This window comes from Hevea brasiliensis, chromosome 4 (genome assembly GCF_030052815.1).
Source record: "Hevea brasiliensis isolate MT/VB/25A 57/8 chromosome 4, ASM3005281v1, whole genome shotgun sequence".
Taxonomy (NCBI): Eukaryota; Viridiplantae; Streptophyta; class Magnoliopsida; order Malpighiales; family Euphorbiaceae; genus Hevea; species Hevea brasiliensis.
Genome location: NC_079496.1, coordinates 111,687,719 through 111,759,807, shown reverse-complemented (window position 1 = coordinate 111,759,807; position 72,089 = coordinate 111,687,719). Strand labels below are relative to the sequence as shown.

General features: G+C 34.4%; 4 protein-coding genes, 1 long non-coding RNA gene and 1 other non-coding gene across 7 annotated transcripts; 4 read left to right on the top strand and 2 right to left on the bottom strand.

Annotated features, from left to right (window-relative positions):
* Window positions 1–2,792: 2,792 nt before the first annotated feature.
* On the top strand, window positions 2,793–5,705 carry LOC110665837 (vacuolar protein sorting-associated protein 2 homolog 1). Its single transcript, XM_021826111.2, has 5 exons — window positions 2,793–3,078; window positions 3,403–3,533; window positions 4,216–4,320; window positions 4,988–5,248; window positions 5,377–5,705. Exons 1-5 carry the CDS (start codon window positions 3,042–3,044, stop codon window positions 5,512–5,514), a joined length of 672 nt encoding a protein of 223 aa, XP_021681803.1. The 5' UTR covers window positions 2,793–3,041; the 3' UTR covers window positions 5,515–5,705.
* Window positions 5,706–7,356: 1,651 nt separating this feature from the next.
* Window positions 7,357–8,460, top strand: LOC131179498 (putative F-box protein At5g52610). The gene is made up of 2 exons (XM_058146360.1): window positions 7,357–7,809; window positions 7,897–8,460. Exons 1-2 carry the CDS (start codon window positions 7,357–7,359, stop codon window positions 8,458–8,460), a joined length of 1,017 nt encoding a protein of 338 aa, XP_058002343.1.
* A 5,433-nt stretch (window positions 8,461–13,893) lies between these two features.
* On the bottom strand, window positions 13,894–17,585 carry LOC110665838 (uncharacterized). 2 transcript variants are annotated; one of them, XR_002497038.2, is made up of 4 exons: window positions 17,233–17,585; window positions 16,843–17,133; window positions 14,476–14,788; window positions 13,894–14,204 (listed from the first exon to the last, which is right to left on the bottom strand). It is a non-coding gene; the product is annotated as an uncharacterized LOC110665838 (long non-coding RNA). The 2 variants fall into 2 exon arrangements; XR_002497037.2 differs by having other exon boundaries at window positions 16,843–17,573.
* A 13,083-nt stretch (window positions 17,586–30,668) lies between these two features.
* Window positions 30,669–31,751, top strand: LOC110665846 (F-box protein At5g49610-like). The gene has a single exon (XM_021826122.2). It carries the CDS (start codon window positions 30,669–30,671, stop codon window positions 31,749–31,751), a length of 1,083 nt encoding a protein of 360 aa, XP_021681814.2.
* A 9,626-nt stretch (window positions 31,752–41,377) lies between these two features.
* On the bottom strand, window positions 41,378–50,912 carry LOC131179497 (uncharacterized). Its single transcript, XM_058146359.1, has 4 exons — window positions 50,421–50,912; window positions 41,891–42,067; window positions 41,668–41,779; window positions 41,378–41,565 (listed from the first exon to the last, which is right to left on the bottom strand). The coding sequence occupies exons 1-4, from the start codon at window positions 50,910–50,912 to the stop codon at window positions 41,378–41,380; spliced, it is 969 nt and encodes a 322-aa protein (XP_058002342.1).
* Window positions 50,913–56,983: 6,071 nt separating this feature from the next.
* LOC131179796 (small nucleolar RNA R71) lies at window positions 56,984–57,090 on the top strand. The gene has a single exon (XR_009148682.1). It is a non-coding gene; the product is annotated as a small nucleolar RNA R71 (small nucleolar RNA).
* The last annotated feature ends 14,999 nt before the right edge of the window (window positions 57,091–72,089 follow it).

Sequence of the window (72,089 nt, the reverse complement as noted above, 5' to 3'; positions counted from 1 at the left end):
AATAAATCGGTTGGTTCATATGTGATTAAATTGTATATCATGTAAATTAATGAAGATTGAAAATTTTCATATATGAGTTGAGCATAAATGTGAATGTATGGAAATGGATATGAATGAAATTGTATAGATTTGAATACAGAATTGAAATATATAGATGATGCATGAAATGATGAGATTTTTACTTTATAATATTATTGAAATTTTCAAATAGGTGAATAGTGAAACACGTCAAACGTTAATAAAATAGGGAAAACTCCGTTAGTTTTTCCATCGAAAAATAATTGATATTAAAAGATAATAACTTGAAAATGATTAAAGGAATAAAGTAAGATAAGATAGGGTGCTCCGGTACCGAATGTAGCACGCCTTACTCAACTACACTGTAGTCGGGTGAGGGGTGTTACATCCATCCACTTGGACTCCACCTTGATTTCCTCAAATCAAAATCAACTTTGATACTGCAGTCAATAAGTATTATGGATTTGGAGCTATTGCAGGTATTGCTCGCAACAATTTGGGTCACCCTATTACTTGATTTTGCAAAAGGATAATCAACATTATTAACCCTATATTTTTAGAGTCACTTGCTTGTCGTGAAGCTACTCTCTTGGCTAAAAACAAATCCTTTCATCTTGTTTGCTTGGAAGGTGATGCTCAATCAGTTATCCAAGCTACTGAGGGTGGTATTTTTCAAGGTGATCTTCATGCTATTTTTAATGATATTGCTCATTTATCTTTTGAACTCTCTGATATTACTTTTAATTGTGTTCTTAGAGTTTGTAACAGTGCTGCTCATAATCTTACTAAGAAGATGCTTCAGAATAATTTTTTTACCTATAATCTTTTGAAGTAGGCTAATTTTATACTTTTCTCTTTAAATCAATAGATATTTCATTTCTCATTGGAAAAAAAAAAATCTATGAATGATCTCAATGTCGCACACTAAATAATAAAGGTGAATAATTATATATGAATTGCAGACAAGTAGGGTCACACATAGAATCTCACAAGTCAAAATACAACAGGATCAGACATGATAGCTAGCAAAAATCCAAACTAGCTTTTCATCAATGGAGTAAATTTAAAGCATTCCTTGACAATCCGCCAATGTCTCAGCGTCTCTCTCACTCTCTCTCTCTCTCTCTCTCTCTCTTTATATATATTCCAAGAATGGATTATATGGGACACCAGTGACTCTCCAGTGGCCACCATTGTTGGCTTACAGACCATCTCTCTCCATTACTCCAACACCCACAAAGAAGAGTAGCCAAGAAAACACGCAACCAAAAGAAAGAGAAATGTTAAAGCCAAGATCTCTCTTTTTCTTAGAGGGAGAAAAGCTTTGGACTATCACTGTGATGCCTTCAATTCTCATGATAGTAATATACGGCTAAAACCATTAAAGAAGAAGCATCACATTCTTTTGAAAAATGGTGATAATAGAGAAAGAAAGAATGTTTGGATTAAGGCAGATACATAAATAACTTTGAAGACTAGCTTAGACTATAAGAGTATAACAAATTTAGAAACAAATCCCACCAATTGTAATTGGCTAGAAAGCAATAGTGGGTGTGTTTCTCACCAACCAAACAACATACCTTTGGCATACCAACAGTACTGTTTGCATTATAATTTCTAACAAGCCCATGTGGTGTGCAGTATTATTCCCACGAAGTAGTCATCATCCCCTTGAGTACCAGCCACTAGCTCTCTAGTGATCTCTCTGTTACTTCTCTTTCGCCATGATTGCAATATTAGGTCACATACGTTGCCAACCACTGCTTACAGAATAGTTCCAATTAACTAGCATCAAAGGGAAGTATTGTTTGGTTGCTTATCCCATGTTGTTACGATAGGCCTAGGCCATAATAAGTTGTTGAGGGCTGGATGGATTGGGTTAGAAGAATGATGATATAATAATTAATCATTTGATTACTTGATGATATGGCTTCTATATGATTTCAATTCCTTAGTATGCCAATATTTGTAAACCAAAATTCTTAAAATTCCTTTTATTAAAAATTAATTTAGAAAATAAAACCACCCAATAAATAAAAAATTAAATACAAAAGAAAGAAGTGGGTCCGGCACGTGGAATGGCCCCACCGTTCCAGATGGCAAGCAAGGATAGGAGACTAATGAAAGCAAAAAACGTGGAATAGAGGGACAGAAGCGCACGTGACGAGCTGGCCCGCTGGTGCAAGAGTGGCGAGTGTAGTTTAAAAGCCAAATCACCTCCCACCCCACATGCACTCGTGTGCACTGCAATTCATCTTTTGATTGTGTCAGCTTCGAATTCAAAAAATAAAAATCCACTGCGAATTCCAGCTTTTCTTCAGTCTAAATGGGGAGGAAAAGGGTGACTTTCAGATATCGATTTGTCGCGTGGGGTATTTATCTATTTAACCTTTAAGCCAACTCAATCGCCTTTGTCAGATGAAAAAGACACCTGCTTTTTTCCCTCGGTGTTTTTCATGGCATCTGAAGTTATTATTATGTTTGCTTACGCGTTGCCTTTGTGATCTTGAATACGCGCTTTGACGGGGAAAAAAAAAAAGGACGGACCTTGTCCTTGTTTGTTCCAATAGCCAGGATGTGATTGGTAATCATCAATCCAAATTCTTAATCTCAAAGGCAAGTTATGGAATGATAGGAACATGGACAGGCCCATTGACAGGCCTCACACTCTTCAGAAATTGCATGGCAGGAAACCTGCAATGGGCTGAAGCCCGAAGGCATCAGTGAACCAACTTGTTCTATTGACCTAAAAGAATCAGAGATAAGGCAATGGGGCGCACCATTGTAGTGGGCCACGTGTGATATGCGATGGTTCTCTGACTATTCCTTTCCTTGGGCGGTATCAATATACCGCGTAAACTAGATGACAGAGGAACGAAACAACGCTGGACTATCATTTCTATATTTGGACGATCAGCACCTCTTTGAAGCAATCTCTCAATATCTGTGTGTCCTCATAAGATCCGATCGATTTAGTCCTTGTTAGTGCTCTTAGATTCTGAATTCTTCATCTGCACTGAGACATGAGTTTCCTCTTCGGCAAGAGAAAAACCCCCGCAGGTTGTTATTTGGTCGATCTGTTTTTGATTTTATTCGTCTTTATCTGTTTTGTGTTTGTTTGCGCCTTTGATTAAGTTAGGATTCTATGATTGAAGAGGTTTGATTATGATTATGATTATGTATGACACAAATTGGAATATGATCGAGACGTTTAATTTGTGATGATTCTGTTTTCTCACTGAGTTTGATCAAGAACATGCGTAATTGATCGGGATTTTATTCGATATAGTTGATGCAATTATAATATTATTGTATTATAATCGGCCATTTTCAATTAAACTATTCTTTGGTATGATTTCAACTAATTTATGGTTTGGGTTTCAGAACTTCTGCGGGAAAATAAGAGGATGCTGGATAAATCTATTAGAGAGATAGAGAGGGAGAGGCAAGGTCTACAGGCTCAAGAAAAGAAACTAATTGCAGAGATAAAGAAAAGTGCTAAGCAAGGACAGATGGTGAACTACTTTTCCCTTGCTCATTAATTTCTTGTTTATTAAAGAAACCTTCTACGGTTGTTTGTCAGCTATTTATTATCCCCAGAGTTTAAGCTCATGGCGAATATTGCTTCCTTGCAATTATGTTTTTCTTAGTGCTAGCTAGCATTCAAATGTTTTCTTATACTTCCATATTAACCAACTGTACAATTTTTGAACTTCTGACTAGGTATTTCGTGCTGTTTCTTGTTTTGGTTAGTTATTATATGTGACTTTGCATTGGGTAAATGTTAATAGTTAATGATTGAGAGCTTAGCAAGAATATTGTATCAGCCAAATTGTACCTTTAAGTAAAAGTTTGTTAATATAATGTGTCACAGGTTGTAATGCTGAATCAATTGTTTAGATATTTTACTGAATCAGTCAGGATGATATTCTGATCATAATTTCACTGTAATGCAACATTATGCAATTAGTTGGTAAGTGATGCTAAAATTTGATCGTGAATGGATTTGTTGTAAATTTTTTCTTATCTGGAAGGCTTTAATTGGAGATTATTCATTTAATGTTGAAGTTCTTTCCCCTCTCACTTGCCTTACTTGATATTTTTTAGTTATCCCTTCTTTTTCATTTGTTTTTGTTAAAATTTTAAAAAAGGAGTTGATACCTAATATATATTTGATTTTCTGTGATATCTTTGCAGGGAGCTGTTAAAGTAATGGCAAAAGACCTTATTAGGACAAGACATCAGATTGAAAAGTTTTATAAGCTGAAGTCACAGCTTCAGGGTGTTTCTCTTAGAATTCAGGTATGTTTTCCTGCATACTACCTCTTTTTTATTGTTCTCTTTTCAATCCAGGGCTTAATGCCTGCCCTTCAAGATTCACATAGCTTTTAGAATTATTTTATGACTTTTGAGATCAGACCAGCTAATTATTTAGGCGGTTAATAACTTGACTTCTTCTTCTTCACCTTTTTTTGGAAGAATAATTAGTTTTTACCTTGTTTTGTGGTATAAATCTACTTAATTGCTTTATTGCTTGGATGGCTTGCATGCAATCTGTGAAGTCTTATAGGTAAGTTGCAATTTGCAAAGCTATTATTTAAAAGTGACTTATGATGAAACATCAAATAAGGTAAAGATAGATGGTTTGGATCACAAGAAAGCATCTGTTTCTTGAAGTTAATCGGTTGAGAAACAGAGTTTGGGCAGTCTAGCACTCAAATGAAGAAATCAAACCCGCCATCTGCTGGCAGGGTCTGATTGAGAATACAAACCATTTGAGTATAGATTTTGATGGGCTAATACCTTGATAGTCTATTGATAAGGAAGTGTAAAATATTGATCCTATTGAAATTTTTATTCCACCTCTTCTGTGGGTATTAACTTTGTTTCTGGAAAAAATTTAAACAAACATTCTTTTGTTTATGTTTCTTAATGATTTAGTGAATTGAATTTTTGAAATACTTTTCAGACATTGAAATCAACCCAAGCAATGGGAGAGGCTATGAAAGGTGTGACAAAGGCAATGGGCCAGATGAATAGGCAAATGAACTTGCCATCACTGCAGAAAATTATGCAAGAGTTTGAGAGGCAGAACGAGAGGATGGAAATGGTGACTGAGGTCATGGGAGATGCCATTGATGATGCTTTGGAAGGGGATGAGGAAGAGGAAGAAACAGAAGAACTAGTAAATCAGGTTCTTGATGAAATTGGAATTGACATCAATCAAGAGGTATTATTATTATATCAGCTTTTTCCTTTTCCATCAATTGGGCATTAAAGATGAATCAAACCATAATGATCATATATGTCTGTTGTTGTTGTTGGGTTTTTTTTTTTTTATTTATTTTTTTTCTGCAGCTTGTGAATGCACCATCATCTGCTGTAGCTGCACCAGCTGCGAAGGGCAAGGTCGCACAAGTGGAAACAACTGGGAATGATGACAGTGGGATAGATAGTGAATTACAGGCAAGGTTAGATAATTTAAGAAGGATGTAATTCTTATCTTGTTACACTTGTAAAATATTTATGAAAAGATAGTTACTTGTCTATGACATGTGGGTGAAAATTTTTCCAAGATTTTAACTCCTGGTTTTGGGGACAAGTTGGAAGTTCTATAAAATGTGTATTTGGATCTATTTGTACACAAATATCTGCAATGCACGAGAAAAATTAATCTTTGTTTCTCCCTTCTTTTGTCTGTGCTCATACCTGTATGCATTCCCTGTGGTTTTACCATTCCAGTGTTTGACGTTCAATACTGCTTGTCATTGTAAGTTCTTTTTATTACATCTGCTGAAAATGTAGCGGATAAAAGATTACAGCAGCCGAAAAATTAGTTAAAAATCAATGAAACCTCCTCTACTTCCATCAGTGAGTATGGAACAGAAGCCAGGGACTGATAATTTGTTGCAATGGTAGATCATAGAATGCTACAACGAGAAGATCCCTTCCTTGTTTTTTGGAGAATCACTTAGCCTAGTGTTGATCATATTGGTGTCAGTAATCAACTTTTGGCTCCAAGATGTATAGGTATGAATATGATATATCTGTTGTTCCTTAAGATCCTACATTGTGCGGCAAGAGTGTGTGTGTATATAGGTTATATAGTACTCAGTGCTCTATTAAAATTTCCATTGTTTTAACAGCGGTTTAGTCCTGTTCTTAACCCATGTGTGTGTTTTCTTATCTTTGAGAAAAAAAAAAAAAAAGAGTAACCGCTTGAGTGAAAAAAAAGAGGGAGAGGTGAGAGTCTACGATGTAGTCTTGGTTGAGATCTGCGAGTAAGCTAGGCGTGCACAGGAGTTGGTTCTTTAGGATTCTACATCGTGTGGTGAGAATGTGTGTGTATGGATTATATAGGATCAAGGATTCTGTTAAAATTGTCGTGGTTTTAATAGCGGTCCAGTCCTGCCTCTATCCTTATATGTGTGTTCTTGCCTTTGAGGGAAAAAAAAAAAAAGATGTGAAGTTTTAAAATGATTGAAATAAAATAGTGTGTGTCTCTACCATTTTCAATTGTTTTAGGAATAGATGGCGCATGAGTTGAAACAATGCAAGGATGAGTGATCTATTGAAAGCTATCAACACCTAGGTGTAATGGAAAGCCAATATAGATTTTATTTATTTTTAATTAGTAGATTTATGTATTCTTAATTAGTGTGAGATTTATATTCCTATTTAATGTAGGATTTAGAATTTTAAATAGGCAGAGTAATTACAGGATATTTATATTTATTTATATTTATAAATATGTAATCCTTTATTTTAGAGAATAAAGGAGAATTAAAAATACACTCCCCTAGGCTCAGTGGAAGACTATCTTTTATAAGAATTATACTTCATCATTGAGTTTGAATAAATAATTTTATTTATAATTCTGTATATATTTTTTTTGAGAATATTTATTTATTTATTTTTGAATTACAAAACATTTTATTATAAGGGCCAAGGGGCATAATTCTATATTTAAATGTATTTTCAATTATATTTGTTTATCAAATAAACAAATGTAATTAATGCTCTTTCTTTTACCCCACATGAAATTAGTAAGGCATTAAATTCAATTGAATCATTAGTATCTTATTAAGTAGACAATGACTTGGCCGGAAAGGAAAAAAAAAAAATACGGTATTCAAGAGAGAGGTGGACAACTATTAGAATACTACTAATCCTATTGAGACACAACCACCCAAGCTTCCTTTCTTCCCAAGGTAGTCCGAATACGTATAAACTCGGCTTTCTTTCCTCTATATATGGTCTCCTAACTTTCTCCAGCTACGCACATCATCATCGTTTGTTTTGTTGAATCAATTATTCTTTTCTTTCAAAATCATATCAATGGAGTCTCGTGATTTTAACTTAGATATCATCTTCGAGATTTTATCACGTTCATCCTTGAAAACTCTAGCTAAATGCGGGCTTCTTTCCAAGGAAGTTAATAGTCTCACTTATCAGTCAGCTTTCATGAATCTCCATTGCCAGAGAACCAAAACCATATCTGGGTATTTTGTGCAAAGCTTGAGCTACAACAAGTTTTCTTCTACCTTTGTTGATAATATTTGTTCAGATTATAAATTATCCCTTGATTTCTTACGTGTTCCTGTAAAGATTGAGGCATCCACAAGCCAAGGTATTTTGCTTTGTAGATGTAATAGGGGGACAATTCCTCGCTATTATGTTTGCAAGCCTAGTACTAAAGAATGGCAAATCATTCCAAATCCTAAGACTCGATATTTCAATGAACTTTTTGCCATGATTGTGTTGAAATCAAATCCTTTGCACTACAGAATAGTGAGATTCTCGAGTCCTTGGGATACCTATAAAAGGTATCACAGGAGATGCTAGCTTTTTGATTCAATGACAAGGGCATGGAAGCAGCTGCAAGAAGTAAAATTGTCGTTTGGTGAGTTCCTTCATTCAGAGCCAACAGTATCAGTTTGTGGTTCCGTTCACTGGCTTACCACTAAAGACAATATTTTAGCATTCCATGAAGACATAGAGAATTATAGCATGTTTTCACTCCCTTCTCCAATTTATGAGAGTGATTCTTACGGATACAAAAAGCTCACTGAGTATGAGGGGAAGCTTGCTCTAATCTGCAAGGGAAGAGATAATAGCTTCATGGACTTGTGGGTAATGGAAAGTTATGGAAAAAAAGAATGGAATAAGAGGCAGAGGATCAACATTGAAAGTTTAAGAGAAAAAGAGAAATTCACAAATCCTTATGACTTTTACAATGTTGATGTTGTAATGATGAGAGGATTCTACAATGTCATATTTTTCAAGTTTAAGAATGGAAACAGCGCCGATATAGTGAGACTGCATGAGAACTTTAATTTGATGGATACAGAAGTTTTTCCCTTTAAATCCGATTTTGAGCCAAGTAATTTGAAGAAAGGCAAGAAGAAGAAAATCAAAGAAAACGGCCTTGGAGTCTCTTAATGATAAGTAAATTGCTCATGTTTTGTGGAAATCTAACTGTTATAATTTTCATCCTTCTTTCTTTATTTGCCTTTATTTTTGATAATTTTAGATTTGCAGTTCTCCACTTAGTCTCCGTCTGAGTTTTATTAATTCAAGAATCATTAACAGAAGAATATATTGTGTTGCTTTTCGATGGTGTCCAGTGTTCATCAGTTCATGGTTGTTATCCCTGTGGATTTATAGATTATTAAATACATTTAAAGAAAAGTCGACTCAAATCAACTCAACTAAGTCTTTATCCCAAAAATTTGGAGTCGGCTATATGGATTCGCTTTCTCCACTCTGAACGGTTTTGGGTTAAATCCTCAGAAATGTGTAATGCTTCTAAGTTATGTTGTACTACTCTCTTCCAAGTCAATTTAGGTCTATCCCTTTTTTTTTCTTTCTGTCCTCTAACCTAATGTGCTCTACTTGTCTAACTAGAGCCTCCGTATGTCTACGCTTCACATGACCAAACCACCTCAATCTCCTTTCTCTCAACTTATCTTCAATTGGCACCACTCCTACCTTTTTTCCAATACTCTCATTACGGACTTTATCTAGTCTAGTATGGCCACTTATTCATCTTAACATTCTCATCTCTGCAACTCTTATCTTAGATGCATACAACTCTTTCAGTGCCCAACACTCACTACCATATAACATAGCCGGTTGTATGACTGTACGGTAAAATTTTCATTTCAATTTATTGGGAATCTTACGATCACATAAAACTCCCATGGCACGTCTCCACTTCAACCATCCGGCTTTAATCCTATGACTAACATCCTCCTCACATCCCCCATCTACTTGAAGGACTGAGCCTAGATATTTAAAGTGATTACTTTGGGGCAAAGATCACCCATTCAAACTAACTCAGTCCCTATCACCAGTTTGGCCTTCACTGAACTTGTAATGCATGTATTCTATCTTCGTTCTACTTAACTTAAAACCCTTTGACTCTAGAGTACTTCTCCAAAGTTCTAGCTTTTTATTGACTCCTTCTCGTGTCTCATCTATCAGAACAATATCATCCGCAAACATCATGCACCAAGGAATACTCTCTTGTATATGTTCCGTCAGTTCATCTAAAACTAATGTAAAAAGGTAAGGGCTTATGGCTGATCCTTGGTGTAATCCAATTGAGATCGGAAAATCTCTTGTGTCCCCTCCCACTGTGCGCACAATAGTAGTTGCTCCTTCATACATATCTTTCAATACTTGTATGTACCTAATAGATACCCTCTTTTATTCTAACACATTCCATAAGACCTCTCTTGGAACACTATCATAAGCCTTCTCCAAATCAATAAAAATCATGTGTAGATCTTTCTTCACATCTCTATATTTCTCCATCAAACTTCTAATGAGAAAGATCGCTTCCATAGTTGAATGACCGGGCATGAAACCAAATTGATTGAGAGAGATAGAAGTATCATGACGTACTCGATGCTCCATAACTCTCTCCCACAACTTCATAGTATGGCTCATGAGTTTAATTCTCCTATAGTTTGAGCAACTCTGTATGTCTCCCTTATTTTTAAAAATATGTACTAAAATACTCTTCCTCCATTTATCAGGCATTTTCTTTGAGTTTAGAATCTTATTAAATAATTTAGTTAACCATGCCACTCCCATATCTCCCAAATACTTCCACACTTCAATTGGTATTTCATCAGGTCCACAGGCTTTACCCACTTTCATTCTCTTAAGTGCTTCCTTTACTTCTAAAGATCTAATCCTTCTAGTATAATTCACATTCTTTTCTATTGTTCTATAATCTATATTCACGCTATTACCATTTTGACTATTATTAAAGAGATCATTAAAATAATTTCTCCATCTTTCTTTAATGTCCTCATCTTTCACCAACACTTTTCTTTCTTTATCCTTAATGCACCTAACTTGATTGAGATCTTGACATTTCCTTTCTCTCCTCCTTGCTAATCTATAAATATCTTTCTCCCCTTCTTTAGTTTCAAGTTTCTCATATAACTTTTCAAAAGCCTGTGCTCTTGCTTGACTAACTGCCTTTTTTGCCTCTTTCTTTGCTATCTTGTACTGTTCATATGCCTCATTATTATCACATTTAGGTAATTTCTTATACCATTCCCTTTTTCTCTTCACTGCCTTTTGCACTTCCTCATTCCACCACCATCTCTCTTTTGAGGGTGGTCCATATCCTTTAGACTCTCCAAGTATCTTTCTAGCTACTTCTCTAATATTTGATGCCATCTGTATCCACATATAATTGGCCTCCATATCCAGCTTCCATACTTCGGACTCGAGAAGCTCATTTTTGAACTTCACTTACTTTACTCCTTTGAACTCCCACCACTTTGTTCGAGCTACACTATTTCTTCTGACCTTACTTGAATTGTTCCTAAACTTGACATCCAAGATTATCAACCGATGTTGACTTGTTAAAGCTTCTCCTGGAATGACCTTGCAATCCTTGCATAGAGCTCTATTTGTCTTCTTAGTTAAGAGGAAGTCGATTTGGCTTCTATGTTGCCCACTTTTGAAAGTCACTAAATGTGACTCTCTTTTTATGAAGTAGGTATTTGCTAGTATTAGGTCGTATGCCATAGCAAAATCCAAGATGCTTTTTCCCTCCTCATTTCGACTGCAAAAACCAAAACCTCTATGAACATTCTCATAACCTTGTCTATCACTTCCTACATGCCCATTCAAATCTCCACCAATGAAAACATTCTCTTCATTCGGTATGCTTTGCATTAAATCATCCATATCTTCCCAAAACCTTTGTTTACTCTCACTGTCTAGTCCTATTTGTGGGGCATAAGCACTAACTATATTTATTGTTTCTCCTTCTAGTACTAGCTTTACTAGTATAATTCTATCTCCTACTCTTTTTACAGCTATTAGTGCGTCTTTCAATGTCCTGTCTATGATTATGCCCACTCCGTTCTTGTTTCTCTCCTTTCTTGTAAACCACAGTTTGTACCCTGAATTACCCACTTCCTTACTTTTCTCTCCTACCCATTTAGTCTTCTGAATGCAAGCAATATTCACCATTCTCCTTTCCAAGGTATCCACAAGCTCCATTAATTTTCCTGTAAGTGATCCAACATTCCAAGTGCCAACCATGATCCTCCTCCTATCCTGCTCCTTCCTAATTGGTCTCCTTCTATGATATCTTCTATTGTTTTCTATGTCTATCTTGTGTTCTATTCCACTATTTATTCTATTATCTGTCCTATGGACTAACTTCTTTACCCACACCCGTCCATGATGTGGGAACTCTTGCTCACTTAACACCACACCTGGGCGTCGGCATGGCGCGTCACTTTCGGTGAACACCCTACACTCTTGCATATTTCTCACTACACTCGGGCTCTGATGTAGCGCGTCGTTAGTAGAGGACGCCCCAACGTTTATATCATTTGAATCCATATCATAGGGTGTGACGAAATCTTTACGCTGGTTGTCACCTACCGCAACCCTCCTTCTTTATTCGGGTTTGGGACTGGCTAAGCACAAACTATTTAGGCGGAGTTATTTAAAGAAAACTCAAAATTAATTAATTTCTACTTTTCGTTTTACACCAATTATATTTATGGGGTTCTTAACAAATTTCGTCTAATCGACAATTTTTCTTTCTTGAATTTAAAATGTAAGATATACGGTGGATTCATCTATTAAATATATGAGTTCAATATACTTAAAATTTAAATCCATGATAGACTCCAAATAAGAATTTTACTATAATTAATTAGGATTTTTATAAATATTACAATAACGGAAGTAAGATTTCTAATTAGCTCAAGTTTCTAATTTCTTTTATAAATAGAATTTTTAGTTAAGTTAGGATTATATTGTATTTTTCTATAAATATAAAAAATCTATATGTTTACTTACACATATTCAACAATTAATATAAGTCTTTAAAATTCTCTTATTCTCTTTGTGGATTATTTTTTTTCTTATTTTTTTTCTCGATTTATTTTTTTTCTGGATTTCTTCATTGATTATTGCTTTATATAGCTTCCTTTGGTTGCTAATCTTGGCAGTTATATTCCTTGATAACTTTCATCGGCTGCTGTGAAAAAAAAAAAATTCAAAATTGAAATAAAATTTAATATTATAAATTTATAAATATTTAAAACAATTAAAAAATAATTAATAAGAGTAATATTCAGTGTTTAATTTTTTTTTCTTATTAATTTCATTAAAATAAATTAAATAATTTTTAATAAATTAATAATATTTATAAAATTAAAATTATAGAATTACTATATTAAAAATTATAATATATTTTTCTGATATACTATAATTATTATTAAAATAATATTAAAAATTTAATTTATATTAATTATTATAATATTAGAATTTTAAATTATTAGGTATTTATTGAGAGATAATCCATTATTAACGATTATTAGCGATAATATAGTATATTATATAAATTAACACAATTAGAGATTTATCAATAAATTTTGTGTTATTAAATGTTATCAGCGATGATAATATATAGAAAGTCTCCCGATTATAAAATTATTAACAGTATATTTTTTTTTGTTGCTAGATAGTATTAGCGATGAAATTATATGATTAACAACAAGCTATTGTCGCTAATATTTTGGAGGTGAATTATTTACTTGTAGCTATAAATATATTTTTGTAAATGATAAAAATAGTGAAAAGTGTTTTTGAATATCCTAATATTCTCCCCTTCACGCGCGCGCACACACACACATATATATATTATTTTCACTCATTAATTTTTTAATTCATTTAATTATTTTTTATAAAATTTTATGTTTAATTAATGTTATAGCACAAGTAGAACTAAAAATTTTTAATTTATATAAATTTTAAAATTAAAAAATTTCAGTTTATTCAAATATTAAAAATTAATTTAAATAATAAAAATATAATTTTAATTAATTTAAAAAATGGAGGGCAGTTTTAACAAAGTTAATATTCCTCCTCACATTTATTATAATGTATTTGTTATTTAGAAAGTATTTATTTATTTATTTATTTATTTTTGAATTGCAAGACGATGTATTGCGAGGGCCCAACGGGTATAATTCTGTATTCAAATATACTCTTAATTATATTTGTTTATCAAATAAACAAATGTAATTAACGCTCTTTTCTTTTTCTGCACATGAAACAACAAAATATGCCTTTTGTGGGGGAAAAATTCACCACAAAAGCTCCAAATTTCATCTCTAAAAGTCTTAATGGCCAAAAAGTTTTAACGACGAAATAAAATCTCACCACATAATATAAGTTTTCACCACAAAAAACAACTTTTAGTGGGGAAATACAATTCCCCACTAATAGTGAAAATTTTCCCTATTAAAAATTATATTAATGAAAAAAAAATCCACCAGCAATATTAGGTACACAAAAAAAAAAAAAATTAAAATTTGCCATAAATTTTTCACACTAATTTGCATTTATTCTTGATGTTATAAATTATAATGAATTTGTACAAATTAATGTTAAGAATTTAACAAGATAATATTAAATTCCCTACTACTAAAAAAAAAAAAAATAATACATATACATATATTTGATGGTTTTCTAGCACCACATTCCAAAATGGCCATTGAAAAAGATGTTGTCACATTTCAGGTCTATGAATTGCTAGAGGATCATGGCCATGTAGATACAAGAGGCCTTATAAGATTTGACGAACCCAATTCTCAATCGCTCGAATGTCTACTCGCTTATATTTTTTCTGGTATCTGCATCACATGCGACAATTAACCATTTCAGTTATGGCATAATGTTTATCCCATTAAATAATATGCTCTTAAAATGATATGGACAAAGATTACTCTCTGAAAGAAACAGCAAACAAAAAGTTCTGCCATTTAGAAACAGCAAACCAGATATTATTAAGATATACATAAGCATTAAAAAACGGAGGAAGACTATCCTGAAAATTCAAACTTATGCATTTAGTAATTTTTGTGTTTTCCGTACAAAATCATCAAATTAAAGAGAGAAATAAACCTGATCTTAATGGCAGACTGTTCCAGCACGAAGTCCATGAGATGTTCACGCTTTTCCTCTTGCAGTTTCGAAGAGATACCACAAACAGTACCCTTCTGAATACGCTTCATTGGTGGGTGGAAAATCCAGCAAACTTATTACAAGCCGCTACGAGGGAATGATAGCAACTTCTTTCAAGATCTTCTTGTTGGTGTGGAAGTCCAAGGTCATTTTACTTTACAGTACCTCCCTCTCAATGACCTGGCAAGAGGACATCTTCACAGTCTTGATGCAAACACGAACCATCTCCAAGAATAATATGTTGCTGCAATGACTGAGAAAAGAGAGAAATTAGAATTATTATCCAGCTTCTATAGTAAACCATAAAAGTAAAACAAGAAAAACCCCAACATTTATACAGTTGCTATTACCCACAGAACAAATACATGATAATCAATTCAATAAATCTATTTCACAGTGATTTTGACAGGAGAAAGCAACAGAATCATATGTTCATGGTTCAAACTAACATATTAGCATTGAGCTTATTGATAATTTCACAACCTGAATGTTTGAACTATCATAAAGGTACAATTTAAGACTACAACTCAACCCAACACAGGAATGGTACAATTTAAAAAAAACTCAATTAAGCCTTAATCCCAAATAGTTAGTGTCAACTTTATTGATATGTTTACTCCGTTCTACCAGGTTTTGGGATACATTTTCAAAAAGATCCTGGGCCACTAGAAACTAATATAAAAAGAGCATGCCTAATTTAGCAAATTAGCTTAGGCAACAAAAGTTTATCTCATCAAAATAAAGATAACGTAAGCTATATAAATCCATATAATTGGGGCATGTTGGGTAATTGAAGAGCATACCGTTTCCCGTTTCAAATTAACTGAAGAAACCAAATGACAACATGTGTTTGATTTGTTGACACGGATAGATAACTCTGCTCTTCAGATGACAAAAAATGGTAATATCAACCATAACATTTGAATCCTTTCCAAGACAAACTCAACCTCACTTTATCTGGAAGCTTTCAAAAAAATAACAAATCAAGTATGACATGAAAAAAAATCTCATTATAAATAAATGTGTTGAGTTTTAGAAATAAAGAAAAAAAGGAAGAGAAAGGGAGAGAATTGGAATGAACCTCAAATGATTTTACTTGTGTTAGGCATAATGCATCAAAGTCCATTTTTATAATGAAAGATATAAGATGTATGGCATTCCTTAAATTACTCCTTAATATAAGTACCAATTAAGCTAATCAATCACATGATTTTCTCATAAGCATATCTCATAAATTAAAGTAAAATTTTATCAATTCCAACACTCTCCCTTGATGACATTTTTGCTAAACTTACGGATGCATCATCGAGAATGAGAATTTGGAAGAAAAATAGTTTTGGGATGCAAATCTTAGGCTAAAATGAAGAAGAATGAGAACATTGGAGAAAAATAGCCAAGACTCAAACCCTAAGCTTTGATGAAGGAGAAGAAAAGAGTAGGGACTTCAACCCTAGACTCTCAAATCATGAAGAGAAGAAGAGGAAGATGAATAGCTTGGGACTAAAACCCATAGCTTTGACTCAAAGCCTGAAGAAGGAAAATAGCTTTTAGGACTAAAACCCATTGCTTTGTGAAGAAAGAGGACAATAAGAAAGCATAAATCCTAGAATTCTGCAGGCTCTGATACCATGTTGAGTTTTTAGAAATAAAGAAAAAAAGGAAGAGAAAGGGAAAGAATTGGAATGAACCTCAAAGGATTACATCTTCATTTACTTGTGTTAGGCATAATACATAAGAGTCCATATTTATATCTATAATGGAAGATATAAAATATATGACATTCCTTAAATCACTCTTTAATATAAGCACTAATTAAACTAATAAATCATGTGATTTTCTCATAAACATATCCCATAAATTAAAGTAAAATCGCATCAATTCCAACAAAATGCATTTCAAATTCATAGATATATTAAACCCAAAGAACAAAAAGAAAATTCACCATATAGCAATATTTTCACAGTTAATTAGCATTTATCTATTCCTTAGAAACTAAAATACCAATCATAATACCAATAACAAAACCTGAATCTAACAAGAAAAACTTGAAAATAGAAACTCTTCACTAAAAACCTTTTCCCTCATTTTCTCAGCAAACAAAAGAAGATCAATCAAAAGAACCAAACCCAAAATTAGGATTTTATTCATTTCAATTCTTCATGCAGTAATTTTTATGTTTTCCACACAAAATCCCAGAAAGACATGATCTTGTGCCGGAAGAGTCTGCCAATAACAAAAAAAACACAACATACTAATTGACGTCCACTAAAGAAGATATGCAATCACCAAAGGAAATAGAAAACAAACCTGAAATTTAACAATAATCCTGCTCTCATTCCTTTGAACCCAATGTAATTCGATTCAAGAATGTCAATAGACAATATTAAGAAATGAGTAATAGTTAAAAAATAAATAAATAAAGAGTACTGTCCCTAGACAGCAGGTATGTCCTCATCTTGACTTCAATCTGCCTCGAAGAACTCGTCAAGAGGGTTACAGGCATACCCAGTTGCTGCAGCAATAGAGGATTCGCATTAACTACTACAAAAAGTGTTCTCTCAATAAATCTTGTCACAAACAAGAATCGTTACTTGAACTCTGAAATTAGAAAAAAAAAAATTAGGGATGAAAAGAGGAAAGATGGCGGCAATCAATATCAAAACAAAGTAATCAAGCAGAAGTAAATTCAGATCGGACCCAGAAGACGTGAAACAGCAAGATTGCCAAACCAGAAGAAAATTGAATTCACAGCTGCTGCATCGGTGAGGTGGGGTTAATTAGGCAAAAGCGGTAATAGGGATAAAGGGAGAAACTTCTCTTTGTTGCAATGGTAGATCATAGAATGCTACAACTAGAAGATTCCTTCCATGTTTATTTGGAGAATCACTTAGCCTACTGTTGGTCATATGGGTGCCCAGTAGTCAACTTTTGAATCCAAGATCATGTATGAGGAAAGTGGATCCGTCATTGTAACATGGAAAGTAAGTCTACGTGACTGTGAGGGATAATATACATACACTAAATATACCAATAACATGTCTACGCATGAATATGAATATGATCCATCTGTTTATAATATCTGATATGTGAGGTGGTAAAATGACCGAAAGAAAATAAAGTGCGTATTTACCATTTTCAAATGTTTTATGAATAAATGGTGCTTGAATTGAAATATTGCAAAGATGAGTGATCTGTTGAAATCTATGCAATCGAAAATCGATATAAATTTTATTTATTTTTACAAAAAAGCTTCTTGGATCAAATTGATCCAGATCAACAGGGGTATAGTAGTATTTTTATATTTTACTTATATTTGTTAAAATTGTATTAATTAAATGTTATTATGTAATTACATTAATAACCTTTAGTTTGGAGAAAGATAATATTTGAAGCATTTAATCAAGATGCTTTTTTTCAATGCAGCATATTTCCAATGAAGCAACTTTTTAAAATTTATTGGCTATTATTTTTTATTTAATTAATTAATTCATTCATATTATATTCATGAAAATCAAATAAAAAAAAATCATGATTTTGGTCTTAATTTCTTGCAGCATTATATAAAATTTTTTTTTGCAAAAAAATGAAATCATAATTTTGAAATTGCAGTATTATGTAAATATTTGTTTTTTTTTTTGAAAAATAATGCACTGTATATATCCCTATTATATGTTATAATTTAATAAATGCTATCGAACAATTGACACTGATAGATTTTGATAACATTATATCATATTTCCACTCAAGAATAAGGTAATAACATATTTTTGGTTATAATAAAAATAAAAAATGATAAATTATTATAATTAAAATATTAATTTACTAATACTGTATATTTTTTCTTAAATGCAATATTGAATTAAATATGAAATAGTATATGGATTAAATCATATGTTTAAATTATAATTTCATATTTTTAGTATATAACACTATAATATATATTACATCTTTTATCAATAGCTCATTATAATTCAATTAGTATTTAAATTAATTATGAAACATATTATAATTTAATGTGATATGTATCCCTTAACATTATATAATTAGTACATAGCGCTATAATATATACTCTAAATCTTATATCGATTGCACCTTATAATCAAATTAGTATTGAAATCAATTATGAAATATGTAATACCCAAAAAAATTTTAAATTTATTATTTTATGAGTAATATTGATATTTTAATTTTATTTAAATTTTAAGAAATTATTTGAGATTTTTCTGATTTTTAAAAATCGGGTTCGATTTTCTGAAAATATAAATTTTGATGATTTTTAAAAATTTATTTAAAGACCACGTGGCAAAACTAAAAATATATTTGGAGTCTACGAATTTTTCTGAGTTTTCTGAAATTTTTTTTTGGAATTTTTGGACCTCGTTTTCGGTCCCAAGGCAAAGTAAAAATTCAAAATTTTGTATTTTGAATCGAACCGGCCGAATCGAACCGGACCGGACCGGATCGGCCTTCTTCTTCCTTTTTCTTTCTCTCTCGCACGCGTTCTCCTCCTCCCTTTCTCTCTCGTTTTCTCTCTCCTCCCTCCTCCCCTTGCCGCGCCGCCACCTTCCCTGCCACCCCATCTCGCCGGCGCGCCGTCCCACCCCTCCCCCACGGCTGGCCGACGCCCCAGGCGGCTGAAAAACGCGCGTGAACGCCCCCTTGCGCGTGCGCGACTTTTCGACTTTTCGGCCAAAATCCGGCCACCAATCAGACCGGGTCTTGTGTCTAAACTCATCTACTCGTTGAGAGCTTTCCATAGACACCAAGAACACCGAAATCCATTGAGTGGTTTGTCCAATTTTTGTCCGGGAAGTTTTAGCCCATTTTGACTTTTGGGCTAGATTTCTCACAAACCGTAAACCTCACGAAAAAACCGAGAGTACCAGAGCGCTCCACTCGTCGAGAGCTTCGCGGGGATATAAATTTCAAAATTTTCTGACACCGTTTTTCGATGGGTCCCACGGAACTTCGTAGTGTTTTTCCAAGCATTAAATGAGCTTAGAAAATTCCGTAAAAATTTTATACTAACCCCCGTGCTGTGGGCTTCGTGTAGGTATCCTCAATTCGCGGAAATTCGATAGTTGTCTGGGTCTGTGAATTTTCGGCCAGACAGACTCGCTACCGGAAAAGTCTCCGAATTGGATAGAGGTTTTGGCTACCCCACCATTGTCAGACATCCCGAGCGCGTTCCCGAAGTCGGAATCGGCAAAGGTAAACTCGAACCTTGCTTTTTCGTAATTTTCTAGTGCTTAAATGAGATTAAAAATCCGTAAAATATTCGTGGTAGCTCAGAAAATTATAATTCTTTTTGCAATAGCCTAGTAATATTGCTAAGGACCGCGGGGCAAAGTTTTAGAATTTTTAAAGTTTGTTTGGGCAGTTTTGGCAAAAATGATCAATTATAAGGACTAAATTAAAATTTTACATATTATGATGGATGACTGATTTGATGGGCCCAGGAGGGGCTGTGTGATGTGATTGAGTTGTGGATATATGGATTGTGAATATAGAAGTGTGTTTTTAGCCCTTTTGCAGGTTGGGTAGGTCCTAGGTATAGGGGAGACTCTGCCGGATTTTCGGCACGACTTAGGACGTATTTGGTCTTTCTCTTGATTTGTATTGAGTCAATTGTATTAAATAATTGTAATGCAATTGTCAGGTGAGCAGGGATAGCCTTCTTCCTTTGCCCAGCTGCCACAGTGATTGCTGTAAAGTCTATGAGTAAAATAATAATTTTAATTGTAATTTCGATATTATTATATGTTCAAACATGCCCATGCATCACTTATATGCGTATATCTATGTAGATAAACTTTAGGCATGATTTATGTTGCATTCATAACTGTGAAAGTGCCATGTATGTTGTTGTGGTAATTTGGAGCAGTGTGCGTGCGTTGGTGTGCGTGTGATGTGGTGTGGACTATGGATAGAACGGGTAGACATGGCTTGAGATCTTCGCTGGGACCCGATCCTTCGGGGGTAGTCACAGCTTGAGTTCTTCGCTGGGACCCCGATTTGTTATATTAAGCGAAAGTCTGGCTTGAGTTCTGGCACAGGTTGGATTTAAGAGAGCTGTATAGGGGATCAACTCCCATATATTATGACTGATATTATTGGGTGTGTGAGTGCTCCAAATTACCTTTTTGCTGTTATGATGTGAGTTTATTGCTGATGCTGCATTTCACTCTACAGAGTGCATTAGTTTTAGATAGTTATAGAGATTATGGTTAAAATTGATATTTTACTCTCTGAGTCGAACGCTCACTCCTGTTCAATATTTTTCCAGGCCACAGGAGGATATTTTTGAGGTTAACCTGCTTTTCTCCCTCGCAGGTCGTTTATTTATTTTTGTATAAACCTATAAACTTTTAGAATTTTCGCATGTGTTAGAAGTATTTAATTGATTTGGGTTTGTAATATAAATTGTTATTTTGGACTTGTAAAATTATTATCACATGCATGTTTGATAGACTGGATGAGGGAGCTGAGCTCCCATTTATTTTTATGATGATATGAGTATGTGGAGGGTGAGCTGAGCTCCCCAATTGAGCATTTATTGTGTTTACAGGTCCGGTGAGTCAAAAACTCCCCGTTGAAAGGTCTATTTTATGGCCGGCCTCTCTGTCCGGTTGATTTCTTGAAATTGGGCCCAAATGGGCCTTAGAGTTGGATTAAGGAATAGTTAGGCTTACTACGGGCCTCGGGGGCTTTAGGCTGGCCCAGGTCCTAGTGCCGGTCCGGCCCATAGGTTGGGTCGTGACAAATGTGGTATCAGAGCTTAGGCTCCAGATTCTTAGGGAATGTTTGTCTAAAGTGTTGGGAAGAGTCTACTAGGAGTCACATGCGGAAAATAGGGTCCACATTCGTCTTGCATTGTCATCTTTGCTTCTAGTTTCTGCTTCATATATTGTGTGTAAATATGAGTATATAGAGCTGTGTAATGTGTAATTTTGAATTTTGTGGGCTAATGTTGCTGAATTTCAGGAAAATGCGTAGAAGCAGGAGAGCTGCCACTGCACCAAAACCAGATGTGCCTGACGAGGTGTCAGCACAGGATGAGGTGCCTGCCCCGAGGAGGCGGGGTAGGAGGTCTAGAGCTGCTCAAGTAGAAGAGCAGCTACCACCAGTTCAGGATCAGTCTTATATGGCACAGGGTCCCATGGACCCCATGGCAGCTACTCTAGCTGGGTTGCAGAGAACCATCGATATGATGGCGCAGTATATGGTCTACCCTCCACAGCAGCAGTAGTCCACCGCACCCAGAGGGGAATCTTACAAACAGATCATCAATTTCAAGAAGTTGGTGCCTGGTACTTATGATGTGTCAGACGATGCATATCGGTTTTTGGATTCTTGCAGACAGGCAGGAACAGAATTGCAGTTGACTGATAGAAGACTTATAGAGTGTATGCAGCATGTCATGGGGCCTATGCCTAGACAATGGATGAATGACTACATATTACCTCGGATGGAGGGTTTATCGTGGACTCAGTTTGTGGAACTGTTCATTAACCGGTCTGTACCAGAAAGTTTCAGAGACCAAAAGCAGTGGGCCTTTGAGGCCTTAAGACAGAATGGCAGGTCTGTAGATGAATATGCTACATAATTTCTGGAACTGAGCAGATATGCCCCCTACAGTAGTAGCTACAGAAACTATGAAGGTGAAGAGATTCTTGAAGGGGCTTGATAGGAGGTATGCAAACCTGGCCATGATGTCTGATCAGTCTTTTGATGTGGTAGTTGATCGAGCCAGACAGATTGAGATTAGCTATGCTGTGGATGACAGCGGAAGGGCAAAGAAAAACAGAGCAGAGGGTTCTTCAGGTGTTCCCCACATGGGTACTCCGGATAGTGGTGGCCAGAGTAATTACAGAGGAAGAAGTAGGAATAAGAAGAGTGGTTTTAGACACAAACCTCGAGGGTTCGCACTGTGGTACGGATCCGGTGGTCACGCTCAGGTACAGCAGCCTGGTGCAGTTCAGATCCTCCTTGGCACCTTGTGCACAATGTGGAAGAGGACATTCAGGACCTTGTATGATGGGTTCAGGAGTATGCTTCAGGTGTGTGGCCAACTGTGTCACTTTGCTAGGGAATGCCCGTGTTCGGTGAGCCACGCTAGGGTCACAGTGGTTCTATTGCAAATGTTCCTCGTCGATTGTATCCGGTGCTTCAAAGCATGGCGGCTTCGGTCAGCCAACAGGCCGAGGACAAGGGGGACGTGGATTTAGAGGCAGATCAGGAGGTAGAAGTCAGTATCAGGGTTTTGCCACTCAGGGTAGGGGTCAAGCTCGGGTTTTTACCCTGACCCATCAGGATGCTCATGCTTCAAATGCAGTTGTGGCAGGTATTCTTCTAGTCTGTTCCTATGAGGCTCGTGTTTTGATAGATCCGGGTGCTACGCACTCATTTGTCTCCCCTGTGTTTGCCATGAGATTGGGTAGAAGCCCTACAACCTTAGAATGTCCTTTATCGGTAGCTACCCCACTTAGTGACAACATAGATGTAGATATGGTTTTTCCGGGTAGCCCAGTAGTAGTGGATGGAAAGATCCTCCCCGCAGACTTGGTTCCTTTACCAGTGATGGATTTCGATGTAATCTTGGGGATGGATTGGTTGGCAACTCATTATGCCACTTTAGACTGCAGGAACAAAAAGGTGTATTTCCGCATACCCGGTGTGGAAGAGTTTAACTTTGATGGTGACAGGAGCGTGGCTCCATATAACTTGGTATCAGCAATTAGTGCTAGAAAAATGTTGAGGCGTAGATGCCAAGGGTATTTGGCATTGGTGAGTGATATATTTGTAGACGGTGTCAACATGGAAAATGTTCCTGTTGTCAGAGAATTTATGGATGTCTTCCCTGAAGAGCTTCCAGGGTTGCCACCGGAAAGGGAAATAGAGTTCTGCATTGATATTGTGCCAGGTACAAACCCCATATCAATGCCACCTTACAGGATGGCACCAGCAGAATTGAAAGAGCTGAAGGAGCAACTATAGGAGCTTTTGGACAAGGGTTTCATACGTACGAGCACTTCACCCTGGGGTGCTCCTGTTTTATTTGTGAGAAAGAAAGATGGGTCATTGAGGTTGTGTATTGCCTACAGACAGCTGAACAAGGTGATTGTGAAGAAAAAGTATCCACTTCCTCGGTTCGATGATTTGTTTGATCAGCTCCAAAGGGTTAGATTCTTTTCCAAGATAGACTTGCAATCAGGCTACCATCAGTTGAGAATTAGGAATGAGGATGTGTCCAAAACGACATTCAGAACAAGATATGGTCATTATGAGTTCTTGGTGATGTCTTTTGGACTCACTAATGCACCAGCAACCTTCATGGACTTGATGAACAGGGTGTTCAAGCCATTTTTGGACCGTTTTGTCATCGTATTCATAGATGACATTTTGGTATATTCTCGGACCGAGGAAGAACACGTGTGGCACTTGAGAATGGTGTTGCAGACTTTGAGGGAGCACCAGCTATATGCCAAATTTTCAAAATGTGAATTTTGGCTAAAAAGCATCTCATTCTTGGGACACGTGGTTTCTAGTGACGGCATTCAAGTGGATCCCAAGAAAATTGAAGCTGTAACTAATTGACTTAGGCCTACAACAGTCACTGAGGTTTTCTGGGTCTAGCTGGCTACTATAGGCGTTTTGTGCAAGATTTTTCCAGAATAGCGGCTCTCCTAACTAAGTTAACTCGGAAGAATGTTCCATTCATTTGGACAGATGACTGTGAGGAGAGTTTCCAGAAGCTTAAGGAGTATCTAACCACTGCCCCTGTGTTCACACTACCTATGAGCGGTGAAGGATACACCGTGTACTGTGACGCCTCCAGAGTTGGCTTAGGGTGTGTTTTGATGCAGAATGGAAAAGTAGTGGCTTATGCTTCAAGGCAGTTGAAGAGGCATGAGCAGAACTACCCCACCCATGATTTAGAAATGGTGGCTGTAGTCTTTGCACTAAAAATTTGGAGACACTACCTGTATGGTGAAGTGTGCGAGATATACACCGATCACAAGAGTTTGAAGTACATCTTCCAGCAGAGGGACTTAAACTTGAGACACAGGAGATGGATGGAGCTTCTGAAAGACTATGATTGCACCATCCAGTACCACCCTGGGAAGGCCAATGTAGTAGCAGATGCTTTGAGCAGAAAATCTTCTGGCAGTTTGGCGCACATTTCAGTAGAGAAAAAACCGTTGATTCAGGAAGTACATGAGTTGATGGATAAAGGTTTAATCCTAGATCTTTCAGATGAGGGGGTATTGTTGGCTCATTTTTCAGTGAGGCCAGACTTGCGAGACAGAGTAAGAGTTTCCCAGCACAGAGACCAACAATTGATGAAAATTATAGAAAGAGTACAGCAAGGTGAAGGTGGTGAGTTTGGATTTGCCAATGATGGCGCCCTAGTGCAAGGTTCTAGAATATGTGTGCCCGATGTAGACAATCTCAGAAATGAAATCATGCGAGAGGCACACTATACATTGTACAATGTCCACCCAGGCTCCACTAAGATGTACCATGATGTGAAAGATAGCTATTGGTGGAATGGCATGAAGAGAGACATCGCAGACTTTGTGTCTAAGTGCTTGACTTGTCAGAAGGTGAAGTTTGAACACCAGAGACCGTTAGGGAAGCTGCAAGAGCTCCCTATCCCAGAATGGAAGTGGGAAATAATTACCATGGATTTTGTGACTGGGCTGCCTCGTACCACGCGAGGATATGATTCGATATGGGTAATTGTAGACCGCCTAACCAAATCAGCTCACTTCTTGCCTGTGAAGACTACATATTCTGTTGCACAGTACGCTAGACTCTATATTCGAGAAATAGTTAGATTGCATGGAGTTCCGGCTTCTATAATATCTGACAGAGGGCCCCAGTTCACTTCTCAATTTTGGAGAAAGTTGCAGGAGGCACTTGGCACACAGTTGAACTTTAGTACTGCTTTTCACCCTCAGACAGACGGACAGTCCGAAAGGACAATCCAAACACTGGAAGACATGCTTCGCATGAGTGTTTTGGATTTTGGAGGTCAATGGGATGATCAGCTAGCTTTGGTGGAGTTTGCCTACAACAACAGTTACCATTCCAGCATAGGAGTAGCACCCTATGAGGCACTATATGGAAGAAAGTGTAGGTCTCCTCTGTGTTGGACGAAAATGGGAGAAGCGAAGGTGCATGATGTAGACCTAGTGCAGTACACTTCAGAGATAGTTCCTTTAATCGAGGAACGCAGTGAAAGCGACTTTCGATGAGGCGTAAGAGTTATGCAGACCCCAGACGAAGGGATGTGGAGTTTGCAGTAGGCGACTACGTATTCCTGAAGGTTTCTCCAATGAAGGGAGTCATGAGATTTGGAAAGAAGGGCAAGTTGGCACCTCAGTATATTGGACCTTTTGAAGTTACTGATAGAGTTGGAGTAGTTGCCTATCAGTTGGAGCTACCACCTAACCTTTCTCACGTTCATCCCGTATTTCACATCTCCATGCTCAGGAAATACATTCCAGATCCTTCCCATGTACTACAGCAGGATGTAATAGAGCTAAAAGAAAACTTGACATTTGAGGAGCAACCAGTAGCCATAGTGGACTACCAAGTGAGATAGCTAAGATCAAAACAGATCCCTATGGTTAAGGTTTTGTGGAGGAGCTAGTCAGTGGAAGAGTGCACCTGGGAGTCAAAACGGGACATGCGTAGCAAGTACCCTTATCTGTTCAATGTGTAATTATGTACTTTATTCTGCCTTGTGTAAAATTGGAGGACGAATTTTCTGTAAGGGGGGAAGAATGTAACACCCCAAAAAATTTTAAATTTATTATTTTATGAGTAATATTGATATTTTAATTTTATTTAAATTTTAAGAAATTATTTGAGATTTTTCGGATTTTTAAAAATCGGGTTCAATTTTCCGAAAATATAAACTTTGATGATTTTTAAAAATTTATTTAAAGACCACGTGGCAAAACTAAAAATATATTTGGAGTCTACGAATTTTTCTGAGTTTTCTGAAATTTTTTTTGAAATTTTTGGACCTCATTTTCGGTCCCAAGGCAGAGTAAAAATTCAAAATTTTATATTTTGAATCGAACCGGCCGAATCGAACCGGACTGAATCGGACCGGCCTTCTTCTTCCTTTTTCTTCCTCTCCCGCGCGCGTTTCTCTTTCTCCCTTTCTCTCTCGTTTTCTCTCTCCTCCCTCCTCACCTTGCCGCGCCGCCACCTCCCCTTCCACCCCAGCTCGTTGGCGCGCCGCCCCACCCCTCCCCCACGGCCGGCCGAAGCCCCAAGAGGCCAGAAAACGCGCGCAAACGCCTCCTTGCCCGTGCGCGACTTTTCAACTTTCCGGCCAAAATCCAGCAGATCCGGCCACCAATTGAACAGAGTCTTGTGTCTAAACTCATCTACTCGTCGAGAGCTTTTCATAGACACCAAGAACGCCGAAATCCATCGAGCGGTTTGTCCAATTTTTGCCTGGGAAGTTTTAGCCCATTTTGATTTTTGGGCTAGATTTCTCACAAACCGTAAACCCCACGAAAAAACCGAGAGTACCAGAGTGCTCCACTCGTCGAGAGCTTCGCGGGGATATAAATTTCAAAATTTTCCGACACCGTTTTTCGGTGGGTCTCACGAAATTTCGCAGTGTTTTTCCGAGCATTAAATGAGCTTAGAAAATTCCGTAAAAATTTTATACTAACCCCCATGTTGTGGGCTTCGTGTAGGTATCCTCAATTCGCGGAAATTCGACAGTTGTCCGGGTCTGTGAATTTTCGGCCAGACAGACTCGCTACTGGAAAAGTCTCCGAATTGGATCGAGGTTTTGGCTACCCCACCATTGTCAGACATCCCGATCGCGTTCCCGAAGTCGGAATCGGCAAAGGTAAACCTGAACCTTGCTTTTTCGTAATTTTCTAGTGCTTAAATGAGATTAAAAATCCGTAAAATATTCGTGGTAGCTCAGAAAATTATGATTCTTTTTGCAATAGCCTAGTAATATTGCTAAGGACCGCGGGGCAAAGTTTTAGAATTTTTAGAGTTTGTTTGGGAAGTTTTTGCAAAAATGATCAATTATAAGGACTAAATTGAAATTTTACATATTGTGATGGATGACTGATTTGATGGGCCCAGGAGGGGCTGTGTGATGTGATTGAGTTGTGGATATATAGATTGTGAATATAGAAGTGTGTTTTGAGCCCTTTTGCAGGTTGGGTAGGTCCTAGGTATAGGGGAGACTCTACCGGATTTTCAGCACGACTTAGGACGTATTTAGTCTTTTTCTTGATTTGTATTGAGTCAATTATATTAAATAATTGTAATGTAATTGTCAGGTGAGCCGGGACAGCCTTCTTCCTCTTCCCAGCCGTCACAGTGATTGCTGTCAGGTCTGTGAGTAAAATATTAATTTTAATTGTAATTTCAATATTATTATATGTTCAAACATGCCCATGCATCACTTATATGTGTATATCTATGTAGATAAACTTTAGGCATGATTTATGTTGCATTCATAACTGTGAAAGTGCCATGTATGTTGTTGTGGTAATTTGGAGCAGTGTGCGTGCGTTGGCGTGCGTGTGATGTGGTGTGGACTATGGATAGGACGGGTAGACACGGCTTGAGATCTTCGCTGGGACTCGATCCTTCGGGAGTAGTCACGGCTTGAGTTCTTCGCTGGGACCCCGATTTGGGATATTAAGCGAAAGTCTGGCTTGAGTTCTTCGCTAGCACAGGTTGAATTTAAGAGAGCTGTATAGTGGATCAACTCCCATATATTATGACTGATATTATTGGGTGTGTGAGTGCTCCAAATTACCTTTTTGCTGTTATGATGTGAGTTTATTGCTGATGCTGCATTTCACTCTACAGGGTGCATTAGTTTTAGATAGTTATAGAGATTATGGTTAAAATTGATATTTTACTCTCTGAGTCGAACGCTCACTCCTGTTTAATATTTTTTAGGCCACAGGAGGATATTTTTGAGGTTAACCTGCTTTTCTCCCTTGCAGGTCGTTTATTTATTTTTGTATAAACCTATAAACTTCTAGAATTTTCGCATGTGTTAGAAGTATTTAATTGATTTGGGTTTGTAATATAAATTGTTATTTTGGACCTGTAAAATTATTATCACATGCATGTTTGATAGACTGGATGAGGGAGCTGAGCTCCCATTTATTTTTATGATGATATGAGTATGTGGAGGGTGAGCTGAGCTCCCCAATTGAGCATTTATTGTGTTTACAGGTCGAGTGAGTCAAAAACTCCCCGTTGAAAGGTCCATTTTATGGTCGAACTCTATCCAGTTGATTTCTTGAAATTGGGCCCAAATGGGCCTTAGAGTTAGATTAAGGAATAATTAGGCTTACTTCGGATCTCAGGGGCTTTAGGCTGGCCCAGGTCCTAGTGCCGATCCGGCCCATAGGTTGGGTCGTGACAAAATATATTACAATTAAGTGTACCATGCATATCTTATCTGTATATAATTAGTACATATCACTATAATATGTGATAAAATTTTCATTATTTGCTCATTATAATTCAATTAGTATACTTAAATTAATTATTAAATATATTACAATTAAATTTAATATGCGTACCTTAACCATATAATTAATACATAACATTATAATATGTGCTTGATTTTTTATTAATTGCTCCTCATAATAATATACTATTCGTATTTTATATAATAAGTACATAGCATTATATCTTTTATTAATTACTTCTTAATTATAATTCAACCAGAGTATGTACTTAAATTATATAATAATTATATATATATAATTGATCCATATTATTTAACTAAAGATTAAATAATATTTGAATTCAACCATATGAATATTCAATTGCTCAATATCAATAAAAAAAGAGAGAAAATAATGCAAAGATGTTTAGTTTATTGGGTGATATTTAAATGTTAAAATTTCCTATACAATTGTTTTGATTCGTTTTATATTATTTAATTAAAAAAAATTGTTCAAGGAAAAAAAGTAATCATTTCAAACTATTTTATTCTTTTTTTTTAATTTAAAAAACAATAAATTACTCTGACAAAATCAACTATTTTGCATTTTTTTTAATTCTAAAAAATGATTGAGTCGTTTATACATTTTATTTGTAAATTTAACTCTTACTCCTCATGTCTAAAAGTATCAAATTTAAAAGAGAAAAAAAATGAATATATAAACGAAAAAAAAGCTAATCTATCGATCACTAAAAATTTCTAAAGTTAATGAACATGTTCCCCTTGATGCTCAATAATTGAAAGTCGCATGACATATATTTTATAGTATTCATCAATGTTTTCAAATTCAACCGGATCAAAAATCAATTAAAACATATGATTAAAAGTTTAAGATTTAATCGGAGTCAAAGTAAATTTTAATTAGTAAAATATTAAATAAATATTAACTATATTGTAAAATTAAAAATTAATTTAAAAATTATGACATTATATATTATAATTAGTATTTATATATAAATATTTTAAATAACTTAAAATTTTTAATTAAAATTTAAATTTTGTTTAATTATATTTTATAATAAAAACATTTGGATTTAAATGTTATATTAATAGAATGGTTGATATGAATAAAAATAAATTAATTAACAAATTCTTTTATAAGAATTATACTCCATCGTAGAGTTTGAATAAATAATTTTATTTATAATTCTGTATTTAATTATTTTTTTTAGAAAATATTTATTTATTTATTTATTTATTTTTGAATTACAAGAAATCTCATTATAAGGGCCAACGGGTATAATTCTGTATTTAAATATATTCTTAATTATATTTGTTTATCAAATAAACACATGCAATTAATGCTCTTTATTTTACAGGACATGAAATTAGTAAGACATTAAATTCAATTGAATCATTAGTATCTTATTAGTAGACAATGACTTGGCCGTAAAGGAAAAAAATAATACAGTATCCAAGAAAGAGATGGACAACTATTAGATTACTACTAATCCTATTGAGACACAACCACCCAAGCTTCCTTTCTTCCCAAGTTAGTCCGAATACATATAAACTCGGCTTTCTTTCCTCTATATATGGTCTCCTAACTTTCTCCAGCTACGTACATCATCATCGTTTGTTTTGTTGAATCAATTATTCTTTTCTTTCAATGGAGTCTCGTGATTTTAACTTAGATATCATCATCGAGATTTTATCACGTTCATCCTTGAAAACTCTAGCTAAATGCAGGCTTCTTTCCAAGGAAATTAATAGTCTCACTTATCAGTCAGATTTCATGAATCTCCATTGCCAGAGAACCAAAACCATATCTGGGTATTTTGTGCAAAACTTGAGGCGTAACAAGTATTCTTCCACCTTTGTTGATAATATTTGTTCAGATTATAAATTATCCCTTGATTTCTTACGTGTTCCTGTAAAGATTGAGGCATCCACAAGCCAAGGTATTTTGCTTTGTAGTTATTATATGGGGAGAATTCCTTGCTATTATGTTTGCAAGCCTAGTACTGAAGAATGGCAAATCATTCCAAATCCTAAGACTCGATATTTCACTGAAGGTTTTGCCATGATTGTGTTGAAATCAAATCCTTTGCACTACAGGATAGTGAGATTCTCGAGTCCTTCGGGTATCCATAAAAGGTATCACCTTAGATGCGAGCTTTTTGATTCAATGACAAGGGCATGGAAGCAGCTGCAAGAAGTAGAATTTTCGTATGGTGAGTTCCTTAAAAGTTTCGAGCCAACAGTATCAGCTTGTGGTTCCGTTCACTGGCTTACCACTAAAGATAATATTTTAGCATTCCATGAAGACATAGAGAATTATAGCATGTTTTCACTCCCTTCTCCAATTTATGAGAGTGATGTTTACGGATACAAAAAGCTCACTGAGTATGAGGGGAAGCTTGCTCTAATCTGCAAGGGAAGAGATAATAGCTTCATGGACTTGTGGGTAATGGAAAGTTATGAGAAAAAAGAATGGAGTAAGAGACAGAGCATCAGTATTGAATGTTTAAGAGAAATAGAGAAATACACAAATCCTGGTGACTTTTACAATGCTGATATTGCACTGATGACAGGATTCTACAAAGTCATATTTTTCAAGTTTAAGAATGGAAACAGCGCCGATATAGTGAGACTGGACAAGAACACTAATATGATGGATACAGAAGTTTTTCCCTTTAAATCCGATTTTGAGCCAAGTAATTTGAAGAACGAGTTTTTGCAGACGGCATGAAAGAAGTAGAAAATCAAAGAAAAGGGCGATGGAGTCTCTTAATGATAAGTAAATTAGCCATGAGTTCATGTTTTGTGGAAATCTAACTGTTTTAATTTTCGTCCTTCTTTATTTGCCTTTATTTTTGTTATAATTTTAGATTTGTAGTTTATAGTCTTCGTGAGTTTTATTAATTCAGGAATTATTGACAGAAGAATTTAATTTGTTGCTTTTCGATGGTGTGCAGTGTTCATCAGTCCATATTTGTTATCCCTGTCGACTTATAAATTATTAAACACATTTAAAAATGAAACTTGAAATTAATTAATATATAGTTTTCTTTTACACCAGATATATTTATGGGCTGATATTTCGGATTTCACGTTAGATATATGAAGTGTGCGTGCATAGCGCTTATATAGGATGATGGGTCTTAATAAAATCACTATAATTTTATCAATATGTCTAATCTTGTTTCTGTGTATGCATTTCTATTTTTTAATAAAAAAAATATTTATGGGCTCTTATTGAAACCCAATATATAGTGGGATTCACTTATTAAATACTTGGTATTTTGAATCTATGATAAATTAGGTTTATACTAGAATTTTCTTATAATTAATTAGAATTTTTGTAAATATTTCAATAACTGGAGTAAGATTTCTAATTACCTTAGGTTTGTAATTTCTTTTATGAATAGAATTTTTAGTTAAGTTAGGATTATATTGTATTTATCTATGAATAGGGTTATTGTATTCAACAATTAATCTAATTCTTTAAAATTCTCTTGATTATCTTTGTGGATTATTTTCTTTCTTCACTTTTTTTTATTATTTTTCTTTTTTTTTTTTCTCAATTTCTTTACTGATTATTCCTTTATATCTTCCTTAGGATGCTAATCTCGGTAATTATATTCCTTGATAACATCCATTGACTACTGTGAACTCTAAATATAGATTTTTACAGATCAATTTAATTACAATGAACAGTTCTTAAAAATTGAGAAAATAAAGATAAAAATAATTTTAATTGTATTGGATTTAGGTCGAAATTCTTAAATAGACACTATCTATCATAATATTCATAATAAAATAACAATATATAATTATAAATAAGTGTGTATAATGTGAAATAATTAAATTAATTTAATCTATAAATAATAGATAAAAAATCTATTTTAGTCCTTATTTAAAAAATACCTAATAATACCTATTTACGCTCTCATCAAATTAAAGGAGTCACCCAAATCCATATATATATATAGATTTAAAAATAACTCCATTAAGCACAAACTTTATAAAAAATGAGTATGAGGTTGGAGGGCTAAGGAGGCGGATTGAAATTTTGCTGCGCTGTATTACTGACGCGGGTAGACTTTGAAGGACAAATTGTCCAGTGTGTTATCTGCCCTCTATACATTAAAAGTAGTCGAAACCTTGCGCGACGCGCAATAATTATAAAGATTACATTAATAAATTATTTAATTAATATTTTAATAAAAAAATTTTTATCTTATATTTTAATAAATTAATTTTTATTTTAATATACATTACACGTTTAATTTATTCATTATATAAATTTGTAATTTAAATATATATGTATTTTTTAATTTTTTTTATACTGATGCTATGCGTAAATCCATATCTGATTCAAAGATTTGTGTTTTTTATATTTTATAAGAATTTTTAGTTTTAAATAGATTCTTTATTTTTGTTAGATAATTTTTATTTATATTTTTTAATCTATTTAAGACTTTAAAATATTAGTTCTATTTAATTTATATTTTCAAATATATCTTCTATTTAGACTAAAATTTTTTAATTCATTCCTACTTAGATTATGATTTAGAATTCTATAAATACTTATTATATTTTCATTATGTACATGTTTTCAAATTTATTTAATGAAGTTTTCTTCTTCATAAAGTTAGTTTACTTTATTTTATCTTAGACTTTGGATAAAGTCTTGTATTTATTTTAAGATCTTGGATTAGATCTTCTTTATTTTTAAGGGTTTAATTGTGTGTCGATTTTTTTTCATGCTACACGCTGCGTCAGGTGATATTAGAGCAAGGATTTCATAATGTTGAGAAAAGAAATCATAAATTGAATCAAGCCAAAGGGGTTAACCACGGTAGAGTCAATTATAATTTTGTTCTCTTTAATTTTAAAAGGAACATTTATTACTAATGATGAATATAGGAGAAGTGGTGTTCAGAACTTGTGTACTTTAACAGAAATAAAGAATGTGGAGGTGGAAGCAAATCTTATTGAGATATCAAAGGATGTTAAAGATTTGGAGCAGCCTGCATCAGAAAAATAACCTAAAGTTGAAGACCCTAAATTTAAAGGATTTGAAATTGAAGAATCTGAAACTTTGATTTTATTTCCTTTCGCTATGGTAAATGACGAAAAGTTTGAAGAAAGTATCGTAGGGAATGAAAAACAACAAACCATGGAGATTTCAATGGAACTTGAAGAACAATCAACAAGGGAGAAATCAATGGAGATTAAAAATTTATCTAACCTTTTAACTCCAATTATCTTGGTTGATTTTATTTGCCCAGATGTTCTTATGGATGCAAAGGACAACATGGAATTGCTCAATTCAATTTTGTTCAAGTCAAGTTTATTGATATCATTCAAAAAAGAGACATAGTGTGATCTTCCAATAGAGATTTTTTTTTTTTTTTTACACTTTAAAATTTGAGGTTGAATTTTCTCTAAAATATGGATGAATGACATGGTGTGCAAATCCATATTAGACCCAAAGACTTATTTTTCATATTTTATAAGGACTTTTAGTTTTAGATAGATTATTTATTTTTGTTAGATAAGTTTTATTTTATATTTTCTAGTTTATTTAAGACTCTAAAATATTAGTTCTATTTAATTTAGGTCTTTAAATATATTTTTTATTTAGACTAAAACTCTTTAATTCATTTATTCTTAGATTAGGATTTAGAATTCTATAAATACCCATTGTATTTTCATTATATACAAGTTTTCAGATTTATTCGAGGAAGTTTTCTTCTTCATAAAACTAGTTTGCTTTATTTTATCTTAGATTTGGATTAAGTTTTATATTTATTTTAAGATCTTGGATTAGATCTTATTTATTTTTAAAGGTTTTGATCATATGTTGATCTTTTTTCGCGCTACATGTTGCATCAAAGCACAGAAAAGGATCGACACATGATCAAACCCTTGAAAATAAATAAGATCTAATCCAAAATCTTAAAATAAACACAAGACTTAATTCTAATCTAAGATAAAATACAACAAACTAGCTTTATGAAGAAGAAAATTTCATTGAATAAATCTGAAAATTTGTACATAATGAAAATACAATGGGTATTTATAGAATTCTAAATTCTAATCTAAGTAGGAATGAATTAAAAAATTTTAGTCTAAATAGAAAACATATTTAAAGACCTAAATTAAATAAAACTAATATTTTAAAGTCTTAAATAAACTAGGAAACATAAATAAAACTTATCTAACAAAAATAAAGAATCTATTTAAAACTAGAAGTTCTTGTGAAATATGAAAAATGCAAGTCTTTGGGTTTAATATCTATTTGCATACTGCGTCATTCATCCACACTTTAGAGAAAATTCGACCTCGAATTTGAAAGTGTTGAAAAATAAAAAAACTCCATTGAAAGATCATACCATGTCTTCTTCTTGACTGATATCAATAAAGTTGACTTAAACAAAATTGAATTGAGCAATTTCATGTTGTTCCTCGTATCAATAAGAACATATGGACAAATAAAATCAACCAAGATAATTGGAGTTAGAGGGTTAGATAAATTTTTAATCTCCATTGATTTCTCCATTGTTGATTGTTCTTCAAGTTCCATTGAAATCTCCATGGTTTGTTATTCTTCATTCCTTAAGACACTTTCTTCAAACTCTTCGTCATTCACCATAGTGAAAGGAAATAAAATCAAAGTTTTAGATTCTTCAATTTCAAATCCTTTAAGTTTAGGGTGTTCAACTTCAAGTTGTTTTTCTTATGTAGGTTGCTCCCAATCTTTTGATGTCTCAATGAGATTTGCTTCCACCTCTACATTCTTTGTTTCTATTGAAGTACACAAGTTTTGAATACCAGTTCTCCTATATTCATCATTAGTAATAAGTATTCTTTAGAATTAAAGAAAACAAAATCATAATTAACTCTACCGTAGTTAGCTCCTCCGGCTTGATTCTATTTATGATTTTTTTCTCAAAATTACGAATTCCCAATAAGTGGCGAATCTCTTGCAATTGTCGCATAATTTTTATTATAGAATTTTGATGCTTTTCGATTTCCCTCCAAATAGCTGGTAACCCCTGATCATTGTCATGAGGTTGATTGCCACCACCACCACCATTAGTATTAGCCATCGTAATGAAGGTGAAATTTCTATTCTGATACTACCTAACACAGCGTTTAGCGAGGAAAAGGATCGACACATAATCAAATCCTTGAAAATAAACAAGATCTAATCCAAGATCTTAAAATAAACATAAGATTTAATCCAAAGTCTAAGATAAAAAAAAATAAACTAGCTTTATAAAGAAGAAAACTTCATTGAATAAATTTGAAACTTGTACATAATAAAAATACAATTGGTATTTATAGAATTCTAAATCTTAATATAAGTAGGAATGAATTAAAGAGTTTTAGTCTAAATAGAAAATATATTTAAAGACCTAAATTAAATAGAACTAATATTTTAGAGTCTTAAATAAACTAGAAAATATAAATAAAACTTATCTAACAAAAATAAAGAATCTATCTAAAATTAGAAATCCTATCTAAAATTAGAAGTCCTTGTGAAATATAGAAAATGCAAATCTTTGGGTCTAATATGGATTTGCACACTGCGCTCGCATATGTGATATAATATTATCATAATTTGTTATTTTTAATAATCAATTAAATTTAATTATTCATTAGTGTGAATATATTTTACTTCTAATTAAAGTTGGTTAAAAAAATTATAAGAAAATAAAATTTTTAATATATATTATTTTAATAATTAAAATATTATAAATAAAATATCATAAATATGGTATTGTGAAAATCTAACTGTTTTCATTTTCATCTTTCTTTGTTTACCTTTATTTTTTGTTATAATTTTAGATTTGTAGTTTATAGTCTTTGTCTGAGTTTTATTAATTCAGGAATCATTAACAGAAAAAAAAAATTGATTTATTGCTTTTCGATGGTGTGCAGTGTTCATCAGTTCATGGTTGTTATCTCTATCTATTTATAGATTGTTAAGTGGGTGTTTGGTTGGCTTATAAGTCGATCAAGTCTATTATAAGTAGAAAGTCACAAGTAGATTAGTATATGATTTAGTTTATAAGTTAAAAAAACTATATAAAATAAGGCAGAGCTAAAAAAAAACTTTTTACTTATAATTTATCAATTTATTTTAAATATACTCTTTCACTAAGTAAAAAACTATATTATCTTAATAATTTTTAAAAATGTCAATATTATTCTCATTCTAACAACTATAACACTTAATGATATATCATTTTTTGTCATTTTAATAAAAGTCTCTTTTATTACTTTTTAACCAAATATTTAAGTTATTTAAAAGTTAATTTTAAATAGTTTTACAAAATAATTTACTTATAAGTTAAAAAATACTTTTTAAATCAAAAGTTAAAAGTAAATAGCTAAATCAAACACTCTCTAAATACATTTCAAAAAAGAAAACCCAAAATTAATTAATTTCTACTTTTCGTTTACAATAATCATATTCATGGAGCTCTTAACGAAGCTCATATAGTTTATTAGAATTTTTGTAAATATTTCAACAACTTGAGTAAGGTTTTTAATTAGGTTAAATTTGTAATTTCTTTTATAAATAGAATTTTTAGTTAGTTAGGATCATATTGTATTTATCTATAAATAGAGTTGTTATATGAAAAATCTATACCTTTACACATATTCAACAATTAATATAATTTTAATTCTCTTATTGGATTATTTTTTTTTATTTATCTTTCCATTTTTTTCTCAATTTCTTGATTGATTATTCCTTTATAGCTTCCTTAAGTTGCTAATCTCAGTAGCTATGTTCCTTGACAACTTCCATCAACTGCTATCAACCCTAAATATAGATTTTACAGATCAATTTAATTAAAATTAACAGTTTTTAATTTATATCCTTCATTGATTTCTTAATCAGATAAAGTTAAACATATAAACTCTACACGTATTCAAACAAATGAGAGAAAGTTCATCGTGAAATTGGTGTTTGATGAATCCATTTTAGAAATTGAGAAAATAAAGATGGAAATAATTTTAGTTCTATTGGATTTAGGTCGAGAAATCCTATATAGACACAATCTATCATATTATTCATAAATTAAGCAGCATGTGATTATAAATAAGTGCATAATGTGAGTAATTTGATTAGTTTAGTCTATAAGTAATAGGTAAAAAGCCTATTTTAATCCTTAAAAAACACTTAATACTTATTTAAGCCCTCATCAAATTTAAAGAATCAGTCAAATCCACATATCTTTTAAAATAACTCAATTAAGCACAAACTTTATAAAAAATGAGTTTGAATATATATATATATATAAGAGGCTGGAGTAATTAAGAGGTGGAAGTTAGGGATATATACCGGCTTGTGGGGATTAAGAAAAGAAAACTCTATGAAATTTGGGCTTAATTGAGCCATTTTAAAATATGTGAATTTGATTGACTCTTTTAATTAATATGTTAGAGATTAAATAACCATTCAGGTTTTCTTTTTTTCAAGAATTAAAATGGATCTTTTACCTAAATAATATAATTGACTGAAAGTGATTAAAAATCTCTAAATTCAAGAAATCTTTGGAGAGGTTACATTAATTACATGGAATTTCAACTTTATTTCCTTCTATGACTTTCCAGGTTAATTAGTAGTGTTGGGATCCCATATCGAAAGAATATGAAATAAAATGGCAATATATAAGTTGTTGGGTTGTAAGATTGACTTATATATTGCCTTTTTACTTAATATTATTTCGATGATTCTAATATTCCTCCCTTTAGGTGCAACCATATGGTTATCACTGGATAATTACTTTTTATTTTTATTTTTATTTTTTATCTAATACATGCCCAATTATACAGTTTTATGGCCGGCTAAAACTCACAAACCAGTCCGGACTGTGATACCATGTTAAATTAGGAGAGAGTGTTGGTCAAATTACAATTAATTCATTTTAATTATAATTTGATCAATACTCTCTCCGAATTTAACAAGTAGAAATTAACAACAATCGGTATTATTTTCCATCACTAAGCTGTGTGTGTATATTCTATTTCTGACAAAAAAAATTAACAATCCAGAGAATAATACTTATCTAGGTCAGATACTTATTGTTGACATTCTTATCACAGAGAATGATATATTCTGATTACAAATGGTTGCCTTTTTTGAGCGATAAATAATCAATGTCATGATCTTTATGTTTGATGAATCTAAATTTACTTCAGAATTGGGCAGCTAGTAAAGATTAATAATAGTGTTTTTAATTTCTTTTTAAAATATATACTTAAAGACTGAGATGAAACCAACCCAAGATATAGAATCTCATTCGAAATTGAGTGTTGGCTAAGCAATCACAAGTTGTCAATTTGATTCCTTTCGTTAGTATTAAAAGGAAATAATTAAGAGCCCTGTATTTTCCACATCCTTTTGTGGCCAAACCAATAAACAATTATAAGCATTTCCTTTCTGCCATGCAACTCGTGGATTAATATTATGGTTTCTTGCCATTATTAATTAGGCATGAAGAATATCTCCTTTTTAATTATTTTTACGAGAAAAGAATCCAACGAAATATGAATGAATAGGCATGTGGGAACAGCATTGCTTGCATTGATTCAAATTGATAAAGTTTTTTTCTGAAGCTATGATCTGTTTCGAGTTTAATTAATTAATTTCTACTACTTTTCGTTTGCGAAACAAACACTCCTGTTTTGGATGTGTCACAACATTGAGTTGCCTTAGCTAGGCTCAAGTGTAATGTAATTTTGTTTGGTATTTTTAGCTGATCTTTATATATAAGGGTCTATGATTAAGCATATTAGAAAAATTTTATAGCCTCTCTCTCTTAATTAAATTTTCTTTCTTGCTTTTTGAGGGGAAATTTCTGAACGTTTAATGTTTCTTATGTATATGAATATGTCAGAATTTTGAGTTTCAGAGAAAGAAATACGGTTCGATTGCCAAAGTAGGAAACTAAAAGCATGGCAGATTTCAGTATCCCAACCTCAGAAGAAGAATTAGAAGAGAGCGAGACTCGTAGAGGCAGTGTTCAAAACCCAACTTCCAATATGCCTCCAAAAGTCCAGCAAGTAGATCACCCGGAAATAAAGAAGGGTGTGAAAGGGAAATTAGTGTTCTTCTTTCTGGATTTAATCGCATTTTTGTGCATTATGGGGCTTTTAATTGCTTGCTTGACTGTGGATAGATTGCACAGGTTTGTGATTTTGGGTTCGGGATTATGGAAATGGTGTTTGCTGATGTTGGCTATTCTCTGTGGTATATTTATTGCTTACCTGTTGGTAGAAGCTCTGGATTCCTTGGTTTGGAAGTTAGGGTTTGATGAGAAGGTGATTTATTTTGTGCATGGAGTGAAGAAAAGCGTTATTGTTTTTATTTGGCTAATTTTGTTTCTCTAACTTGGGGTGTGTTGTTTCACAGTGGGGCTAATCAAAGCCGCGCCACCAAGATTCTAAAAGATGGTCTATTAGGATGTCTCATTGGAACCGCCATGTGGCTTCTGAAAACTTTGTTAGTTTCTGTAGTGGGTTCATCCCACGCACACACATTGTTTGGCAGGATTAAAAAAGCAATCTGTAACCGTAAAGTTCTTATATCTCTTTCGAAGAAGGAAGAGGTAACAATGGAAGCTGATGGCCTCTCTTCAGACTCCAGGAAACAGTTTATTGAATCTATTCGAGGGCTGCCTAAACTCTTCTAGGCCTGCAATACTGATGCTGATGGAAATGAGGTAGATGTCACTGATGAGCAACGAGCAAAGAGAGCTGCCAATGATATTTTCGAGAATCTTGCACGCGATGGAAGGTTAATGTTACAATAAGTACACAAATCTAAGGTACACACACAAATTGCACAATCACACAGTATTGAAAAGAGAAGAAGAATAATATAAGATTTAGCGTGGTTCAACCGTAAGGTCTACGTCCATGGGCAAGACAAGAGAAAAAATTTCTCTATGATGAAAAGAGCAAGATATAATTAATCAGAACTCTCAAACCCTAATCCCAGTGTGTTTCTCAAATATCTCACAACTTTACCGCAAAGGGTGGAATATTACAATATTTATATTGGTCCATACTGCAATGCCTTTTTTATCCCAATTGGGTTGCAGTGCGAAACTTTCATGTCGGGTTACAATTCGGGTCCATGAAAAACATATCCAAAATTCAAGCCACAAAAATAATAATTCTTTCCCTTGGCTTGAATTTTCTCTATCATCAACAAAATAATCACAAACACTCTGTCTTGCCATATGCCCTCGCAAGGGCATTACTGAGCACTACACAACACCAACCAAGTCTAGGCAATGCCTAAACTTGCTGACTTGGACTCCCTTAGTTATCATATCTGCTGGATTATTATATGTAGAGACTTTCTGCACAACTACGAAGTTTTCTGACATCAATGTGCTTAGTTCGCTCATAGTACATCTGATTTTTTATGAGATGTATTGCACTCTGGCTATCACAAAATACTATTGCCTTGTTCTGTATCAACCCAAGATCATCCACCAAACCTTGTAACCATAAAACTTCCTTTACTGCCTCTGCTAAGGCCATTTATTCAGCCTCTGTGATAAACAAAGCAACTGTAGCTTGCAATGTTGCCTTCCAACTGATAGCACTTCCAGAAAGAATAAACAAATAACCTGTCAAAGATCTCCTCTTATCTAAGTCCTTTGTAAAATCTGAATCCACATAGCTAACAATTGAATCACTCATCTTGGCCCTGTCAAATGTCAAACCAATATCTGTAGTACCCTTCAAATACCTCAAAATCCATTTCATTGCCTGCCAATGCTCTTTCTCAGGACACGCCATGTATCTACTCACAACACTAACTGCATGTGAAATGTCAGGTCAGGTGTATACCATAGCATACATGATGCTACCAACAGCACTCGAATAGGGAACACTGGACATGTGCTTTATCTCCTCATCTATTTTTGGTGACATGTCTGTAGATAACTTAAAATGGGCAGCAAATGGAACAATCACAGGCTTAGCATTATTCATGTTGAAATGCTTAAGCACTTTTTCAACATAGGCCTATTGAGACAAGAAAAACTTCCCAACACTTCTATCCCTGGTAATTTCCATTCCCAATATCTTCTTTGCAGCACCCAAATCCTTCATCTCAAACTAATCACTCATCTGCTTTTTCAGAATGTTAATTTGTGGCGTGCTTTTAGCAGCAATAAGCATGTCATCCACAACTACGCCTAAGTAGTTCGCGCTTAGCCGGTCCTAAGCCCGGATAAAGGAGGAGGGTTGCGGTAGGTGACAACCAGCGTAAAAATTTCGTTACACCTTATGATATGGATTCAAATGATATAAACGTTGGGGCATCCTCTACTAACGACGCGCTACATCGGAGCCCGGGTGTAGTGAGAAATATGTAAGGGTGTAGGGCATTCACCAAAAGCAACGCGCCATGCCGGCGCCCGGGTGTGGTGTTAAGTGAGCAAGGGTTCCCACATCATGGATGGGTGTGGGTAAAGAAGTTAGTCCATAGGATAGATAGTAGAACAGATAGTGGAACAGAACACAAGATAGACATAGAAAATAATAGAAGATATCATAAAAGGAAACCAATTAGGAAGGAATGGGATAGGAGGAGGATCAGGGTTGGTACTTGGAATGTTGGATCACTTACAGGAAAATTAATGGAGCTTGTGGATACCTTGGAATGGAGAAGGGTGAATATTGCTTGCATTCAGGAGACTAAATGGGTAGGAGAGAAAAGCAAGGAAGTGGGTAATTCAGGGTACAAACTGTGGTTTACCGGAAAGGAGAGAAATAAGAACGGAGTGGGCATAATCATAGACAGGACATTGAAAGACGCTGTAATAGCTGTGAAAAGAGTAAGAGACAGAATTATACTAGTAAAGCTATTACTAGAAGGAAAAATAATAAATATAGTTAGTGTTTATGCCCCACAAATAGGACTAGATAGTGAGAGTAAACAAAGGTTTTGGGAAGATATGGATGATTTAATGCAAAGCATACCAAATGAAGAGAATATTTTCATCGGTGGAGATTTGAATAGACATGTAGGAAGTGATAGGCAAGGCTATGAGAATGTTCATGGAGGTTTTGGTTTTGGCAGTTGAAATGAGGAGGGAAAAAACATTCTGGATTTTGTTATGACATACAACCTAATACTAGCAAATACCTACTTTATAAAAAGAGAGTCACATTTAGTGACTTTCAAAAGTGGGCAACATAGAAGCCAAATCGACTTCCTTTTAACCATGAAGACAGATAGAGCTCTATGCAAGGATTGCAAGGTCATTCCAGGAGAGGCTTTAACAAGTCAACATCGGTTAGTGGTCTTGGATGTCAAGTTTAGGAACAATTCAAGTAAGGTTAGAAGAAATAGTGTAGCTCGAACAAAGTGGTGGGAGTTCAAAGGAGTAAAGCAAGTGAAGTTCAAAAATGAACTTCTTGAGTCCGAAGCATGGAAGCTGAATATGGAGGCCAATGATACGTGGATACAGATGACATCAAAGATTAGAGAAGTAGCTAGAAAAGTACTTGGAGAGATGGTGGTGGAATGAGGAAGTACAAAAGGCAGTGAAGAGAAAAAGGGAATGGTATAAGAAATTACCTAAATGTGATAATAATGAGGCATATGAACAATACAAGATAGCAAAGAAAGAGCCAAAAAAGGCAGTTAGTCAAGCAAGAGCACAGACCTTTGAAAAGTTATATGAGAAACTTGAAACTAAAGAAGGGGAGAAAGATATTTATAAATTAGCAAGGAGGAGAGAAAGGAAATGTCAAGATCTCAATCAAGTTAGGTGCATTAAGGATAAAGAAGAAAAAGTATTGATGAAAGATGAGGACATTAAAGAAAGATGGAGAAATTATTTTAATGATCTCTTTAATAATAGTCAAAATGGTAATTGCGTGAATATAGACTATAGAACGATAGAAAAGAATGTGAATTATACTAGAAGGATTAGATCTTTAGAAGTAAAGGAAGCACTTAAGAGAATGAAAGTGGGTAAAGCCTGTGGACCCGATGGAATACTAATTGAAGTGTGAAAGTGTTTGGGGATATGGGAGTGGCATGATTAACTAAATTATTTAATAAGATTCTAAACTCAAAGAAAATACCTAATGAATGGAGGAGGAGTATTTTAGTACCTATTTTTAAAAATAAGGGAGACATACAGAGTTGCTCGAACTATAGGGGAATTAAACTCATGAGCCATACTATGAAGTTGTGGAGCATCGACTACATCATGATACTTCTATCTCTCTCAATCAATTTGGCTTCATGCCCGGTCGTTCAACTATGGAAGTGATCTTTCTCATTAGAAGCTTGATGGAGAAATATAGAGATGTGAAGAAAGATCTACACATGGTTTTTATTGATTTGGAGAAGGCTTATGATAGTGTTCCAAGAGATATCCTATGGAGTGTGTTAGAACAAAATTAGGGTATCTATTAGGTATATACAAGTGTTGAAAGATATGTATGAAGGAGGAACTACTATTGTGCGCACAGTGGGAGGGGATACAAGAGATTTTCCGATCTCAATTGGATTATACCAAGGATCAGCTATAAGCCCTTACCTTTTTACATTAGTTTTAGATGAATTGACGAAACATATACAAGAGAGTATTCCTTGGTGCATGATGTTTGCGGATGACATTGTTCTGATAGATGAAACGCAAGAAGGAGTCAATAGAAAGCTAGAGCTTTGGAGAAGTACTCTAGAGTCAAAGGGCTTTAAGTTAAGTAGAATGAAGACAGAATACATGCATTGCAAGTTTAGTGAAGGCTAAACTGGTGATAGGGAAGGAGTTAGTTTGGATGGAGTGGTACTATCCCAAAGTAATCACTTTAAATATCTCGGCTCAGTCCTTTAAGTAGATGGGGGATGTGAGGAGGATGTTAGTCATAGAATTAAAGCCGAATGGTTGAAGTGGAGACGTGCCACTGGAGTTTTATGTGATCGCAAGATTCCCAATAAGTTGAAAGGAAAATTTTACCGTATAGCCATACGACCAGCTATGTTATATGGTAGTGAGTGTTGGACATTGAAGGAGTCGTATGCGTCTAAGATAAGAGTTGCAGAGATGAGAATGTTAAGATGGATGAGTGGCCATACTAGACTAGATAAAGTCCGTAATGAGAGTATTAGAGAAAAGATAGGAGTGGTATCAATTGAGGATAAGTTGAGAGAAGGGAGATTGAGGTGGTTTGGTCATGTGAAGCGTAGACATACGAAGGCTCCAGTTAGACAAGTAGAGCACATTAGGTTAGATGATAGAAAGAAAAAAAGGGATAGACCTAAATTCACTTGGAGGAAAGTAGTACAACATAACCTAAAAGCATTATGATGTACGAAAATCCGCAAGTATACGGGTCGTCTCAAGTAATAAAGTAATGAATCAAGTATCGTTTCCACGAGGATTTGCTGTTTGATTACTAAACTATGAATGAAGCGATTATTTGGGCTAATGATTAATGAATAAATGGTAAATGTAAATGAGCAAGGTAAATTGATTAATCTAATTGAAATGGGTAAAGAGCAAACAAATAAATTCTAATTCTAGTTCGCAATTAAACTAAAATTAACAATGGGTAATTTAAACGAAAGTCTAATTATGGTAAAAGTGATTCCAGAGTTGGGGGTTTATGCATAAATTAATTGGGATTTGTCTTGGGCATTCCAATTTTTAGGGAAAAATAGAGTTTGAAGGAAATTGATTCTAAATCCCTTTGATATCTTTTTCAAGCAAATCAAAGTGTATTCTAAAATAACCAAACCTACTTTCGTATGTATTTGATTACTTTAAAACCCATTAAGTTTTGTAACCAATAATTAATTCCTCTTAAAGTCCTAGTTTATTTTTAAATCTAGGTGATTTTAAGTTCCAATCCATGATTATCCATCAATGACTTTCACCTTTCGGTCCTTCAATCAAAGATTAACACAATACCCAATGGGTACCAACATTAGGCAAGTAAATCAAGCACACAAGGAAGGAATCAAAACTCATATTCATATAAAATAAGGAAATACCCAGTCCCAATCCACAAATTAATCTAAGACATATTTCCCAACTCTGAAATCTAAAGAAATTACTCACTCATGATGGTATTTACAAGAAATATTGATGGAAAAGTAAAGGAAAACATGATAAGAGGACTGAAATAGAAAAACCCAGGTGGAAGAACCAAAGTCTCTGGTTTCTGGAGCTCCAAAACTGGTGTAGTAGCTCCTTCCCAAAAGAAAATGGCGTCTCCTCCCTTTTCTCTATTCTATTTTTCTTTCCCTTTTTTTTTTTTTTTTCTCTTTTCCCTTCCTCTTGTGGCAAAAATAAGGAAATGATGAATTTATATGGTCCCTAAAAGTTGCCCTAAAAGTAAATAAAAGACAAGGAGTAGATAGAAAATGAGGTGTAAAATTATCCAAGTCAGCAACACTATTCACGTTCTGGGCATTCTGCTTAGGGTTCGGCTTAACCCTAAGCAGCTTCTTAGCAAATTTTAGCCTCTGGTAGCTTTATGCCTTAAGGTTAAGCGGACCTTCAGCAAATCTCGGCGGACTTAGAGTAGAATGGACTCTTCTGCTGGTGCTTGACTTGTCTTTGCTCCTTAGAAATCTGTAGCTTTACCTAAGCATGACCTTAAGCAAAGTCTCAAGCAAATTTCGGCTAGTTTGCTCTTTCAAGGCTTGATTTCTTCAACTTTCCTCCATGCTTAAAGAACTTCAAATCTCTTCAAATTATTTCCTATTGCACTCATTGATCTTCGATTTGCCACAAAATCCTATCAAAACAATAAAAATTACGAAAATCAAATATAAAGTATCTAAAATTAACAAATAAGATAAAATAAAGCTAAAAACATAAAATATACTAAAATATGAGGGCAAAATGGATGCAAAACTACCCTAAAATGCCTATATGAATTGAGTATAACAAATTCCCCCAAAGTCAAACATTTGCTTGTCCTCAAGCAATTTAAAAACAATTAATGCAATTGGGGGTACCTTACCTTAAATTTATGAAAATTACTTATCCAAACTCTCAAGCTTACCTTTAGCCACCAACACACCATATACCCACTTTCAAGATGCAAAGAATTCAATCCTTACCAAAGTTATCACCGCTTAGCCTTGGGTCAATTATCCATATCATTTAACCCAAACCAATCAATCACAAAGAATAATCATGCCTAAATAGACTATAGGGTAATCCATAAACTAAAGTGTCCCAAATAATGATGGAAGTAAATGAATGTATTAGTGATATCACAATCCCATAGGCAATTCTCCTATTCCAATCTCCACTAATGTACAAAACACTATCAAAAGATCAAAAGGACTTTCAAGGGTTGTAATGGGGCTAAGGGGGTGATAATGTGGCTAACAAGAAAAGGATAAAGGTAACAAAATATGAGAATAATAAAATCATTAAAAGATCAAGATACACAAAATATTTTTTTTGTGTAAATCAATTGGGAGAAGGAACTTTACAACTTTTCACCAATGCTAGCATATAATTTTGAAGCTTTTAGAGGGACTACATAAATAACATTGACTTGAATTATAATTGTCCCTTTCAATTCACCCCCAAACTCATTTCTTTGTGTACTTGGGTGGTGAATTACTTTACATACCATAATTGAATTTGCTAGCTTTCTCTCTTTTTTTTTTTCTTTTTTTTTTGAATCACTTTTCCCAACTAATTATTATTATTTTTTTAAGTGTATCTATCATTCAAAGAATTATTCTCATGAAGGGTAGGTAAGTGTTTGGGTTTATGGCTAGGCATTAATGTGGGTTCCAAAGAAATAAGAGGGATAAATGTAGGCTCAAATTGGTTTCAAAGGAAATTTTGAAGTGAGGTTGGCTAAGGCTAAAATGTGGGTTTAAAATTCAAAGAATGCCTAGGTCATTTCTTTTTCAAGTGCATGCTATGATTTCGCCTTGAAAGGTTTAGAAAGATTGTTCTAGGATTGGTGAGACATCAATTAGCTACTTCTCACCCTAGAGTTTTCTCTAAGCACTCAAAGTCAATGTAATTGATTGGGTGGCCCTTGGCTAAGAAGATATAAACTAAAGTAAGAATCTAATAACTTTGCACCTATCTAGAACTTTCAATTCATCAAACCCTTCTAAAAGTAAGCTCAATTGCTCTTCAAAGCAATTCTCAATCCTTTAAGGACAAGGTAAAAAAATTATTTTTTATGATATGCATGATCCTAAAATGAATGCATAAATCAAATTAAAACTAAGTGTAATCTATATGAAAACTATATGCAAATGTATGTATATGGGTATAGACATGTGTGTGGTATATGTAAAAGTGTATGGATTATCTATACATGGATGAATGAAATGCAATAAATGAATGAAAGAAAATTTTAAAGAAAATTTTGCAAAAATTTTGCCCTCACCCCCAAACTCATATGAAACATTGTCCTCAATGTCTAAAATGAATGCAAAGATGGGCAAAATTGTGTAAACTAATCAATTAATGAAATTTAGACAATTGGGGATTAAATCAATATAAGGTCAAGAATTCCAAAATTAGCTCAAAGTGATATTAACAATGAAGCTTTAGAGAGAAAAAATGTGGAAAAGTATCCCAAATGTATGAATTTACACTGCTTAAGATGTTGCTTAACTTGCTGCGTAGGGTAAAGCGAAAACAGAAGCATTGGCAACATACCATAAGCATAAATGGTAAAAGGGTAAACTGTTACCTCCAAATGATGTGAAACAGATGCGGCTCAAAGAAAATTTGTGCAACTCATCAATGTCAGCGAAATTAGGATTGAAGAAAAAGATAGAGTGCAAAAATAATGTGCAAGAAAATGAAAAAGTGTAAAGAAATAAAATCTAACATTTAAATAAAAAAAATTAAACCAAAAAGCATTCACAGAGTAACTATGTCCATAGCAGAAAATAAAATAGAGTAAACTAAAAGAAAGAAGTGCAGGTATAATCATAAAAACTAATTACCAAAGTATTACAACTATTACCAAAGTTTGAAAATTAAAATAAAAAGATTACAAAATAAACCTAAAACAGAAATTAGAACTATTGCTACTGATCAAGCTCTGTTGTCAAGGCTTTGGTGCTGCATCAGGATCTGCTTCAGGTTCTGCAGTAGGTTCATTGTGATCCGAAGCTTCAGAAGCAGTTTCCAAATTTTCTGTGAGGTCTTTCATTTCTTGAAGCATGGCTTGGCCCCAATGATATAAATTGTTGTAAGATTGGGCCAATTTGTTGTAAAGCTCCAACATTTGAAGTTGATGTTGCTTTTGTTTCTTTTTAAGAGATAAAAATCTCTTTTTAAGTTTCTTTTCTAGCTTCTTCTTTTGGTTAACCTACTGCTGACCCATGGTTTCAATTTTGATTTCTAAGCTCTTCAAGGTAGCAAGAATTTACGTGGTGTCGGTGAGGAGCAGATGATTGGGCAGTGAAACTTGCTATTACGGATTCCAAGGATCTTAAGAGGGACAAAATGTCTGTGAAAGCGTGGGGTAGTGGTTGGTTGTGGTTACTGCTGGTGCAAAGGTAGTGGGGTGCAGTAGTACGGTGGTATCGACATCTTCTTTATGCAGTATAGGTATGGCCTATTTTCTCACAAACATCCATATCACGGCAACATTGTCTTTGTCTATATATGATTCCCAGTAGCGCGGCAATTTATATAGACTAGAATCAAAGCTAAATGAGTTTGCTATCGCAGTTATATACCCCCCACAAACTATACTCCCTTTAGTATGCTTCATGACAATTTGGTGCCAATGAGTAGCTATGAAATGGGCTGTGCTTACTTGTTTTCTCTCCTTCATGCACCACAAGAGAAACAAGTCACGGCACCCCACAATCTTATTCTTGTGTCCCCTTCCTAAAGCGATTGTAAGAAATGAACCTATGGAGGTATTTCAATACATGATCAACTATCCTAGAGGCTTTTGCAGTCCTTTGTCTATAATAACCCCCAAAAGGTGCAATATCCTTCCAGAATTGAACAGGGTCATAAACAGTTTGCTGCCACTCAATATTTTTATACCCCGAATCCTGAAAACCAAAAATTGCATTCATAGCATCCATGTCTAACTCCCTATCAATTCCAGCACATCGAAAATATATCACATCTTTATGTTCAGGCACTGTTGGTTTGAAATTCAGCCTTAAGGAACTAAAAAATTCTAGGGTCAAATCCTTGTACACTGGTTCCCTAATCTTAGCAAAATCAGTCCAGCTAATGGCATCCAAATAGGCAAATACAGAGTCATAAATGCCTAATTCTTTCAAAATCTGCTCATCCATATACTTGTTTGCCAAAATAGGTTTAGAAACTAATTTCTCATAGGCGTTTTTCATACCCATATCCTTAAAAGCCCAAGGTAATGGAGAAATTACCTCCTCCATATTATCGGCAGATGACGCAGGTGCTGGAGAGTGTAAGGGAGACTGAGGTACTGGAGTTTGGACCACTGGTGCTGGAGTTTGTGAGGAAGACCTAGTCCTTTTGCTGACTGGTTTAGAGGAAGGTTGAGGTGGAGAATTTAGGTCGAAAGGAATAGAGGGTACTCGTTTCCGTTTTCTGACAGGGGTTTTCTTGGATCTACTTACAGCTTTTTTAGTTTTACCCTTGGTTTTTGTTTGAGTAGGCTCATCCTCAGGTGTTGGTTCTGGGGAATGAGTGTCGAAAATTGGTGTTTCATTTTGTGGTTCGGTTTGCGGTGAGAAGGGAGTTGGCGGAATGAGAGGTGGAATTTGGCTTGGGGGTAGTGGTGGTGACTGAGGTGGTGGCGATGGAGGTAATGGCAGCGTTTGTGGTGGTGGGGACTGAGGGAGCGGTGGACTGGGGCTGGGGTTAGGGTTTGTGGGCAATGAGGATGGAATACCCATTTTAGGTCGAAATCTGCTGAGTTTGGGTTTGTGGGTAGACCACATTTTAGTTCTTACCATTTTAATGAAAAGAAAGAAACCCTTCAGTTTCCCATAAAAATTTTGCCGAAAAAAATGGCGTTGGAAGGGAGTCAGCGAGGTTTATCGAGAGTGAGGGCGAGACTTTTATAAAATGGCGGAAGTTCTGGGCTTTTTAAAATGTGGGGCAGACATGTGGTATTATGGGTCATGCTTGGGGTTAAGCATAAGGTTCAGCAGAATTTGCTTAAGACTCTGTTTGACAAGCAATGTCATCAGCAAGTTTCGGCAAGTTTTGGGAAAAATTGTGGTTTTGCTTACCAAAAACAGTCCAAAAGCTATGGAATTCTATTATGACCCTCAGCAGTTACCAAATACACACAAACACCATAAAATTGAGGGATTTAAGTTCATCATTTCTTAGAACTCATCAAACACAATATATTTTCATTTAGCTCATGCAAGCATTTTCAATTAAGGCACTTATTGTGACTACCTTTTGCACACTTAATGAAATGATCTCCTTTCTGATCTTATACCAAAAGTACATTTCAGCAGCATTTGAGACAAGTTCCAATCAATCAAAAATTGCAGAAAAGACATAGAAATTGACCTTTTAAGCAGCATGAACAGTAGCATAAACAGTAACCAAAATCTGCAGATTACAAAAACTAGCAGCAATTCAAACAAAAACATGCAAATTCCTATCAGACTACAAAATTATATATACACTAAAAGGTGAAACTCAACAAACATTATTTTTGCACTTCAATAAAGCTCACATCAGTCCTAAATATCAAAATTAATCCTCATTCAAGTTACATTTCACAGAATTTACACAAAACACAAAATCAAACATGTGCTATCAAGTAGATTGCAAAATCAGCAATTTAGCACAAGTTTAAAGGTGTTACTGTTCACAGGCACTGGATAAATTGCAGAATTTTGCTTATACTTGCCCCCTTCAATTCTTTCTTTTTGCTACAAGTGTTAATTTGCCCCATCTTCATGAATGACCTACAAAAGATAAACAAATGTCACTTTTGAGTTTAATGAGGGTGAAAACTGAAAATGAAATGAAATGGAAAATTAATGAGCTATAAAAGGATACGCTTGGGTTGCCTCCCAAGAAGCGCTTGTTTAAGGTCTTAAGCGTGACCTTCCACTCCAAATCACCTAAATATCCCTGATTGGAGAACTAAGCCATGAAATCTCTACAACCTTTTGTGTGGGTTCTCCAATAATATAATGCTTTAATCTCTGCCCATTAACTTTAAAAGTCCCTGAGGTTTCATTGCCAATCTCAACAGCTCCATAGGGGTATACTTTTATAACAGTATAGGGCCCTGACCATCTTGACTTTAATTTTCCTGGAAATAACCTTAACCTAGAGTTGTATAGGAGAACAACATCACCTTCCTGAAATTCTTTTCTCCTAATATGCTTATCATGCTATCTCTTAGTTCTTTCCTTGTAAAGCTTGGCATTTTCATAAGCATCCAATCTAAGTTCCTCAAGTTCATTTAATTGCAGCATTCTTTTTTCTCCTGCAGTTTTTAAGTCAAAATTCAGTGTCCTTATGGCCCAATATGCTCTATGCTCCAACTCCAAAGGTAAATGACAAGCTTTCCCATAAACCAATCTAAATGGGGTAGTTCCAATAGGAGTTTTAAAAGCTGTTCTATAGGCCCAAAGAGCATCATCTAACTTTAGTGACCAATCTTTCCTTGAACTATTCACTGTTTTCTCAAGAATTCTTTTCAGCTCTCTATTGGAGATCTCCACTTGACCACTAGTTTGTGGATGGTAGGGTGTTGCAATCTTATGCTTCACTCCATATTTTTGTAATAATCTTTCAAATTGATGGTTGCAAAAATGAGAACCTCCATCACTTATAATGGCACGTGGAGTTCCAAATCTTGTAAAAATGAACTTTTTAAGGAATTTAATCACAACTCTAACATCATTAGTTGGAGATGGTATAGCTTCAACCCATTTGCTCACATAATCTACTCCAACTAAAATGTATTTGTGTCCCAAGGACGATGGAAAAGGTTCCATGAAATCAATGCCCCACACATCAAATAGTTCCACTTCCAATATATTTTGGAGGGGTATTTCATCTCTCTTTGAGATATTACCCATCCTTTGACACCTATCACATGCATTTACAAACTTCCTCACATCCTTAAACATGTGTGGCCAAAAGAACCCTGCTTGAAGAACTTTTTCTGCAATCTTTGTCACACTCATATGACCCCCATAAAGTGAAGAATGGCAATCTTTAATAACATTCCCTATCTCCTCATCAGCTAAACATCTTCTAATCAGCCCATCTCCACATCTCTTGAACAAAAATGGCTCCTCCCAATCATAATCCGTTACATCAAAAAGAAATTTCTTCTTTTGCTGCCATGCTAGATCAGGTGGAAGGATTCCACGCACTAGATAGTTCACAAAATCTGCATACCAAGGGACTTGTACATTCATGATTACTAACAGTTGCTCATCAGGAAAATAATCATCTATTGGGGGCTCTTTTCCCAAGTTTTCTCCTTGTTCTTGCCTCAATCTAGATAGATGATCCGCTACCACATTTTCTACTCCTTTCTTATCTTTAATTTCCAAGTCAAACTCTTGAAGGAGTAGCACCCACCTTATCAATCTAGGTTTAGCCTCTTTTTTCTGAAGGAGATACTTGATAGCTGCATGATCCGTGTACACTATTACCTTTGACCCCACAAGATAGGACCTGAATTTGTCTACTGCAAATACCACTGCCAAAAACTCTTTCTCTGTAGTAGAGTAATTTATTTGAGCATCATCTAAGGTCCTACTTGCATAGTATATTGCATACACCTTCTTATCTCTCCTTTGTCCCAAAACAGCCCCAATGGCATAATCACTAGCATCGCACATTAACTCAAAAGGTAATGACCAATCGGGTGGCTGCATAACAGGAGCAGATATCAAAGCTTCCTTTATCCTGCAAAAAGCATTCATACAATTAGTATCAAAATTAAATTCCATATCTTTACTCAATAAATTGGTAAGAGGCTTAGAAATTTTAGAGAAATCCTTGATGAATCTCCTGTAAAATCCAGCATGCCCCAAGAAACTCCTCACTCCCTTCACAGATGTTGGGGGTGGCATTTTCTCAATAATTTCTACCTTTGATTTATCCACCTCAATACCCCTGTTTGACACAAGATGCCCCAAAACAATTCCTTCTTGTACCATAAAATGGCACTTTTCCCAATTCAAAACTAAATTGAACTCTTCACATCTCTGCAAAACCTTAGACAAGTTAGATAACCATTCATCAAAAGATTTACCATACACAGAAAAATCATCCATGAACACTTCCATAATACCCTCAATCATGTCAGAAAATATAGACATCATACATCTTTGAAATGTAGCAAGGGCATTACATAGTCCAAATGGCATCCTTCGATATGCAAAGGTACCATAAGGACATGTGAAGGTAGTTTTATCCTGATCATCTGGGTGAATAGGGATCTGAAAGAATCTTGAATAGCCATCCAAATAGCAAAAATAAGAATGATGAGCTAGTCTCTCAAGCATTTGATCTATAAATGGTAATGGAAAATGGTCCTTTCTGGTTGCATTATTCAATTTCCTATAGTCTATACACATTCTCCATCCAGTTATAGTCCTTGTAGGTATTAGTTCATCATTTTCATTTTTCACTACTGTGATGCCCCCTTTCTTGGGTACAACATGAATTGGACTTACCAAATTGCTATCAGAAACAGGGTAAATAATACCTGCATCAAGCAATTTCAATATCTCCTTTTTCACAACCTCTTTCATATTTGGATTCAATCTCCTTTGTGACTCTCGAGAGGCTTTATGATTATTTTCCAACAAAATTTTATGCATGCACACAGAAGGATGTATTCCTTTAATATCATCAATGGTATAACCAATTATCCTTCTATGCTTTCTAAGAACTCTTAATAATTTTTCAACCTCACAATCAGTCAATTTAGCACTAACAATCATAGGATATGTAGAATTTTGACCTAGAAAAGCATACCTGAGATTTGTTAGAAGAGGTTTCAACTCTACCTTCGGTGCTTCACCTTTTTCAAGCTTTGATGATGAACTTGTTTCTTGTTTCAAGTTCCCAATCTTTTCAATATCAGCCATAGGCAAAGGTGGATTTCCTTCCAAAATTGTAGCATATTCTGCAGCTTCTTCAATCTCATCCCCTTTTTTGATGTTATGAACCAAACAAGCTTCTAAGGGATCTTTAGGATGTTGCTTTTTAAGCACTTCTCTAACCTCTTCATCTATCACATCAACTCTCAAGCATGAGTTTGAATCATCTTTCTTTTTCATCGCTTGAAACAAATTAAATTCAACTTTTTCTTCCCCAACTTCTAATGTAAGTCTCCCATTTTTTACATCAATCACAGCTCCAGCAGTAGCAAGGAAAGGTCTGCCAAGAATAATAGGTATGTGTACATCCTCCTCCATCTCCAATACCACAAAATCCACTGGTATGAAAAATTTCCCAACTTTCAGAGGAACATTCTCAATCACCCCAATTGGAAATTTAATAGACCTATCTGCTAATTGTAGTGAGATGGTAGTAGGCTTCATTTCTCCAATCTTCACTTTCTCATAGATAGACAATGGCATCAGACTAACACTGGCTCCAAGATCACATAAAGCCTTATCTATACTGATATCCCCAATGTGACATGGTATGGAGAAACTTCCAGGATCTTTCAGTTTGGGTGGAAGCTTATTTTGCAAAATAGCACTGCTTTCTTCCGTGAGAGCTACAGTCTCAAATTCCTCCAATTTCTTCTTGTTAGATAAAATTTCCTTCAAAAATTTAGCATATGAAGGCATTTGTGCTAAGGCATCAGTGAAAGGAATAGTCACATGCAAAGACTTCAATACCTCCAAGAACTTCCCAAATTGTTTATCCAATTTTGCTTTCTGAAAATCTTTGTGGGAATGGTAAAGGTGGCATGTAGGCTTTAGGTGCAACGTATTTAGGCTCTTCTTCTTTGCTCTCCCTCTCCTTACTTCCTTTTTCTTCCACTGAATTTTCTTTCTCAGCTTCAATTCTAACTTCAGTTTGTTCATCTCCTTCTCTGCTTTTCTTTTCTTCAATTTTCTCTTCAATCTTTTTATCTCCATTTTCTAATATTTTTCCACTTCTCAATGTAATAGCCTTGCAATGCTCCCTTGAATTTTCTGGCTGGCTAGGGAGCTTCCCAAATGCTTTGTTACTTGAAGAGCTAGCTTATTGAGCTATTTGATTCTCTAACATCTTATTGTGTGTTGTCATTTGATCTACTTTAGATGCTAATTGAGAAATCATTTCTTGTTGACTTTGGTGGCTCACATGTAGAGTTTCAATCATAGATTCCAATCTAGCTGTCTTGTCTAGTTGTGCTTGTTGTGGTAGAGGTGGAGCAGGTGCATTTTGAGGTTTAGAAATTCCAGGAGGGGGGCTTCTATTCTGCTGAAAATTCTGATTTTGTTGATATCCAGAAGGTTGCTGAAAATTCTGATTTTGCCCTTGTCTACCTCCCCAAGAGAAATTGGGGTGGTTTCTCCATGCTGGATCATAAGTTGCAGAAAATGAGTTACCACCTGGTCTTTGATTGTAGTTCCCCACATAATCCACTTGCTCACTTGAAAAATCTTGATTAAGTGTAGAAAAATCTGCTGCACAATTGACATTTGCAGCTCCAACTTCTACTGAATTACTAGAACCTCCGGTTGAAGAATCTACTTTCATGCTTAGCTTGTCCATTTTCCTTGTCAAAGCATCAAACTTAGCATTAATCATATTCATGGCATCAAGCTCAAACATACCAGCTGGTTTCTTGATCTCATTCCTCTCACAACTCCATTGGTAGTTGTTATAAGCAATTTTATCAAGAGCAGAAAAAGCTTCATCTTCAGATTTCTCCATAAGGTCACCTCCAGAAGATGCATCAATCGTACTTCTAATGGCTGGTGAAACTCCATTGTAAAAGTGTTGAACAAGCATCCACTTAGGAATCCCATGATGTGGACATCTCCTTTGCAAATCCTTGTACCTTTCCCATGCTTCATACAAGCTCTCATCATCTCTAGGTTTGAAAGAAGTCAGCTCATTTCTCAGCTTAGCTGTCTTGCTTGGTGGAAAATATTAAGCTAAAAATGCTTGAGAAAGTTCATCCCATGTTGTGATAGAACCCGGTGGCAAAGAATGTAACCACTCTCTAGCTCGGTCCTTCAGAGAAAAAGGAAATAATCTGAGTCGAATTGCATCATCAGAAACTCCATTTATCTTCAACATATCGCTGATCTCAAGAAAGTTTGCTAGATGCACATGTGGACTTTCACTTGGATTTCCTCCAAATTGTGATTGTTGCACCATCTGACAGAGTGCAGGCTTCAGTTCAAAATTATTAGCTTCTACCCTTGGTCTTGTGATACTTGGCATGAAATCTCCAATGTTAGGATAGGCATGATCTTTCACAGAGCGGTTGTTATTGTTGTTGTTGTTGGCCATTTCTTCTTGTAATTCCTCTTGCTCTTGTGCTCTTTCTTGTTGTTGAGCTTTAATTTCAACTTTTCTCCTCTTAGATTCTGTTTTTAAAGCTTTTGCTTTCTTATCTATTTCTGGGTCAAAGAATATATTGATTTCTTCACTTTTTGTCCTTCTCATAAAATAAAGCACCTGAAAAACAAAAATAAATAAATTCTCAAAGTAAAATGGTAAAAAGAAATAAAATAAAATGCCCAAATTAACCAAACAAACAATTGTTCAATATCAAACAAAAATCAAATCCCCGGCAACGACGCCAAAAACTTGATGTACGAAAATCCGCAAGTATACGGGTCGTCTCAAGTAATAAAGTGATGAATCAAGTATCGTTCCCACGAGGATTTGCTATTTGATTACTAAACTATGAATGAAGCGATTATTTGAGCTAATGATTAATGAATAAATGGTAAATGTAAATGAGCAAGGTAAATTGATTAATCTAATTGAAATGGGTAAAGAGCAAACAAATAAATTCTAATTCTAGTTCGCAATTAAACTAAAATTAACAATGGGTAATTTAAACGAAAGTCTAATTATGGTAAAAGTGATTCCAGAGTTGGGGTTTATGCATAAATTAATTGGGATTTGTCTTGGGCATTCCAATTTTTAGGGAAAAATAGAGTTTGAAGGAAATTGATTCTAAATCCCTTTGATATCTTTTTCAAGCAAATCAAAGTGTATTCTAAAATAACCAAACCTACTATCGTATGTATTTGATTACTTTAAAACCCATTAAGTTTTGTAACCAATAATTAATTCCTCTTAAAGTCCTAGTTTATTTCTAAATCTAGGTGATTTTAAGTTCCAATCCATGATTACCCATCAATGACTTTCACCTTTCGGTCCTTCAATCAAAGATTAACACAATACCCAATGGGTACCAACATTAGGCAAGTAAATCAAGCACACAAGGAAGGAATCAAAACTCATATTCATATAAAATAAGGAAATACCCAGTCCAAATCCACAAATTAATCTAAGACATATTTCCCAACTCTGAAATCTAAAGAAATTACTCACTCATGATGGTATTTACAAGAAATATTGATGGAAAAGTAAAGGAAAACATGATAAGATGACTGAAATAGAAAAACCCAGGTGGAAGAACCAAAGTCTCTGGTTTCTGGAGCTCCAAAACTGGTGTAGTAGCTCCTCCCCAAAAGAAAATGGCGTCTCCTCCCTTTTCTCTATTCTATTTTTCTTTCCCTTTTTTTTTTTCTTTCTCTTTTCCCTTCCTCTTGTGGCAAAAATAAGGAAATGATGAATTTATATGGTCCCTAAAAGTTGCCCTAAAAGTAAATAAAAGACAAGGAGTGGATAGGAAATGAGGTGTAAAATTATCCAAGTCAGCAGCACTATTCACGTTCTGGGCATTCTGCTTAGGGTTCGGCTTAACCCTAAGCAGCTTCTTAGCAAATTTTAGCCTCTGGTCACACTGTCTGCTTAAGGTTAAGCAGACCTTCAGCAAATCTCGGCTGACTTAGAGTAGAATGGACTCTTCTGCTGGTGCTTGACTTGTCTTTGCTCCTTAAATCTTGCGCTTTACCTAAGCATGACCTTAAGCAAAGTCTCAAGCAAATTTCGGCTAGTTTGCTCTTTCAAGGCTTGATTTCTTCAACTTTCCTCCATGCTTAAAGAACTTCAAATCTCTTCAAATTATTTCCTATTGCACTCATTGATCTTCGATTTGCCACAAAATCCTATCAAAACAACAAAAATTACGAAAATCAAATATAAAGTATCTAAAATTAACAAATAAGATAAAATAAAGCTAAAAACATAAAATATACTAAAATATGAGGGCAAAATGGATGCAAAACTACCCTAAAATGCCTATATGAATTGAGTATAACACATTACAAATTTATGAGGATTTAACCCAAAATCGTTTAGAGTGGAGAAAACGAATCTATATAGCCGACCCCAAATTTTTGGGATAAAGGCTTAGTTGAGTTGAGTTGAGTTTTAAGCATGGCATCCACATACAACAGCAAATAAATAAAGGAATCATCTAAAAGCTTCTTATGATACACACAACTGTCATATGAACTATGATTAAAGCCATTATGAACCATGAATGTATCAAATCTTTTGTACCACTACCTAGGAGACTGTTTCAGACCATATAAAAATTTCTTAAGCAAGCAAACACGATTTTTCATACCTGAAATGACAAATCCCTCAGGATGACTCATATAAATTTGCTCCTCCAACTCACCATGCAAAAATGCTATCTTCACATCTAGTTGCTCAAGCTCTAGATCATGAAGAGCAACCATAGTAAGCAAGACTCTGATAGAACTGTGCTTTACAACTGGAGAAAACACTTTATTAAAGTCAATCCCCTCCCTCTGAGTAAAGCCTTTTACTACCAACCGTGCCTTATATCAAGGTGCTTCAACCCTTGGAGTGCTTTTGATGGTTGTCGAATCCACCAGAAATTTAATTAACTGAAATTACCAGTTGTGAAATATTTTCTGTAATAAGTGGTAAGTCCAGGTCGAACCCTAAAGGCTGAATTATTAAATTTCGTGCACTTGTGTAATGGAAAAAGAAACAAAGGTTGGGAGGGGGGGGGGGTAATTCGCAATTAAGATCTAAAATCAAAATCCAAAATTAAGATCTAAAATTAAATAAGAACCTCTTAAATTAAACAAACTTCAGTCCAAGGTAATTCTCATTCCAATGCATTGATTCGATCATAGACAAAAGAAATACAATTATATCTTATTGAATACTTAACGTAGATTTACCAAACAGCGAGGTAAACCCCTGACTTCCCTATACTCATCAATTCGAGCCCAGCACTCTCATTGACTCTAATTATTAACTGAGTTGGTATTAAACAATCCTCATCAAATTAATAACTGTTTTAAGAAAAGGAAGTAGTTAAGCTGAACAACAATTTATGAAGCATAAATCATTTAATCCACCCTATTGTTTCCTTAGATTATTATCGAAAACTTGGATCATAATCAATAAAACCTAATTGCTACTCATGTTCAATCTTACACAACAATTACGGATTATGAAGATGAACTAATAATTGATCAAATCAAACAATTAACTAATAGACCTTTTTAGCAAATCATTCAACAGATCAAAAACAATTAAATCAGAAAATAATAGATATTCAAAAAGACATAAATTAAATTAAGAACTTGGTCTCACAAATCAAGTAAAAGAACTTGAATCCCTTGAATTGAATTAAAAACTTAGCCACTCATGTTCATGGCTTATAGAAAAATAAAGAAAAATAAAGAAGAAATCTAAAAAGAGAATGGAAAATGAAAGCCTTCAAATGGAGAATGAAGGTCTGAATTGGGATGCTTTTAGCTGCTGCCCAAAGACGTATTTATAGTAAAAAACCTAATCCTAAAGATAGGAACCAAACTAGGAAAAGTTTTGAAATTCAAAAAGGCAGATTTCAGCCTGCATTCACGTTTCTGGAATCAAGGCCGATTTTCAGTGACTTTCTTTCCGAATCTACCTCCTCCCTCTTCAGAAAAGTTATAGCCCTATTTCTTAGCTTTCTAACGAGTACTCATTTGCCCAAATCCGAGGTCTACACCCAAGTTATGGCCCAAAAATCGAGACTAGTTCAGACAGACGGTCCAGCCCATAGTGACGATTTCATTGCCATTTTTGATAATTAAAATGGCATCATCTCGCGTCTAGCCCTTCATTGATGTTGTAGAGGTAGCTCTTAAGGTTCAATTGGGCTTGGCCTTGCTTCATTTGGACGTCTGAAACTCCATATACAAAATAAATACTGAAACTAGTGGTAACACATCAAGTTTGGGCTTTTGCAATAGATCCATAACTCATTTTGTCAACCTTGGAGATTGATTTGGGCTTTGGTCCCTCTTTATCATTTGAAGTGCTCTATCTTAGCTTTTCAATGGATTAAACAGCACTCAAATTGGAGACCCATAACTTTAGAAACACCTGAAAAATATAGCAAAGGTAAAATGCTGAAAATTTCTCCATTTATCATTTGAAGTGCTCTATCTTAGCTTTTCAATGGATTAAACAGCACTCAAATTGGAGACCCATAACTTTAGAAACACCTGAAAAATACAGCAAAGGTAAAATGCTGAAAATTTCTCCATTTAACACAATTATTCCATAACTATCTAAAAATATGCCTAGATGATAAATATATTTTAACCAACTGAATTAAACATAAAAACACACTAAAAACACTAAATGTGATGGGAGTAAAATTAATAAATTATGCACTTATCAGCTTTCCTTTTTCTTGAACACCCATTTGCAACCTACCACTTTTTGTCCCTTAGGCAATGTTACAAGCTCCCAAGTCTGATTCTTGTGAAGAGATTCAATTTCTTCACTTATAGCACCGACCCCTTGATTTGCATCTAAACAAGAAATAACTTCTCTATAATTGTTGGGTTCATGCACATCAACTATTTCAGCAACTGACAAGGCAAACGAAACTAGATCTGCATATGCATATCTCTACGGTGGTCTAATCTGTCTTCTCTCTCTACCAGTTGCAGTGCTATATGGTTCCTGTTACTGTTGCTCAGGTGCATCCTCTTGTTGATCAGGATCTTGCACCTCATCCTCTGAATCACTGAACTGAATTGCTGAAGTATCAATATCAAGCTCCACCTGTTCTCTGACACCGTGATCTGATTCTGCTATTGACTTCTCCCTCTAACTATCCAATGAAGTAGACTCATTAAATGTCACATCCCTACTGATAATTAATCCTAGAGACTTTGGATCATTGCATCACAACCTTTAGTGTAACGCTGTCACACCTTACCCCTCTGTAAGGCATAACATGATCCCGTAGAATACCTAATGAACTACCGAACTTCACCTACCGATAACTCATTAAGTACCCTACAAGGGATTTTAAAAGAATTTTCTTATTTTTGATAAGTGGTGAGCATTTTCTAATAGGTATTTAAAACATTTAATTGAAGTTAAAAACTAGTTAAAACTTTTAGCTCATTTTATTTTTTCGCAAATTTTATAAAAATTTTGACAGAGTTCCGTTTATATTTTGAGAAAATAGTTCTTCAAATACCTGTAAAAGAAGCACTTCTAAAAATTTTTCTCAACCATTACTTCAAATTCTCAATCAATCTCAAATCTCAAGATTTCACAATCAACATTTCTCTATTTCCAAAATTCAATAATCCTCAAAATACTAGCAATTCATCTCATTCAAATTAAGTAAAATAGTTCCACTCATATTTCATTAGAGACAAAACAATTTATATATACATCACTACAAAATTTATATCAAAGGAAATTCAAACTGAATTTTTATTACAAACTTCATACAAACTTTGTACAAGCTGCTCAAGACCATTTTACATGTCCATACATTTATGTGCAATACATACATCAAAAGAAATATTTACAGTTAGGGTATAAATTATATCCGATGACTTCAAGCTGATAGCTCCTCACACCTCAGCAGCTCAGTCTGCTGCTCCTCTAGTCTCTAAATCTATGACAGCAATAAAAGCTATCGCTGAGTACTAGGACTCAGTGGTGCGCAACATACTAAAATAATCTTTATGCAGAACTTAAATCACATTTATTCAAAATTTTGACTGAACATGAGAATTAAATACAAATCATGTATTATGAGATTTTAATCCCAAACAATTTCATTTTGAAGTATCAAATCACATGTCATAAAACTCACAGTTAGATCATGCCATTCGAAACAAATAGAATCTCAATAGCCAGAGGCTAAAGAGAAATCACATCACAAGGCTAGCTAGCTCAATATATATGGATATCCATTCACATCCTCTTCTACTGGCACACCTCAACACTTCTCTAGAGAAGGAATCAAAATTCGAAACTAATTACCCCCACTAGTCGTGCTAGTGAGGTGTTCAAATATATGGTCATGACACTGTGGTTTTAAAACTTATCTTAACAATTTGCTAAACATTGTCATTTCAAATATACACAATAACTTTCACAATTTTAATCAAACATCATAAGAATGTCATAATTCAATATTTCACATTATTCAAAACAGTATGCAGAAGATAATTATAAAAAGTATACGTTGTGCGCAAACCTCAAGCGAGTCGCCTCTTGGCCTAGACTCGGTTCCTCGGGTTCTTTCCCAGTATTCTTTTCAACTGAAACACATAATTTTACAGTGTTTCAGTACCATAATTTAACATAAATCCAAAAATAAATTTAACTTCACTTTTACCTAGCTCTAACGTGCTAAATTCGACGTTCTTGAAATTTTGTGTTTCGGGTTACTATTTACTACACTATTCAAGTCAAATTATTGACTTTCTAAGGCTTAATAGGTATGGAAATTCCAACTTCACCCATATACCACATTTTAGTCACTAAACTTGTTGGTTTTGGTCATTTTCTCAAAACTTAGGTCTTTTAGGCAAAATTGCCAAATTTTCAGTTTTGGTGTCCCTAGTTGCACTATTCCATTGGTCACCTTACTGTTGGAATTTGGCAAAACTTTCTTCATAGAAAATGTTTCCTAATGTCTTAAGTTTATTCTCCTTTTTGAATCACCCCAATTGGAGTTTTGTAGCTCAAGTTATGGCCATTTGAACCATGGCTGCCGGATTAGACACAACCCAGAATTCTGGGAAATTTTCTGGTGCTGGCAGATTTGAGTTACTAATTTGGGGTGGCCAAATGACTTAGTTAATGGCATAATTTGAGTTTGTGTTCTTCATGAAAGTTTTAGGTCTATATCTCATCTAACCACGGGTAAAATTTTAGATCATTTAGACCTTCCTAGCTCAAGTTATGACCCAAACACGATTATTGTTCATGTGTACTGTTCATACTGCAGATTTTCAAGTTTGGTCAGTTTGTTCACTAGGTTTCGGTCACTTTTTGAGCATGCTTCCTAAATGAAAATTGTGTCATTTAGTGCCTATTTTCAGTCCCAATTGGTCCCATACCAATTGGACTTGTAAAATTTCATTTTTGGTCCCTCAAAGTTGACTTTTGGTCATACTGCATATCCAATCCGAATTTGGCTTTGATTCAAACACTTCTAACACACTTAATTAGGTCACAAATGACCATTTCTTTCCTTAAACTATGTCAAAGACATCATTTAGCACTTCTTCATATTCTTAGTCTCTAAACCCTAATGTCCAAACCCTAATTCACACTAATTTTTGCATTTACTTGATTCCATGCCTTTAACCATAGTTATTCAACTAACTAAGGTTTATATACCCATTCAAACTATTCAAATCATGCAAATCACCCTCCCCCTTATGCTGGCCGAAATTCAGTAATGGTCCCTCATAATTTTTTCTTTTCATTATAAGCATATTTACAAGCTCAATAAGTTAGAAATGTAAGAATTAAACTCAATTTATCAAATTTGATTACTAACCTTTTTATGCAGAATTTCCTTTTCTTCAAAACTCCTTCCTTTCTTTTTCTTTTTGTTGTCAAGCTCCTTATCTAAGTCTAACTACAAGATTTAATGTTGGAGAGTAAGGTTTTTATGGTGGAATTGAAGGTTTATGAAGCTTGACTTAAGAGCTCTAATGGAGTTTGAGAGAGAGAGCTAAGGGAGAGAGGTGGGCGGCTTCAAGGGAAAAGATGACCAAATGGATTTTTTTTTTCTTTTCTTTTCTTTTGTCTTATGAAAGACCACAATTCATTTTAATTAATTTATAAATTATGGGATTTATGGCATCATGCATGATGTCATATCCCTAAACCTTTTTAACTTTTTCATTTTCTCTCTTTTTTTTTATTAGTTCTTTAATTTAATTCTCAATCTCGAAGTTTTCTTTTCTCCGATTTTATTTGACAGTTAGGACAGGAGTCAGCTCTCGGGGTCAATTGACCAATTTACCCCTCGCCAGTTTATCTCGGTTTGCAATTAATTCAATATTTCTTCCGGCTTCCTGACTTAATTATTTGACTGGCTTAACAGTGCTTTTTCGTGATTTTCTCTTTTCCACTGTGTTCATAAGGGTCCTAAGGACCGCGGTGTCACATTTTACGGTTCGAAATTTGAGTTAAATCGACTTCGCAGTCTTTCCCGAGACGGTCACCCATCGTTGTGACTCTTGGCTCGTTTAACTTCTTATGTTATGTTTTTCTTGTTTATACATAACTAATTGAACATTACTAATTATTTGTGTTTATGGCTTATCTAGTTATCTTAAGTGTGGTTCTAATCCCCTTAATTGTCCGGGCCGACACCGGTCACCGGAATAGTGAAATATACCAGGCTATACAAATAGGGGTGTTACAAACGCCCTCACTTTAGGTAGTCTGTACATTCTGCTGTTCTTATGACTAACGTCTGTTCGGACAATCAGGATGTCTGGAACTACACTTAAACTAGAGTAAGGAGACATAAATTGATTGAATAAAGACTAAGAAAAATTAAGGAAAAATAAATGAAAAGAAATGCCAATCGGTTAAATGAGCCGGAGGTCATAGCGATGGGTGACCCTAACGGGAAGCGACTGTGAAGACAGTTGCCAACCCTAGACACGAGGGGAACCCTATGAGATAAATATTTGGGATTAAATTAAAGGATTTATGAGGTTTAGATGATAATAAAAGTGCTAAGAAAATACAAGAAAAATTAAGTTGATCGGTACAGATAATTATAACTCGATGAACCTAACGAATGACATTTTGGTCATTTCACCCTCAGTGTTGAATTTTGACCTAAATGTCAATCAAAATGAGAGAATAAAACCTTAAAAATAAATTAAAATAATGAATTATGTAATGGAAAAGGGAAAAGAAAAGGAAAAATAAAGAAATAAAAATATAAATGAATAATGACATAAGCATGATGTCAAAATGACATCATTAAAAATTATACCCAATAGAAATTAGACAACCATATATGAAGGAGACAAATTAAATTAAATGAATCAAAAATTGATCATCTTCTTCCTCCCAAAGCCCTTGGCTGAACCGCCTTGTTGGAATGCTCCACCATTTTCAAGCTTCAAAGCTTGATTTCCCTCCCTTTTCTCCTCAAAACTCATACTTCTCTTCACTAAAAATTTATCCTACACCTTGAGAAAGCCTTAGGCAGCAAAAAATTGAAGGAAAACTTGAATTTTGACAAATAAAGATTGGTCCTAATTGAGGTTAGTGCACTATACAAGCATCCTTTCTTTTTTAATTATTGTAAGCATGCTAAACTAGGTTAAAATTTCATGAAATTAAAAGAAAACTGTGAATAAATGGAAACCCCAATTTTGGCATCTATGGGGATAGTGACAAATTGATGGTTTAAATTGTGTTAAACTTGTTAGTGATGATATGTGATGAGTTTGCATGTGGTGGAAATTAATTTGCATGGAGTTTGCATGAGTTGTGAAAGTTGAAGTTAGGGTTTTGACTTAAATTGGGGATTGATGGGGCGAATCCGCAAGTATACGGGTCGTCTCAAGTAATAAAGTGATGAATCAAGTATCGTTCCCACGAGGATTTGCTGTTTGAGTACCGAACTATGAATGAAGCGATTATTTGGGCTAATGATTAATGGATAAATGGTAAATGTAAATAAGCAAGGTAAATTGATTAATCTAATTGAAATGGGTAAAGAGCAAACAAATAAATTCTAATTCTAGTTCGCAATTAAACTAAATTAACAATGGGTAATTTAAATGAAAGTCTAATTATGTTAAAAGTGATTCCAGAGTTGGGGGTTTATACATAAATTAATTGAGATTTGTCTTGGGCATTCCAATTTTTAGGGAAAAATAGAGTTTGAAGGTGATTAATTCTAAATTCCTTTGATTTCTTTTTCAAGCAAACCAAAGTGTGTTCTAAAATAACCGAACCTACTTTCATTCGATATTTGATTAATTTAAAACCCATTAAGTTTTGTAACCAATCATTAATTCCTCTTAAAACCCAAGTTTATTTCTAAATCTAGGTGATTTTAAGTTCCAATCCTTGATTATCTATCAATGACTTTCACCTTTCGATCCTTCAATCAGAGATTAACACAATACCCAATGGGTACCAACATTAGGCAAGTAAATCAAGCACACAAGGAAGGAATCAAAACTCATATTTATGTAAAATAAGGAAATACCCAGTCCAAATCCACAAATTAATCTAAAACATATTTCCCAACTCTGAAATCTAAAGAGTTTACTCACTCATGATGGTATTTACAAGCAAGGTTGATGGAAAAGTAAAGAAAAACATGATAAAAGGACTAAAATAGAAAAAACCCAGGTAGAAGAACCAAAATCTCTAGTTTCTGGAGCTCCAAAACTGGTGCAGCAGCTCCTCCCCAAGAGAAAATGGCGTCTTCTCTCTCTCTCTATTAAATTTTCTTTCCTTTTTGTCTTTCCTCCCTTTTCCTTTTGTGGCAAAAATTAGGAAATGATGAATTTATATGGTCCTAAAAAGCTGCCCTAAAAGTAAATAAGAGCCAAGGAGTGGATAGGAAATGAGATGTAAAATTATCCAAGTCAGCAGCATTTTTCACGTTCTAGGCAGTCTGCTTAGGGTTCGGCTTAACCCTAAGCAACTTCTCAGCAAATTTCAACAGTCGCTTTATGCCGCAAGGTTAAGCGGACCCTCGTAAATCTCGGCGGACTTAGAGTAAAATAGACTTTTACGCTCATGCTTGACTTCTTTGCACCTCAAGCCTTCTTTGCTTTACCCTAAGCGGGATCTTAAGCAAAGTCTCAAGCAAATTTCGGCTAATTTGCTCTTTCAAGGCTTGATTTCTTCAACTTTCCTCTATGCTTAAAGGGCTCCAAATTTCTTCAAATCACTTACTAATGCATTCATTGATCTTCGATTTGCCACAAAATCCTATCAAAAATAACAAAATTATGAAAATCAAATATAAAGTATCTAAAGTTAACAAATAAGCTAAAATAAAGCTAAAAACATAAAATATACTAAAATATAAGGGCAAAATGAATGCAAAACTACCATAAAATGCCTATATGAAATGAGTATAACAAATTCCCCCAAACTCAAACCTTTGCTTGTCCTCAAGCAAATTAAAAATAATTAATGCAATTTGGGGTACCTTACCTTAAATTTATGAAAATTACTTATCCAAACTCTCAAACTTACTTTTAGCCACTAACACACCATATACCCACTTTCAAGATGCAAAGAATTCAATCCTTACCAAAGTTATCACCACTTGGCCTTGGGTCAATTATCCATATCATCAAGCCCAAACCAATCAATCACAAAGAATAATCATGCCTAAATAGACTATAGGGTAATCCATAAACTAAAGTGTCTCAAATAATAATGGAAATAAATGAATGGATTAATGATATCACAATCCCATAGGCAATTCTCCTATTCCAATCTCCACTAATGTAGCAAAACACCATCAAAAGATCAAAAGGACTTTCAAGGGTTGTAGTGGGGCTAAGGGGGTGATAATGTGGTTAACAAGAAAGGGATAAGGGTAACAAAATATGAGAATAATCAAATTATTAAAAGATCAAGACACACAAAATTTTTTTTTTTTTTAAATCAATTGGGGGAAGGAACTTTACAACTATTCACCAATGCTAGCATATAATTTTGAAGCTTTTAGAGGGACTATATAAATAACATTGACTTTGAATTATAATTGTCCCTTTCAATTCACCTCCAAACTCATTTCTTTGTGTACTTGGGTAGTGAATTACTTTACATACCATAATTGAATTTGCTAGCTTTCTTTTTTTTTTTTTTTTTTTTTTTTTTTTTTTTTTTACTTTAGTCACTTCTCCCAACTAATTGTTATATATATATATTTTTTCCTTTTTTTATGTGTATCTATCACTCAAAGAATTATTCTCATGGAGGGTAGGTAAGTGTTTGGGTTTATGGCTAGGCATTAATGTGGGTTCCAAAGGAATAAGAGGGATAAATGTAGGCCCAAATTGGTTCCAAAGGGAAATTTTTAAGTGAGGTTGGCTAAGGCTAAAATAATGGTTTAAAATTCAAAGAATGCCTAGATCATTTCTTTTTCAAGTGCATGCTATGATTTCGCCTTGAAAGGTCTAGAAAGATTGTTCTAGGATTGGTGAGACATCAATTAGCTACTTCTCACCCTAGAGTTTTCTCTAGGCACTCAAAGTCAACGCAATTGATTGGGTGGCCCTTGGCTAAGAAGATATAAACTAAAGCAAGAATCTAATAACTTTGCACCTATCCAGAATTTTCAATCTATCAAACCCTTCTAAAAGTAAGCTTAATTGCTCTTCAAAGTAATTCTCAATCCTATAAGGACAAGGTAGAAATTTTTTTTTATGATATGCATGATCCTAAAGTGAATGCATAAATCAAATTAAAACTAAGTATAATCTATATGAAAACTATATGCAAATGTATGTATATGGGTATAGACATGTGTGTGGTATATGTATAAGTATATGGATTATCTATATATGAATGAATGAAATGCAACAAATGAATGAATGAAAATTTTAAAAATTTTGCAAAAATTTTGCCCTCACCCCCAAACTCAAATGAAACATTGTCCTCAATGTCTAAAATGAATGCAAAGATGGGCAAAATTGTTTGAACTAATCAATTAATGAGATATATACAATTGGGGATTAAATCAACATAAGCTCAAGTATTTGAAAATTAGCTCAAAATGATATTAACAATGAAGCTTTAGAGAGAAAAATGTGGAAAAGTATCCCAAATGTATGAATTTACACTGCTTAAGATGTTGCTTAACCTGCTGCGTAGGGTAAAGCGAAAGCATAAGCATTGGCAACATACCATAAGCATAAATAGTAAAAGGGTAAGCTGTTACCTCCAAATGATGTGAAACAGATGCGGCTCAAAGAAGATTGTGTAACTCATCAATGTCAACAAAATTAGGATTGAAGAAAAAGATAAAATACAAAAATAATGTACAAGAAGATGAAAAAGTGTAAAGAAATAAAATCTAACAGTTAAATCAAGAATTAAACCAAAAAGCATTCACAGAATAACTATGTCCATAGCAGAAGATAAGATAAAATAAAGTAAACTAAAGGAAAGAAATGCAAGTATAATTATAAAAACTAATTACCAAAGTATTATAACTATTACTAAAGTTTGAAGATTAAAATAAACAGATTATAAAATAAACCTAAAACAGAAACTAAAACTGAATTGAAAAACTAGTACTGTTACTGCTACAGTACTAAAACTAATACTAAATTGCTTCTACTGTTCAAGCTCTGCTGTCAAGGCTTTGTTGCTGCATCAGGGTCTACTTCAGGTTCTACAGTAGGTTCATTGTGGTCTGAAGTTTCAGAAGCAATTTCCAAATTTTCTGTGAGGTCTTTCATTTCTTGAAGCATGTCTTGGCCCCAGTGGTATAAATTGTTATAAGATTGGGCCAATTTGTTGTAGAGCTCCAACATTTGAAGTTGTTGCTGCTTCTGGTTCTTCTTGAGAGATGAAAATCTCTTTTTAAATTTCTTTTCTAGCTTCTTCTTTTGGTTGACCTGCTGCTGACCCATGGTATCAATTTTGACTTCTACGCTCTTCAAGGTAGCAAGGATATCTGTGGTGTTAGGTGAGGGAACAGATGGTGGGACAGTGAAACTTGCTATTTTGGATTCTAAGGATCTTAAGAGGGGCAAAATGTCTGCTGAAAACTGCGAGGCAGTGGTTGGTTGGGGTTCTACTGGTGCAAAGGTAGTGGGGTCTGCAGTACCACTAGCTTCAGGATGCTGCTGTAACAAAGCATAGGTATGGCCTACTTTCTCACAAACATCCATGTGCAGCAACATTGTGCTGTCTATATGTGATTCACCAGAAACTGGCAACAGCTTATATAGACTAGCATCAAAGTTAAATGAGTTGGCTATGGCAGTTATATATCCTCCAAAAACTATACTACCTTTGGTATGCTTTGTGACAATTTGGTGCCAATGAGTAGCTATGAAATGGGCTGTGCTTACTTGTTTTCTCTCCTTCATGCACCACAAGAAAAATAAGTCTCCAGCACCCACAATACTGTTACTGTGTCCCCTTCCTAAAACAGTGTAAGAAATGAACCTATGGAGGTATTTCAACACATGATCAACTATCCTAGAGGCTTTTGCAGTCCTCTGTCTATAATAACCCCCAAAAGGTGCAATATCTTTCCAGAATTGAACAGGACCATAAACAGTTTGCTGCCACTCAATATTTTTATAGCCCGAATCCTGAAAACCAAAAATTGCATTCATAGCATCCACGTCTAACTCCCTGTCAATGCCAGCACATCGAAAATATATCATATCCTTATGCTTAGGTACTGTTGGTTTGATATTCAGTCTTAAGGAACTCAAAAATTCCAAGGTCAAATCCTTGTACACTGGTTCCCTAATCCTAGCAAACTTAGTCCAGCTGATAGCATCTAAATAGGCAAATACAGAGTCATAAATGCCTAGCTCTTTTAAAATCTGCTCATCCATATATTTGTTTGCCAAAATAGGTTTAGAAACTAAACTGTCATAAGCATTTTTTATATCCATGTTTCTAAAAGCCCAAGGTAATGGAGAAATTACCTCATCTATATCATTAGCAGATAGCAGTCTTCTTTGGAGAGTTTAAGGGCGACTGAG

What these genes read in the sequence shown, in the direction of transcription:
- LOC110665846 (XM_021826122.2), top strand. Translation starts at nt 30,669, where the DNA reads ATGGAGTCTCGTGATTTTAACTTAGATATCATCATCGAGATTTTATCA.
- LOC131179497 (XM_058146359.1), bottom strand. Translation starts at nt 50,912, where the DNA reads ATGGGTATTCCATCCTCATTGCCCACAAACCCTAACCCCAGCCCCAGT. An exon ending in GTAGCATCATGTATGCTATG is followed by an intron (nt 41,780 to 41,890) that starts GTATACACCTGA and finishes AGGTATTTGAAG; the next exon opens with GGTACTACAGATATTGGTTT. An exon ending in TAAGAGGAGATCTTTGACAG is followed by an intron (nt 41,566 to 41,667) that starts GTTATTTGTTTA and finishes TGGCCTTAGCAG; the next exon opens with AGGCAGTAAAGGAAGTTTTA.
- LOC110665837 (XM_021826111.2), top strand. Translation starts at nt 3,042, where the DNA reads ATGAGTTTCCTCTTCGGCAAGAGAAAAACCCCCGCAG. An exon ending in CAAGAGAAAAACCCCCGCAG is followed by an intron (nt 3,079 to 3,402) that starts GTTGTTATTTGG and finishes TTTGGGTTTCAG; the next exon opens with AACTTCTGCGGGAAAATAAG. An exon ending in GTGTTTCTCTTAGAATTCAG is followed by an intron (nt 4,321 to 4,987) that starts GTATGTTTTCCT and finishes AATACTTTTCAG; the next exon opens with ACATTGAAATCAACCCAAGC.
- LOC131179498 (XM_058146360.1), top strand. Translation starts at nt 7,357, where the DNA reads ATGGAGTCTCGTGATTTTAACTTAGATATCATCTTCGAGATTTTATCA. An exon ending in ATCCTTTGCACTACAGAATA is followed by an intron (nt 7,810 to 7,896) that starts GTGAGATTCTCG and finishes GCATGGAAGCAG; the next exon opens with CTGCAAGAAGTAAAATTGTC.